Source organism: Pleurodeles waltl, chromosome 5 (assembly GCF_031143425.1).
Source record: "Pleurodeles waltl isolate 20211129_DDA chromosome 5, aPleWal1.hap1.20221129, whole genome shotgun sequence".
NCBI lineage: Eukaryota > Metazoa > Chordata > Amphibia > Caudata > Salamandridae > Pleurodeles > Pleurodeles waltl.
Genome location: NC_090444.1, coordinates 1267187752 through 1267259840, shown reverse-complemented (window position 1 = coordinate 1267259840; position 72089 = coordinate 1267187752).

Below are 72089 nucleotides of genomic sequence, written 5' to 3'. Positions count from 1 at the left end.
TATATTTTATTTTGCATGTTCATCATTGGTTTGTCAGGTTCATTGAATATTATAACAATACAAATGTACATTAATGAAAATCAGAATTTGTAAGTTTTAACACTTGTAATGTTATGGTTACACAGTACAAATGTGCACGAGAAAGCAAATGAATATTTTATCAGAGTATACAAGTTAGCATAGTTTGCAGTATCCGAACTTTGATTATGCAGCATTCTCGTCACACTGTATCAGGCAATTTTTTATCTTGAACTAACTCTAAATGTAGATGGCAGTATCTTTCCTGCAGCTAGTGTTTCCATACTAATTATAATGCTAACTATTAAAAACTCAAGTTCCTTCTAGTTAATTGATTAACAGTGCTATTTTAGTTAAGATCCTTATTCTGTGTGTACAGCATAACAAACACTCGACAAATTAACAAGTGAGGGAATCTGCTCTTCCATATTTCTTCTCCTTCGCTTAGAAATCAAACTATATTAAGATGTATGCCAGATTTAGTTCCAAGTGAGCTGTCAAGAAATGAAGCCAGAAAAGTCTTATCTGCCTCAAAAGCTCAAATTGCCTCCAAGGAACAGACTCACAAGCTCATAGAAGTAGTTGGATTTTGATTGAAAAACATATCAGTTTAAAGACCCAGCTACCTCCTGCTCAGCTGTTATCATAGGCAACCACAAATTGCAAAACTCTGAATTCCTTCACTAAAAATAACGTCGGAATAGATCAATATAGATTTGATTTGCTGCAATATGGCCATGTGTCAGATGCAGTAAATTAGTTCACCATGACTGGATGTGCAAAACCAAAGTTCTTCTTCACCAATTATGACACCATTTTTTGGTTCATTTTGTTAAGGCACACCATTTACCCAGTGAAATGTAAAGCTTTCTTGGCACATACAATATGGTAGATCAATTTGCAGCTGTGCAGGCCCACCTATACGTGAACTACCTGTCCAAGACAGAGCGTCTGTCACTGCCTATTTGCAGGTGTGTTGGCATTTTTCCTTTTCTTTTTCTATTTATTTATTTATGTATTAATTAATTTATTTCACATACCACATCTGTATCCTTGGGTGTTAGGACACTTCAGATAGATTTTCATTTTTAATTTAGAAGGCAGCTGAGAAATACAATTTATAACATACTTAGAAATTAGGACAGTGAAGGTAAGTTCGACGTGGGCTTGTGCCAATAGCGTGGGAAAAAATAAATATTGCTCCGTCATGAACTAAGTAGGCGGCTTCAAGATGTTTCCTGAAAGATATGAGCGACAATAGTGTTCTTAGCTTAGTTTCCATGAGTCCGCATGGAGCTTGCAGCTTTACAGTACGATTGTTTCTCTGTATTAGAGGTCCTAAATTTAGGAGCTTCCAAAAGGAGTGAGCTACAAAGCCTCAGGCCTCTTGTGCCTCCGGAGAAGTTACGTAAATTCGAATTTATTTCAGATATAGAGCCCGGATACCCTCACAGGTGACAAGCAGCGCGCTGCAAATCCACCTTACATTACATGACATATAGTTGTTTTCTTCAGCATATCGATGTATGGTGACACCACTGTCTTTTAGAATTAGGCCGAGGGCATCCTGGTAAGGGAAGTGCAAGGATGAAGCATTGTGGTTGTACTCTGTTTGCCAAGTTAGCTGCCGTTGAGATATGAGCTACAGTTACCACAAAGGGCTAGATTTAATGACTTTGCATCTTGTGTGTGGTTTCCAAACCATCTCAGTCGATAGATCGGTATATACTACAAGGTGTAAAGTTTTTTTTGTATTGATTTTCACCCTTGCATGTCTCACAATACATCTTGTTCCATACAACGTCGAACACCTTTTTAATGTATTCTAGGTGGGCATGTCAGAGTGGAATCATCACAAAACCAATGCATAAAAATGATCTATTTTCTTTTAAATTCACACACATTAGCGTAATGGTCTGCAGAGAAGTGATATATTTTCATTTAAACTAATACATAGTAACGTAATTGTTTTTTTTCACAGAAAAATACTGCAAGCTCAAAACAAGTTTAAAATATAGTCTGATATCACCAGCATCGTAAAAAGAATACACCACTCCTCACTCAATCAATGGATGTGGTTAACCTGCCACACAGGCCAAAGGAACAACTGCACACTTTAAAATGGAAATTCTCTTCCTAGAGTCAGGAGGACTATAAATTATACGATTATAGTGTGCAAACATAAATGAATTATCCAGCAAAATAAATGTGATTAATGTGCATTTCAGAGCATAACATGTAGGTCATAGCTTTTTATTTTACATAGAATACCTCAGTGGGTTATTAGTAAGTGCTAAATATTGGTAATTAGTGTAATTACATAGACACCTTACACAATTAGATGAGTTGCCAAAGACTGCACTTATCACACCCGGGGTTAAAGAGTGACAAACACCACTTCCTAATCTTAGCTTATTTCTTGACACCATGTCGAAGAGAAAGGCTGTATTTATTTGTTTGGTCTGATGGGTGTCTGGCTGAATTTGATATGAGGTGTTCCATTCCATCTGTGATCATTTGACATCCAACTACTCCCAGCCTTGTTTCCCTCTAAGTCCATCAGACACAGTTGTAAAGGAAAGCAGAAGAGTTCTCTTTCTCCCCCTGCAAGCAGAGTAGCAGGAATACGCATGCCCTATCAGGAGTATATTAGATTCACCGGGGCGCGAATTTCGGATCCAGCTCAATAATAACTACCAGATCTGAGATCTGGTTGGATCTCCCTATATTCCAACTTTGCCTACTACAACGCCCAGACAATGGACAATAGGAAGCAGTAGGAGAAGGAGCTTAAGGTTCTGCCACACACTCGGTTACTGTATTGACATAAACATTACACGCATCCCTTCCTCTCAGAATTCACTGTTCCTTTCAACCTCTTCTCTTGCCCTCCGCATTCTACCCATTGTCATGCTTTGTTCGCAGTTACCTTGCTGTCATCCTCCTCTCTCTTAACCCTAGTGTTTACACCTAAAGTATTACACTTCTCATATCCCCATGCGTTTACTCCCTGTATTTTCCACCTGTTGTCATGCTTACCTTTCATAGCTCCTTTTTCTGTCTCCTACTGCTTTGCCTATAGATATTGCAAATATTTTTGCCACCCTGGGAACAGGCATATCTTTCTGGACACCCCTATAGTGATGGTGTCACATTTTACGCTTTATTGGTAGTATGACATACTCTGCTGGAGGCAGTATATGCTTTCACATTATATCACATTCACCAAAAACTGCACCCGCCCTCTCCCAGTTTAACACATTAATCTCTCTTTATCACATCCCCTCCCTTTAACTCTTTTCTATAAATCCTCCTCCTTCTGCCACTCACCCTTCCCCTTTCAAACGCCCTTACCTCCCTATCTCTAACTCACATACTGTCTTCTATCAGTCTCCGTTGCGTTTCATTTATATGCCAATTTCTCTACATTCTGATGCTTTGCTCTCCCACCCTCCCTTTTCTCTTAATTTCTATGGCACAGCACACACACATACATACACAATGTTATCTTCCTAACTATCATCTCACCCTCCTCTTATACTTTCCTTTATCGGTATTTCATTCCACACCTTCTAGTCTCATCTTCTTCCCCCATACTTATCCCTATAATACCGCTGTCAGCTCAACATTATCCACTTACTAAACCATTCCTCTCACACAAATACCCTCCTTTTTTCAAAACCCCCTTTCCCCTTCAAACCCTTTATTTGCCTTTTTCGCTATACCACTTGCTATCTTCTCTCACACATGTAACCTCTCATACGCTCTAAAATCTCTTTCATGCTCCTCTCCCACCTATTGTTTATCACAAGCACTATAATATTTTCTCTATCTCTAACACACATAGACAAGCTCTGAGTATAGCTGTCTTTCTTATACATCATATTAGCAGGGGAAATCTTCAATGATCGTTTTTCAACTCAAAATTGGTAAAAACAAAGGAGCTTCCCACAATTAGGAGGTATTGAGTTAAATGTACTTTTTAAAAAATTTCTTTAAAACATACATCAAGACTAGAAAAAATCCAGTAATTTTCAGACAGAAAACTTAAAATACCAATAAAAAACATACTTGATACAAAAATATTAGAAATAGTTTAGCAATTTCATGGCATAAAGGTAAAATGTATTTACGACATGTTTATAAACTTAAACATGGGTACATTGTTACCATGATGCATGGTTGCCATTCCCATACCAGACAAATCGATAATTTGGTACCACCATTCTTTGATGTCAGGCAGGTTGCACTCCATCCATAATCTGGTGATTTGTACTCCAGCAAGTACGACAGACCCGAGGAACAATACCCTTAGGTCTTGTCAGAACTGTTTTATAATACCCTAACAAGATTAATTTGGATGAGATTGGAATTTCTTTTTAAGCATCCAAGCTATTTCCTATTTCACCTTCACAGGCGGACAAGTAATCAACACAAGAACCATGTCAGGATTGTCTATATGGCACCTGGGTCATTTTGAGTCAGCTCAATATCCCCATTTATGCAGCCTGTCTGGCGTATAATAAACATCCTGAATAAATATAAAATGGTGAAATTTAGGCCAAGGAACTTTAATGAGTTTATGGCTTAAGCTAATGCTGTGCTGCACTTCTTAAGTGAAACTGGTTTGCAGAGCTTCTGTGATCGTCGATCTAGGAGTTTTGGAATCTTATGAGGTTGTTTCTCCAAACAAAGGGCGCAGACTTTAAAAATAATACCATTGTGTCTAGAAGACAACAGTTATTATATGAAAGTAATTTGCTTCAAATTAATTGATTGACATTTAAAATAATTGTTGGCTTCTAAATATTCACTGTATCCTGAATCTGAAATTAAATAGTATGATGTCAATGTATTGAATTAAAGGAGAGCGTTATGGCCAAATAATTGACCAGCTGTCTGCATTTCTGTGTGCAACCAGCAATGAACTAAAGCATTGTGGGAAAAGCTGGGAAAGCATGGATTATGCCATAATAAAATATATTTATTGGCTTTAGGAATCTATAATTTGTCAGATATAGTATTCCACACCATCAGGTATACCTGCTGAGTCTTGTGTAGTATGGGGCCCTAGGCCCTCATGCCGATAAATGAGGTGACGCAGACACGGTGGTAGGGTGGTACTAAACTGGCCTCAGGCACGTGCGCCCGGCCCCTTTTATTGGCAGGGTCACCTGACTGGTGACGCCTGTGTTGGGTGGGTGTGGGTTACACATGTAAGACCAGCCCTCAGCAGAGTGGCTGGCAGAAACACTAGAATGAGTCCAGCTGGACTCTACATCTTGCACCTCGTTTTATAAAGTAGGAGGGTTCAAAGAACCCGGGTGCTGGCACTAACTTGAAATAGCTCTCTCTAAGAGGTCAGGTATTTGGGGAGAGGCCGAGAACTTGTGAGAGGTTTGCTGACGAACTACACCCAGAAACAATACCTTATGCATGGAAGTGCCCACCCCCTTCACTTAATGGCTTTTGCAACTGAGACGGCTCTTTAGGGTTTCTTATTTTGTCACCTAATTAAGGACCATATTTTATCCATGTTGTCAGAAAAAGAGTTAGGAATCCATATAGGTAAATCAGAATGTAGATCTTGGGGGAATGTTAACCTGTATATGAAATACATTTTCCCAAAACAAAACTGATGCCTCTCCTATGGAGCAAATTATAACTCTTTCAATTGGTTCCTCAGAGGGAAAAAAGTCGAGGTGGTGCAGTCATACAAAAATACCTAGGAGCCTTCAACCCCGATTGAAATGGAAGCACTGTTTGCTCTCGATCAAAGCGAAGGTTCACTCACTACTATACAGCTTCTTAAGAAGAAGTTGGATCGTCCAAATCTCTCTCATCGCTTAAAGGTTATGTCAGCCCAGCTGCTTCCAGCTATTTCCTATGGGACCGAAGCTCTGCAGGGCCTGGAAATCTCAATTCTAAATGCCAGCCAGGTAAAAGTATACAAGACTGTTTATAACATTCCAAAAAGTGCCTCCCTGGAGATGGGCCTAAAAAAGCAGGTCTTTCAGCAAAAGGGAGCCTTTCTCAAAGCATCCTGGAGGCTACAGTCTCCGGAGAACACCTCCATAACTCTTTCCTGTTGGCAACAATTGCAAGTGCAATAAAACAACAACAGAAAAGGAACTTGGGGCAGCTACTTAAACCAAGCCATCCAAAGTTTGGGCATGGAAGAAGCATGGAAGCGAGACATGGGCAAGCCTGCATTTAATAGAATAGTTAACAGCTCTGTTCACTTATTATCACTCATCACAGATAAGGCCTTGTTAGTCAAAAGACAGCATGCCTGGGCAGTTTTGGGGTCTTTCTCAACACTGTCCCCACAAGGATATTTAGCTGAACATTTTTCCACTCAATTAAAACATCAGTTCTTGCTATATCGAATGGGGTTCTTTGCCCCCAATCTGCTCGTCCTTCCCGGAAAGATCAGCTTCCTGATCAACTCCGTTCCCTATACGGCTACAACCAAGAATCCTTGCTACATGTTTTTTGCACCTGCCCAACACTGGGTCTGGAAAGAAGAAAGCTACTAAAACAGGAGTTCTTAACCTATAAAATTCTTTCCTGCAGACTGGCTGCAATAACTTGGTCCAAGGGCGAGTCAGTTCCAATCTGTTGCAGGGGGGTGAAGCTCTTACAACAGTTCTACAAGGAATTGACCAAGGGCAACCAGGGATAACTGTTTAATAAGTTGAGCATTGATAATTCGTAAATGACAGCTAATATGCTTGATCATCTCCTTAGGAAAATAGTTTTCTAAACCTGCACAGGCAATTTCCTGCTTCCTCTTGGATTTTGTTAGGTAACACTGATAAACAATGCATAGAGTCTGTTGGTCAAACATTCAGAGGGTTGAGATTGATAACTTGTATTTGATGGGTCACACACTGTCATTCTTTTAGGAAATCTGCTTTCTTATGACATTTCAGATAAATCGTTTTCTCTCTGAACATATAGTTCCATTACTGACTATAATGAATCTGGTCAGGCTGGCCTTCCAATAACCATAATTAGCTTTCCCTATTGTTTTTTAACCATTTTAAGGTTTTTAACTTTTTTATCTGACAATTATTATAAATTTAGCATTGTCTAAAATTGGTATTTTTTTATTTTTGTATTGTATTGCAATACTTTTTATTAATCGAGAAATAAAGTATAACTGTAACTGTAACTGTATATGAAACCTGAGTCTCATCTGAATTTAGAGCATAGCTTTATAGATCGCTATATTTCCTAGCTTCATTTCCGATTGCCTGTAATGTATTATCTAGGTTCGATGTAAGAATGACTGTGTCAGCAGCACAATCTACAACCTTCATGGTAGATTCCTTAGGACTACATGAGGGTTAAGCAACATCTTTACATAGGGTTCCGGATATAAAATAAGCAATTGGGATGACAGAGGTCAGCCTTGGCATGTACCTCACAAAACTGTAATTGAAGGTCCTAATTTCAAGATGAAGCATTGATATGTAGTGATAAAAAAGAAGCAAAATACAGTTTTTGGTCATCTGCAAACTCAGAATCTTTGGTTTTCCTCATATTAAGTAGGAGTGTTTTGGAACAGATTGCCACCTTCCACATCCACTGAAGGCAACCAGAGAGGACTTGAATGTGCATGCAACAGAAGCTTTGTGACACCTAACTTGCTGTTGCACTTGTTCAAATTGCTGCTCAAATTGTTGAAAATAATCACTGGCTAGAGCAGTAGTCTAGCTTTTTGTAACACCTTTACAGACAAAGAGGAATCAAAAAGACATGTTTGCTGTTTCAACAGTTTTGCCTAGAAGTGCTTCATTTGTTTTTATTTTTCCATCTCAAAATCAAACACTGTGAACAGCAGTTTATCAGTGAGGAACAATGACAGGAGAGGGTAGCTGAGAGTTAGTATAAGTGACATACATGTCCATAGATTTTAAAAAGTTCAGCAGTGTAGAACACACAATTAATAGAAACATTAAAACGTTTGCTTCTGGAGCTGTATTATTAAATTGCCCTGTGGGTGCAATAGGCATTTGAGCCTAAATGGGCCCTCGGTGCTTCTAAGGGTGTTTGGAGCAAATATAATTAAAAAAATATCAGCAGACAGAAATATCAGAAATTAAATAACATGACACACAAATGTTGTGATGCACATATATTGATTATATGAATACAATTGTTCGAGGTAAGTAATATCATTGTAAATAGTATTGATGTTTTTAATATCGTTTTCACTGACATATAGGTACAAATATTTTAATGTGTTTTAGTTTAGTTTATACATTTTATGTATTATGTGTTATTAATGTTATTAATCGTTTATAATATACCTTGTAATTTATCTGATCTCTGCTTTTTTTAATAGTAATTTATAGTGTTGTAGTGAGTTGTTTGGTTTGTAGAGGGATAGTGTGCGAAGTTAATTAGACAATTAAGAATTAAGAATTATTTAATGCATTTTATTTGGGTATATGATTGATATTTATTATGTAATGTATATAATAATGATGTATTTTTGAGTGTGTTAATTACAGGTGGTTAAGTTTGTAGGGGTGGAATGTTAAATAAGTAATAATTTATTAACAATTAACTATTAATTGATTATTGAATTGATATTAACTCATGTCATGTATAGACTACATTTTTATTGTATTTATAATGTAGCTGGGGGGTTTCTAGGTATGTAGGAGTATAGGGTGGGAAGTTAAGTAATAATTAACTATTAATTACTATTTGTTAATTCATTATTTAATTGAATTTTAATTATGGAACTTGTGGAATATTTATTTGATTTAGTTTAAGTTTAGTTGTAGGATGCTAGGTTTGTAGCAGTCTAGGGTGAGAAGTTAAATACATAATTAATTAACATTTAATTATTCATTGTTAATTAATTATTTAATTTATTATAATAATGTTTGTTAAGGGGCTTAGTTACTTTTTTAAGTCCAGACTGCTAGGTTTTAGGGGTACAGGGTGAAAAACCAAATAATTAAATAATAATTAACCCCTTCTGTGCCTTGGACGAGGTGACCTCGTCCAAGGCTACAGTTCCAGGGTGCCTTGGACGAGGTGACCTCGTCCAAGGCTACAGTTCCCGTGTGCCTTGGACTAGGTCACCTCGTCCAAAGCACGGGAACTTTGGGGAGCGCTAGCGCGCCCCCCCGTTACCCCCCCTCCCCCCCCAATGCGGGGATGGAAGGGGAAGACCTTCCCCTTCCACCCCGACCCCCCCAACCCCCTGTGACGTCAGCGCGCGCGTGCCCTGATTTATCACAGGGGCCTCCCCCATCGCGCTGGAAGCTCTGCTGCCAGCACGATTGAAAGAGAAATGCTCAGCATTTCTCTTTCAATTACGTGGGGGAGGCCCGGAGGGGATTCAAAGGGAAGGAAATGTATTTCCTTCCCTTTGAAGTCCCTCCCAGGGTTTCAAAAGCCGGATTGCTTGAAATCCAGCTTTTGAAACCCCACTAGACACCAGGGATTTTTTTTTGTTTTAGAAGAAAGTGACAAAAGGGTCGCTCCCGGGTGGGGACATTTTTTGGGAAGGCCTTTTCTGCCCCCCCCCTGGGGGCAGATCGGCCTATTATTAGGTCAATTTTAGGTCAATCTGCCCCCAAGGGGGCAGAAACCACTAGGCATCAGGGATTTGTTTTTTGGCGCCAATGTCACGCAGGGGGAGCGACCCCTTAGGCAAGGGTCGCTCCCGGGGGGGTGAGTTTGGGGGGCTAATTTATTTTAGGCCATTTCTGCTCCCCTGGGGGCAGAAACCTCTAGGCGCCAGGGCAATTTTTTTTTTTTTTTTTTTGTTTGTTTGTTTGTTTTTTTAGAGATGGGGAGCGACCCATCAGGCAAGGGTCGCTCCCCTGGGGGGCAAATTGTATTTAGACCATTTCTGCTCCCGTTGGGGGCAGATTGGCCGATTTTAGGTCAATCTGCCCCCAAGGGGGCAGAAACCACTAGGCACCGGGGATTTTTTTTTTGGTGCCAATGTCACGCAGGGGGAGCGAACCCGTAGGCAAGGGTCGCTCCCGGTGGGGGGGGTTGGGGGCAAATTTATTTTAGGCCATTTCTGCCCGAAACCTCTAGGCGCCAGGGCAATTTTTTATTTTTTTTGTTTGTTTGTTTTTTTAGACATGGGGAGTGACCCATCAGGCAAGGGTCGCTCCCCTGGGGGGCAAATTGTATTTAGACCATTTCTGCCCACCCTTGGGGGCAGATTGGCCGATTTTAGGTCAATCTGCCCGCAAGGGGGCAGAAACCACTAGGCACCTGGGATTTGTTTTTTGGCGCCAATGTCACGCAGGGGAAGCGACCCCGTAGGCAAGGGTCGCCTCCGGGGGGGTGGGGGGGGCAAATTTATTTTAGGCAAGGGTCGCTCCCGGGCAGGGGGGGGCTTGGGAGGGGTGGGGGGGTTCAAATTTATTTTAGGGCATTTCTGCCCCCCCCTGGGGCCGGCTGAGCTAGAGGCCAAAATCCACAGGTAGGCACTTTGCAAAAAACACCTCTGTTTTCTGTGAAAAAATATGTTGTGTCCACGTTGTGTTTTGGGCCATTTCCTTTCGTGGGCGCTAGGCCTACCCACAGAAGTGAGGTACCATTTTTAGCGAGAGACTTAGGGGAACGCTGGGTGGAAGGAAATTTGTGGCTCCTCTCAGATTCCAGAACTTTCTGTCACCGAAATGAGAGGAAAAAGTATTTTTTGGCCAAATGTTGATGTTTGCAAAGGATTCTGGGTAACATAACCTGGTCAGAGCCCCGCAAGTCACCCCATCTTGCATTCCCCTGGGTTTCTAGTTTTCAAAAATGCGCTGGTTTGCTAGGTTTCCACAGGTGCCGGCTGAGCTACAGGCCAAAATCCACAGGTAGGCACTGTTTTCTATGAAAAAATGTGATGTGTCCACGTTGTGTTTTGGGCCATTTCCTTTTGTGGGCGCTAGTCCTATCCACACAAGTGAGGTATCATTTTTATCGGGAGACTTGGGGGAACGCTGGGTGGAAGGAAATTTGTGCCTCCTCTCAGATTCCAAAACTTTCTGCCACATAAATGTGAGGAACATGTGTTTTTTTAGCCAAATTTTGAGGTTTGCAAAGGATTCTGGGTAACAGAACCTGGTCAGAGCCCCACAAGTCACCCCATCTTGAATTCCCCCAGGTCTCTAGTTTTCAGACATGCACAGGTTTGGCAGGTTTCCCTAGGTGCCGGCTGAGCGAGAGGCCAAAATCTACAGGTAGGCACTTTGCAAAAAACAGCTCTGTTTTCTGTCAAAAAATGGGATGTGTCCACGTTGTACTTTGGGGCATTTCCTGTCGCGGGCACTAGGCCTACCCACACAAGGGAGGTATCATTTTTATTGGGAGACTTGGGGGAACGCTGGGTGGAAGGAAATTTGTGCCTCCTCTCAGATTCCAGAACTTTCTGCCACAGAAATGTGAGGAACATGTGTTTTTTCAGCCAACTTTTGAGGTTTGCAAAGGATTCTGGGTAACAGAACCTGGTCAGAGCCCACAAGTCACCCCATCTTGGACTCCCCTAGGTCTCTAGTTTTCATAAATGCACAGGTTTTGTAGGTTTCCCTAGGTGCCGGCTGAGCTAGAGGCCAAAATCTACAGGTAGGCACTTTGCAAAAAACAGCTCTTTTTTCTGTCAAAAAATGGGATGTGTCCACGTTGTGCTTTGGGGCATTTCCTGTCGCGGGCGCTAGGCCTACCCACACAAGTGAGGTATCATTTTTATCGGGAGACTTGGGGGAATGCTGGGTAGAAGGAAATTTGTGGCTCCTCTCAGATTCCAGAACTTTCTGCCACAGAAATATGAGGAACATGTGTTTTTTTAGCCAAATTGTGAGGTTTGCAAAGGATTCTGGGTAAAAGAACCTGGTCAGAGCCCCACAAGTCACCCCATCTTGGATTCCCCTAGGTCTCTAGTTTTCAGACATGCACAGGTTTGGTATTTTTCCCTAGGTGCCGGCTGAGCTAGAGGCCAAAATCTACAGGGAGGCACTTTGCAAAAAACAGCTCTGTTTTCTGTCAAAAAATGTGATGTGTCCACGTTGTGTTTTGGGCCATTTCCTTTTGTGGGCGCTAGTCCTATCCACACAAGTGAGGTATCATTTTTATCGGGAGACTTGGGGGAACGCTGGATGGAAGGAAATTTGTGCCTCCTCTCAGATTCCAGAACTTTCTGCCACATAAATGTGAGGAACATGTGTTTTTTTAGCCAAATTTTGAGGTTTGCAAAGGATTCTGGGTAACAGAACCTGGTCAGAGCCCCACAAGTCACCCCATCTTGAATTCCCCCAGGTCTCTAGTTTTCAGACATGCACAGGTTTGGCAGGTTTCCCTAGGTGCCGGCTGAGCGAGAGGCCAAAATCTACAGGTAGGCACTTTGCAAAAAACAGCTCTGTTTTCTGTCAAAAAATTTGATGTGTCCACGTTGTACTTTGGGGCATTTCCTGTCGCGGGCGCTAGGTCTACCAACACAAGTGAGGTATCATTTTTATTGGGAGACTTGGGGGAATGCTGGGTGGAAGGAAATTTGTGGCTCCTCTCAGATTCCAGAACTTTCTGCCACAGAAATATGAGGAACATGTGTTTTTTTGACAAATTTTGAGGTTTGCAAAGGATTCTGGGTAACAGAACCTGGTCAGAACCCACAAGTCACCCCATCTTGGATTCCCCTAGGTCTCTAGTTTTCAGAAATGCACAGGTTTGGTAGGATTCCCTAGGTGCCGGCTGAGCTAGAGGCCAAAATCTACAGGTAGGCACTTTGCAAAAAACACCTCTGTTTTCTTTAAAAAAATGGGATGTGTCCACGTTGCGTTTTGGGGCATTTCCTGTCACGGGCGCTAGGCCTACCCACACAAGTGAGGTATCATTTTTATCGGGAGACTTGGGGGAACGCTGGTTGTAAGGAAATTTGTGGCTCCTCTCACATTCCAGAACTTTCTGCCACAGAAATATGAGGAACATGTGTTTTTTTAGCCAAATTTTGAGGTTTGCAAAGGATTCTGGGTAGCAGAACCTGGTCAGAGCCCCACAAGTCACCCCATCTTGGATTCCCCTAGGTCTCTAGTTTTCCAAAATGCACAGGTTTGGTAGGTTTCCCTAGGTGCCGGCGGAGCTAGAGGCCAAAATCTACAGGTAGGCACTTTGCAAAAAACAGCTCTGTTTTCTGTCAAAAAATGGGATGTGTCCACGTTGTGCTTTGGGGCATTTCCTGTCGTGGGCGCTAGGCCTACCCACACAAGTGAGGTATCATTTTTATCGGGAGACTTGGGGGAACGCTGGGTGGAAGGAAATTTGTGGCTCCTCTCAGATTCCAGAACTTTCTGCCACAGAAATGTGAGGAACAAGTGTTTTTTTGGCCAAATTTTGAGGTTTGCAAAGGATTCTAGGTAACAGAACCTGGTCAGAACCCACAAGTCACCCCATCTTGGATTCCCCTAGGTCTCTAGTTTTCAGAAATGCACAGGTTTGGTAGGTCTCCCTAGGTGCCGGCTGAGCTAGAGGCCAAAATCTACAGGTAGGCACTTTGCAAAAAACACCTCTGCTTTCTTTAAAAAAATGGGATGTGTCCACGTTGCGTTTTGGGGCATTTCCTGTCGCGGGCTCTACGCCTACCTACACAAGTGAGGTATCATTTTTATTGGGAGACTTGGGGGAACGCTGGGTGGAAGGAAATTTGGGGCTCCTCTCAGATTCCAGAACTTTCTGCCACAGAAATGTGAGGAACATGTGTTTTTTTAGCCACATTTTGAGGTTTGCAAAGGATTCTGGGTAACAGAACCTGGTCAGAGCCCCACAAGTCACCCCATCTTGGATTCCCCTAGGTCTCTAGTTTTCAAAAATGCACAGGTTTGGTAGGTTTCCCTAGGTGCCGGCTGAGCTAGAGGCCAAAATCTACAGGTAGGCACTTTGCAAAAAACTCCTCTGTTTTCTTTCAAAAAATGGGATGTGTCCACGTTGCGTTTTGGGGCATTTCCTGTCGCGGGCGCTAGGCCTACCCACACAAGTGAGGTATCATTTTTATCGGGAGACTTGGGGGAACGCTGGGTGGAAGGAAATTTGTGGCTCCTCTCAGATTCCAGAACTTTCTGTCACCGAAATATGAGGAAAATGTGTTTTTTTGACAAATTTTGAGGTTTGCAAAGGATTCTGGGTAACAGAACCTGGTCAGACCCCACAAGTCACCCCATCTTGGATTCCCCTAGGTCTCTAGTTTTCAGAAATGCACAGGTTTGGTAGGTCTCCCTAGGTGCCGGCTGAGCTAGAGGCCAAAATCTACAGGTAGGCACTTTGCAAAAAACACCTCTGCTTTCTTTAAAAAAATGGGATGTGTCAACGTTGCGTTTTGGGGCATTTCCTGTCGCGGGCTCTAGGCCTACCCACACAAGTGAGGTATCATTTTTATCGGGAGACTTGGGGGAACGCTGGGTGGAAGAAAATTTGTGGCTCCTCTCAGATTCCAGAACTTTCTGCCACAGAAATGTGAGGAACATGTGTTTTTTTAGCCACATTTTGAGGTTTGCAAAGGATTCTGGGTAACAGAACCTGGTCAGACCCCACAAGTCACCCCATCTTGGATTCCCCTAGGTTTCTAGTTTTCAGAAATGCATAGGTTTGGTAGGTCTCCCTAGGTGCCGGCTGAGCTAGAGGCCAAAATCTACAGGTAGGCACTTTGCAAAAAACACCTCTGCTTTCTTTAAAAAAAATGGGATGTGTCCACGTTGCGTTTTGGGGCATTTCCTGTCGCGGGCTCTAGGCCTACCCACACAAGTGAGGTATCATTTTTATCGGGAGACTTGGGGGAACGCTGGGTGGAAGAAAATTTGTGGCTCCTCTCAGATTCCAGAACTTTCTGCGACAGAAATGTGAGGAACATGTGTTTTTTTAGCCACATTTTGAGGTTTGCAAAGGATTCTGGGTAACAGAACCTGGTCAGAGCCCCACAAGTCACCCCATCTTGGATTCCCCTAGGTCTCTAGTTTTCAAAAATGCACAGGTTTGGTAGGTTTCCCTAGGTGCCGGCTGAGCTAGAGGCCAAAATCTACAGGTAGGCACTTTGCAAAAAACTCCTCTGTTTTCTTTCAAAAAATGGGATGTGTCCACGTTGCGTTTTGGGGCATTTCCTGTCGCGGGCGCTAGGCCTACCCACACAAGTGAGGTATCATTTTTATCGGGAGACTTGGGGGAACGCTGGGTGGAAGGAAATTTGTGGCTCCTCTCAGATTCCAGAACTTTCTGTCACCGAAATATGAGGAAAATGTGTTTTTTTAGCCAAATTTTGAGGTTTGCAAAGGATTCTGGGTAACAGAACCTGGTCAGAGCCCCACAAGTCACCCCATCTTGGATTCCCCTAGGTCTCTAGTTTTAAAAAATGCACAGGTTTGGTAGGTTTCCCTAGGTGCCGGCTGAGCTAGAGGCCAAACTCCACAGGTAGGCACTTTGCAAAAAACACCTCTGTTTTCTGTGAAAAAATATGTTGTGTCCAAGTTGTGTTTTGGGCCATTTCCTTTCGTGGGCGCTAGGCCTACCCACAGAAGTGAGGTACCATTTTTAGCGAGAGACTTAGGGGAACGCTGGGTGGAAGGAAATTTGTGGCTCCTCTCAGATTCCAGAACTTTCTGTCACCGAAATGAGAGGAAAAAGTATTTTTTGGCCAAATGTTGATGTTTGCAAAGGATTCGGGGTAACATAACCTGGTCAGAGCCCCCACAAGTCACCCCATCTTGCATTCCCCTGGGTTTCTAGTTTTCAAAAATGCGCTGGTTTGCTAGGTTTCCACAGGTGCCGGCTGAGCTACAGGCCAAAATCCACAGGTAGGCACTGTTTTCTATGAAAAAATGTGATGTGTCCACGTTGTGTTTTGGGGCATTTCCTTTTGTGGGCGCTAGTCCTATCCACACAAGTGAGGTATCATTTTTATCGGGAGACTTGGGGGAACGCTGGGTGGAAGGAAATTTGTGCCTCCTCTCAGATTCCAAAACTTTCTGCCACATAAATGTGAGGAACATGTGTTTTTTTAGCCAAATTTTGAGGTTTGCAAAGGATTCTGGGTAACAGAACCTGGTCAGAGCCCCACAAGTCACCCCATCTTGAATTCCCCCAGGTCTCTAGTTTTCAGACATGCACAGGTTTGGCAGGTTTCCCTAGGTGCCGGCTGAGCGAGAGGCCAAAATCTACAGGTAGGCACTTTGCAAAAAACAGCTCTGTTTTCTGTCAAAAAATGGGATGTGTCCACGTTGTACTTTGGGGCATTTCCTGTCACGGGCACTAGGCCTACCCACACAAGTGAGGTATCATTTTTATTGGGAGACTTGGGGGAACGCTGGGTGGAAGGAAATTTGTGCCTCCTCTCAGATTCCAGAACTTTCTGCCACAGAAATTTGAGGAACATGTGTTTTTTCAGCCAAATTTTGAGGTTTGCAAAGGATTCTGGGTAACAGAACCTGGTCAGAGCCCACAAGTCACCCCATCTTGGACTCCCCTAGGTCTCTAGTTTTCTTAAATGCACAGGTTTGGTAGGTTTCCCTAGGTGCCGGCTGAGCTAGAGGCCAAAATCTACAGGTAGGCACTTTGCAAAAAACAGCTCTTTTTTCTGTCAAAAAATGGGATGTGTCCACGTTTTGCTTTGGGGCATTTCCTGTCGCGGGCGCTAGGCCTACCCACACAAGTGAGGTATCATTTTTATCGGGAGACTTGGGGGAATGCTGGGTGGAAGGAAATTTGTGGCTCCTCTCAGATTCCAGAACTTTCTTCCACAGAAATATGAGGAACATGTGTTTTTTAGCCAAATTGTGAGGTTTGCAAAGGATTCTGGGTAAAAGAACCTGGTCAGAGCCCCACAAGTCACCCCATCTTGGATTCCCCTAGGTCTCTAGTTTTCAGACATGCACAGGTTTGGTAGGTTTCCCTAGGTGCCGGCTGAGCTAGAGGCCAAAATCTACAGGGAGGCACTTTGCAAAAAAAAACCTCTGTTTTCTGTCAAAAAATGTGATGTGTCCACGTTGTGTTTTGGGTCATTTCCTTTTGTGGGCGCTAGTCCTATCCACACAAGTGAGGTATCATTTTTATCGGGAGACTTGGGGGAACGCTGGGTGGAAGGAAATTTGTGCCTCCTCTCAGATTCCAGAACTTTCTGCCACATAAATGTGAGGAACATGTGTTTTTTTAGCCAAATTTAGAGGTTTGCAAAGGATTCTGGGTAACAGAACCTGGTCAGAGCCCCACAAGTCACCCCATCTTGAATTCCCCTAGGTCTCTAGTTTTCAGACATGCACAGGTTGGGCAGGTTTCCCTAGGTGCCGGCTGAGCGAGAGGCCAAAATCTACAGGTAGGCACTTTGCAAAAAACAGCTCTGTTTTCTGTCAAAAAATGGGATGTGTCCACGTTGTACTTTGGGGCATTTCCTGTCGCGGGCGCTAGGTCTACCCACACAAGTGAGGTATCATTTTTATTGGGAGACTTGGGGGAATGCTGGGTGGAAGGAAATTTGTGGCTCCTCTCAGATTCCAGAACTTTCTGCCACAGAAATATGAGGAACATGTGTTTTTTTTAGCCAAATTGTGAGGTTTGCAAAGGATTCTGGGTAAAAGAACCTGGTCAGAGCCCCACAAGTCACCCCATCTTGGATTCCCCTAGGTCTCTAGTTTTCCAAAATGCACAGGTTTGGTAGGTTTCCCTAGGTGCCGGCTGAGCTAGAGGCCAAAATCTACAGGTAGGCACTTTGCAAAAAACAGCTCTGTTTTCTGTCAAAAAATGGGATGTGTCCACGTTGTGCTTTGGGGCATTTCCTGTCGTGGGCGCTAGGCCTACCCACACAAGTGAGGTATCATTTTTATCGGGAGACTTGGGGGAACGCTGGGTGGAAGGAAATTTGTGGCTCCTCTCAGATTCCAGAACTTTCTGCCACAGAAATGTGAGGAACAAGTGTTTTTTTAGCCAAATTTTGAGGTTTGCAAAGGATTCTAGGTAACAGAACCTGGTCAGACCCCACAAGTCACCCCATCTTGGATTCTCCTAGGTCTCTAGTTTTCAGAAATGCACAGGTTTGGTAGGTCTCCTTAGGTGCCGGCTGAGCTAGAGGCCAAAATCTACAGGTAGGCACTTTGCAAAAAACACCTCTGCTTTCTTTAAAAAAATGGGATGTGTCCACGTTGCGTTTTGGGGCATTTCCTGTCGCGGGCTCTACGCCTACCTACACAAGTGAGGTATCATTTTTATTGGGAGACTTGGGGGAACGCTGGGTGGAAGGAAATTTGTGGCTCCTCTCAGATTCCAGAACTTTCTGCCACAGAAATGTGAGGAACATGTGTTTTTTTAGCCACATTTTGAGGTTTGCAAAGGATTCTGGGTAACAGAACCTGGTCAGAGCCCCACAAGTCACCCCATCTTGGATTCCCCTAGGTCTCTAGTTTTAAAAAATGCACAGGTTTGGTAGGTTTCCCTAGGTGCCGGCTGAGCTAGAGGCCAAAATCTACAGGTAGGCACTTTGCAAAAAACTCCTCTGTTTTCTTTCAAAAAATGGGATGTGTCCACGTTGCGTTTTGGGGCATTTCCTGTCGCGGGCGCTAGGCCTACCCACACAAGTGAGGTATCATTTTTATCGGGAGACTTGGGGGAACGCTGGGTGGAAGGAAATTTGTGGCTCCTCTCAGATTCCAGAACTTTCTGTCACCGAAATATTAGGAAAATGTGTTTTTTTGACAAATTTTGAGGTTTGCAAAGGATTCTGGGTAACAGAACCTGGTCAGACCCCACAAGTCACCCCATCTTGGATTCCCCTAGGTCTCTAGTTTTCAGAAATGCACAGGTTTGGTAGGTCTCCCTAGGTGCCGGCTGAGCTAGAGGCCAAAATCTACAGGTAGGCACTTTGCAAAAAACACCTCTGCTTTCTTTAAAAAAATGGGATGTGTCCACGTTGCGTTTTGGGGCATTTCCTGTCGCGGGCTCTAGGCCTACCCACACAAGTGAGGTATCATTTTTATCGGGAGACTTGGGGGAACGCTGGGTGGAAGAAAATTTGTGGCTCCTCTCAGATTCCAGAACTTTCTGCCACAGAAATGTGAGGAACATGTGTTTTTTTAGCCACATTTTGAGGTTTGCAAAGGATTCTGGGTAACAGAACCTGGTCAGACCCCACAAGTCACCCCATCTTGGATTCCCCTAGGTTTCTAGTTTTCAGAAATGCACAGGTTTGGTAGGTCTCCCTAGGTGCCGGCTGAGCTAGAGGCCAAAATCTACACGTTGGCACTTTGCAAAAAACACCTCTGCTTTCTTTAAAAAAAATGGGATGTGTCCACGTTGCGTTTTGGGGCATTTCCTGTCGCGGGCTCTAGGCCTACCCACACAAGTGAGGTATCATTTTTATCGGGAGACTTGGGGGAACGCTGGGTGGAAGAAAATTTGTGGCTCCTCTCAGATTCCAGAACTTTCTGCCACAGAAATGTGAGGAACATGTGTTTTTTTAGCCACATTTTGAGGTTTGCAAAGGATTCTGGGTAACAGAACCTGGTCAGAGCCCCACAAGTCACCCCATCTTGGATTCCCCTAGGTCTCTAGTTTTAAAAAATGCACAGGTTTGGTAGATTTCCCTAGGTGCCGGCTGAGCTAGAGGCCAAAATCTACAGGTAGGCACTTTGCAAAAAACTCCTCTGTTTTCTTTCAAAAAATGGGATGTGTCCACGTTGCGTTTTGGGGCATTTCCTGTCGCGGGCGCTAGGCCTACCCACACAAGTGAGGTATCATTTTTATCGGGAGACTTGGGGGAACGCTGGGTGGAAGGAAATTTGTGGCTCCTCTCAGATTCCAGAACTTTCTGTCACCGAAATATGAGGAAAATGTGTTTTTTTAGCCAAATTTTGAGGTTTGCAAAGGATTCTGGGTAACAGAACCTGGTCAGAGCCCCACAAGTCACTCCATCTTGGATTCCCCTAGGTCTCTAGTTTTAAAAAATGCACAGGTTTGGTAGGTTTCCCTAGGTGCCGGCTGAGCTAGAGGCCAAACTCCACAGGTAGGCACTTTGCAAAAAACACCTCTGTTTTCTGTGAAAAAATATGTTGTGTCCACGTTGTGTTTTGGGCCATTTCCTTTCGTGGGCGCTAGGCCTACCCACAGAAGTGAGGTACCATTTTTAGCGAGAGACTTAGGGGAACGCTGGGTGGAAGGAAATTTGTGGCTCCTCTCAGATTCCAGAACTTTCTGTCACCGAAATGAGAGGAAAAAGTATTTTTTGGCCAAATGTTGATGTTTGCAAAGGATTCTGGGTAACATAACCTGGTCAGAGCCCCGCAAGTCACCCCATCTTGCATTCCCCTGGGTTTCTAGTTTTCAAAAATGCGCTGGTTTGCTAGGTTTCCACAGGTGCCGGCTGAGCTACAGGCCAAAATCCACAGGTAGGCACTGTTTTCTATGAAAAAATGTGATGTGTCCACGTTGTGTTTTGGGCCATTTCCTTTTGTGGGCGCTAGTCCTATCCACACAAGTGAGGTATCATTTTTATCGGGAGACTTGGGGGAACGCTGGGTGGAAGGAAATTTGTGCCTCCTCTCAGATTCCAAAACTTTCTGCCACATAAATGTGAGGAACATGTGTTTTTTTAGCCAAATTTTGAGGTTTGCAAAGGATTCTGGGTAACAGAACCTGGTCAGAGCCCCACAAGTCACCCCATCTTGAATTCCCCCAGGTCTCTAGTTTTCAGACATGCACAGGTTTGGCAGGTTTCCCTAGGTGCCGGCTGAGCGAGAGGCCAAAATCTACAGGTAGGCACTTTGCAAAAAACAGCTCTGTTTTCTGTCAAAAAATGGGATGTGTCCACGTTGTACTTTGGGGCATTTCCTGTCGCGGGCACTAGGCCTACCCACACAAGTGAGGTATCATTTTTATTGGGAGACTTGGGGGAACGCTGGGTGGAAGGAAATTTGTGCCTCCTCTCAGATTCCAGAACTTTCTGTCACCGAAATATGAGGAAAATGTGTTTTTTTGACAAATTTTGAGGTTTGCAAAGGATTCTGGGTAACAGAACCTGGTCAGACCCCACAAGTCACCCCATCTTGGATTCCCCTAGGTCTCTAGTTTTCAGAAATGCACAGGTTTGGTAGGTCTCCCTAGGTGCCGGCTGAGCTAGAGGCCAAAATCTACAGGTAGGCACTTTGCAAAAACACCTCTGCTTTCTTTAAAAAAATGGGATGTGTCCACGTTGCGTTTTGGGGCATTTCCTGTCGCGGGCTCTAGGCCTACCCACACAAGTGAGGTATCATTTTTATCGGGAGACTTGGGGGAACGCTGGGTGGAAGAAAATTTGTGGCTCCTCTCAGATTCCAGAACTTTCTGCCACAGAAATGTGAGGAACATGTGTTTTTTTAGCCACATTTTGAGGTTTGCAAAGGATTCTGGGTAACAGAACCTGGTCAGACCCCACAAGTCACCCCATCTCGGATTCCCCTAGGTTTCTAGTTTTCAGAAATGCATAGGTTTGGTAGGTCTCCCTAGGTGCCGGCTGAGCTAGAGGCCAAAATCTACAGGTAGGCACTTTGCAAAAAACACCTCTGCTTTCTTTTAAAAAAATGGGATGTGTCCACGTTGCGTTTTGGGGCATTTCCTGTCGCGGGCTCTAGGCCTACCCTTTCAAGTGAGGTATCATTTTTATCGGGAGACTTGGGGGAACGCTGGGTGGAAGAAAATGTGTGGCTCCTCTCAGATTCCAGAACTTTCTGCGACAGAAATGTGAGGAACATGTGTTTTTTTAGCCACATTTTGAGGTTTGCAAAGGATTCTGGGTAACAGAACCTGGTCAGAGCCCCACAAGTCACCCCATCTTGGATTCCCCTAGGTCTCTAGTTTTCAAAAATGCACAGGTTTGGTAGGTTTCCCTAGGTGCTGGCTGAGCTAGAGGCCAAAATCTACAGGTAGGCACTTTGCAAAAAACTCCTCTGTTTTCTTTCAAAAAATGGGATGTGTCCACGTTGCGTTTTGGGGCATTTCCTGTCGCGGGCGCTAGGCCTACCCACACAAGTGAGGTATCATTTTTATCGGGAGACTTGGGGGAACGCTGGGTGGAAGGAAATTTGTGGCTCCTCTCAGATTCCAGAACTTTCTGTCACCGAAATATGAGGAAAATGTGTTTTTTTAGCCAAATTTTGAGGTTTGCAAAGGATTCTGGGTAACAGAACCTGGTCAGAGCCCCACAAGTCACCCCATCTTGGATTCCCCTAGGTCTCTAGTTTTAAAAAATGCACAGGTTTGGTAGGTTTCCCTAGGTGCCGGCTGAGCTAGAGGCCAAACTCCACAGGTAGGCACTTTGCAAAAAACACCTCTGTTTTCTGTGAAAAAATATGTTGTGTCCACGTTGTGTTTTGGGCCATTTCCTTTCGTGGGCGCTAGGCCTACCCACAGAAGTGAGGTACCATTTTTAGCGAGAGACTTAGGGGAACGCTGGGTGGAAGGAAATTTGTGGCTCCTCTCAGATTCCAGAACTTTCTGTCACCGAAATGAGAGGAAAAAGTATTTTTTGGCCAAATGTTGATGTTTGCAAAGGATTCTGGGTAACATAACCTGGTCAGAGCCCCCACAAGTCACCCCATCTTGCATTCCCCTGGGTTTCTAGTTTTCAAAAATGCGCTGGTTTGCTAGGTTTCCACAGGTGCCGGCTGAGCTACAGGCCAAAATCCACAGGTAGGCACTGTTTTCTATGAAAAAATGTGATGTGTCCACGTTGTGTTTTGGGCCATTTCCTTTTGTGGGCGCTAGTCCTATCCACACAAGTGAGGTATCATTTTTATCGGGAGACTTGGGGGAACGCTGGGTGGAAGGAAATTTGTGCCTCCTCTCAGATTCCAAAACTTTCTGCCACATAAATGTGAGGAACATGTGTTTTTTTAGCCAAATTTTGAGGTTTGCAAAGGATTCTGGGTAACAGAACCTGGTCAGAGCCCCACAAGTCACCCCATCTTGAATTCCCCCAGGTCTCTAGTTTTCAGACATGCACAGGTTTGGCAGGTTTCCCTAGGTGCCGGCTGAGCGAGAGGCCAAAATCTACAGGTAGGCACTTTGCAAAAAACAGCTCTGTTTTCTGTCAAAAAATGGGATGTGTCCACGTTGTACTTTGGGGCATTTCCTGTCGCGGGCACTAGGCCTACCCACACAAGTGAGGTATCATTTTTATTGGGAGACTTGGGGGAACGCTGGGTGGAAGGAAATTTGTGCCTCCTCTCAGATTCCAGAACTTTCTGTCACCGAAATATGAGGAAAATGTGTTTTTTTGACAAATTTTGAGGTTTGCAAAGGATTCTGGGTAACAGAACCTGGTCAGACCCCACAAGTCACCCCATCTTGGATTCCCCTAGGTCTCTAGTTTTCAGAAATGCACAGGTTTGGTAGGTCTCCCTAGGTGCCGGCTGAGCTAGAGGCCAAAATCTACAGGTAGGCACTTTGCAAAAAACACCTCTGCTTTCTTTAAAAAAATGGGATGTGTCCACGTTGCGTTTTGGGGCATTTCCTGTCGCGGGCTCTAGGCCTACCCACACAAGTGAGGTATCATTTTTATCGGGAGACTTGGCGGAACGCTGGGTGGAAGAAAATTTGTGGCTCCTCTCAGATTCCAGAACTTTCTGCCACAGAAATGTGAGGAACATGTGTTTTTTTAGCCACATTTTGAGGTTTGCAAAGGATTCTGGGTAACAGAACCTGGTCAGACCCCACAAGTCACCCCATCTCGGATTCCCCTAGGTTTCTAGTTTTCAGAAATGCATAGGTTTGGTAGGTCTCCCTAGGTGCCGGCTGAGCTAGAGGCCAAAATCTACAGGTAGGCACTTTGCAAAAAACACCTCTGCTTTCTTTAAAAAAAATGGGATGTGTCCACGTTGCGTTTTGGGGCATTTCCTGTCGCGGGCTCTAGGCCTACCCTTTCAAGTGAGGTATCATTTTTATCGGGAGACTTGGGGGAACGCTGGGTGGAAGAAAATGTGTGGCTCCTCTCAGATTCCAGAACTTTCTGCGACAGAAATGTGAGGAACATGTGTTTTTTTAGCCACATTTTGAGGTTTGCAAAGGATTCTGGGTAACAGAACCTGGTCAGAGCCCCACAAGTCACCCCATCTTGGATTCCCCTAGGTCTCTAGTTTTAAAAAATGCACAGGTTTGGTAGGTTTCCCTAGGTGCCGGCTGAGCTAGAGGCCAAAATCTACAGGTAGGCACTTTGCAAAAAACTCCTCTGTTTTCTTTCAAAAAATGGGATGTGTCCACGTTGCGTTTTGGGGCATTTCCTGTCGCGGGCGCTAGGCCTACCCACACTAGTGAGGTATCATTTTTATCGGGAGACTTGGGGGAACGCTGGGTGGAAGGAAATTTGTGGCTCCTCTCAGATTCCAGAACTTTCTGTCACCGAAATATGAGGAAAATGTGTTTTTTTAGCCAAATTTTGAGGTTTGCAAAGGATTCTGGGTAACAGAACCTGGTCAGAGCCCCACAAGTCACCCCATCTTGGATTCCCCTAGGTCTCTAGTTTTAAAAAATGCACAGGTTTGGTAGGTTTCCCTAGGTGCCGGCTGAGCTAGAGGCCAAACTCCACAGGTAGGCACTTTGCAAAAAACACCTCTGTTTTCTGTGAAAAAATATGTTGTGTCCACGTTGTGTTTTGGGCCATTTCCTTTCGTGGGCGCTAGGCCTACCCACAGAAGTGAGGTACCATTTTTAGCGAGAGACTTAGGGGAACGCTGGGTGGAAGGAAATTTGTGGCTCCTCTCAGATTCCAGAACTTTCTGTCACCGAAATGAGAGGAAAAAGTATTTTTTGGCCAAATGTTGATGTTTGCAAAGGATTCTGGGTAACATAACCTGGTCAGAGCCCCCACAAGTCACCCCATCTTGCATTCCCCTGGGTTTCTAGTTTTCAAAAATGCGCTGGTTTGCTAGGTTTCCACAGGTGCCGGCTGAGCTACAGGCCAAAATCCACAGGTAGGACCTGTTTTCCATGAAAAAATGTGATGTGTCCACGTTGTGTTTTGGGACATTTCCTTTTCTGGGCGCTAGTCCTATCCACACAAGTGAGGTATCATTTTTATCGGGAGACTTGGGGGAACGCTGGGTGGAAGGAAATTTGTGCCTCCTCTCAGATTCCAAAACTTTCTGCCACATAAATGTAAGGAACATGTGTTTTTTAGCCAAATTTTGAGGTTTGCAAAGGATTCTGGGTAACAGAACCTGGTCAGAGCCCCACAAGTCACCCCATCTTGAATTCCCCCAGGTCTCTAGTTTTCAGACATGCACAGGTTTGGCAGGTTTCCCTAGGTGCCGGCTGAGCGAGAGGCCAAAATCTACAGGTAGGCACTTTGCAAAAAACAGCTCTGTTTTCTGTCAAAAAATGGGATGTGTCCACGTTGTACTTTGGGGCATTTCCTGTCACGGGCACTAGGCCTACCCACACAAGTGAGGTATCATTTTTATTGGGAGACTTGGGGGAACGCTGGGTGGAAGGAAATTTGTGCCTCCTCTCAGATTCCAGAACTTTCTGCCACAGAAATTTGAGGAACATGTGTTTTTTCAGCCAAATTTTGAGGTTTGCAAAGGATTCTGGGTAACATAACCTGGTCAGAGCCCACAAGTCACCCCATCTTGGACTCCCCTAGGTCTCTAGTTTTCTTAAATGCACAGGTTTGGTAGGTTTCCCTAGGTGCCGGCTGAGCTAGAGGCCAAAATCTACAGGTAGGCACTTTGCAAAAAACAGCTCTTTTTTCTGTCAAAAAATGGGATGTGTCCACGTTTTGCTCTGGGGCATTTCCTGTCGCGGGCGCTAGGCCTACCCACACAAGTGAGGTATCATTTTTATCGGGAGACTTGGGGGAATGCTGGGTGGAAGGAAATTTGTGGCTCCTCTCAGATTCCAGAACTTTCTTCCACAGAAATATGAGGAACATGTGTTTTTTAGCCAAATTGTGAGGTTTGCAAAGGATTCTGGGTAAAAGAACCTGGTCAGAGCCCCACAAGTCACCCCATCTTGGATTCCCCTAGGTCTCTAGTTTTCAGACATGCACAGGTTTGGTAGGTTTCCCTAGGTGCCGGCTGAGCTAGAGGCCAAAATCTACAGGGAGGCACTTTGCAAAAAACAGCTCTGTTTTCTGTCAAAAAATGTGATGTGTCCACGTTGTGTTTTGGGTCATTTCCTTTTGTGGGCGCTAGTCCTATCCACACAAGTGAGGTATCATTTTTATCGGGAGACTTGGGGGAACGCTGGGTGGAAGGAAATTTGTGCCTCCTCTCAGATTCCAGAACTTTCTGCCACATAAATGTGAGGAACATGTGTTTTTTTAGCCAAATTTAGAGGTTTGCAAAGGATTCTGGGTAACAGAACCTGGTCAGAGCCCCACAAGTCACCCCATCTTGAATTCCCCTAGGTCTCTAGTTTTCAGACATGCACAGGTTTGGCAGGTTTCCCTAGGTGCCGGCTGAGCGAGAGGCCAAAATCTACAGGTAGGCACTTTGCAAAAAACAGCTCTGTTTTCTGTCAAAAAATGGGATGTGTCCACGTTGTACTTTGGGGCATTTCCTGTCGCGGGCGCTAGGTCTACCCACACAAGTGAGGTATCATTTTTATTGGGAGACTTGGGGGAATGCTGGGTGGAAGGAAATTTGTGGCTCCTCTCAGATTCCAGAACTTTCTGCCACAGAAATATGAGGAACATGTGTTTTTTTAGCCAAATTGTGAGGTTTGCAAAGGATTCTGGGTAAAAGAACCTGGTCAGAGCCCCACAAGTCACCCCATCTTGGATTCCCCTAGGTCTCTAGTTTTCCAAAATGCACAGGTTTGGTAGGTTTCCCTAGGTGCCGGCTGAGCTAGAGGCCAAAATCTACAGGTAGGCACTTTGCAAAAAACAGCTCTGTTTTCTGTCAAAAAATGGGATGTGTCCACGTTGTGCTTTGGGGCATTTCCTGTCGTGGGCGCTAGGCCTACCCACACAAGTGAGGTATCATTTTTATCGGGAGACTTGGGGGAACGCTGGGTGGAAGGAAATTTGTGGCTCCTCTCAGATTCCAGAACTTTCTGCCACAGAAATGTGAGGAACAAGTGTTTTTTTAGCCAAATTTTGAGGTTTGCAAAGGATTCTAGGTAACAGAACCTGGTCAGACCCCACAAGTCACCCCATCTTGGATTCCCCTAGGTCTCTAGTTTTCAGAAATGCACAGGTTTGGTAGGTCTCCTTAGGTGCCGGCTGAGCTAGAGGCCAAAATCTACAGGTAGGCACTTTGCAAAAAACACCTCTGCTTTCTTTAAAAAAATGGGATGTGTCCACGTTGCGTTTTGGGGCATTTCCTGTCGCGGGCTCTACGCCTACCTACACAAGTGAGGTATCATTTTTATTGGGAGACTTGGGGGAACACTGGGTGGAAGGAAATTTGTGGCTCCTCTCAGATTCCAGAACTTTCTGCCACAGAAATGTGAGGAACATGTGTTTTTTTAGCCACATTTTGAGGTTTGCAAAGGATTCTGGGTAACAGAACCTGGTCAGAGCCCCACAAGTCACCCCATCTTGGATTCCCCTAGGTCTCTAGTTTTAAAAAATGCACAGGTTTGGTAGGTTTCCCTAGGTGCCGGCTGAGCTAGAGGCCAAAATCTACAAGTAGGCACTTTGCAAAAAACTCCTCTGTTTTCTTTCAAAAAATGGGATGTGTCCACGTTGCGTTTTGGGGCATTTCCTGTCGCGGGCGCTAGGCCTACCCACACAAGTGAGGTATCATTTTTATCGGGAGACTTGGGGGAACGCTGGGTGGAAGGAAATTTGTGGCTCCTCTCAGATTCCAGAACTTTCTGTCACCGAAATATTAGGAAAATGTGTTTTTTTGACAAATTTTGAGGTTTGCAAAGGATTCTGGGTAACAGAACCTGGTCAGACCCCACAAGTCACCCCATCTTGGATTCCCCTAGGTCTCTAGTTTTCAGAAATGCACAGGTTTGGTAGGTCTCCCTAGGTGCCGGCTGAGCTAGAGGCCAAAATCTACAGGTAGGCACTTTGCAAAAAACACCTCTGCTTTCTTTAAAAAAATGGGATGTGTCCACGTTGCGTTTTGGGGCATTTCCTGTCGCGGGCTCTAGGCCTACCCACACAAGTGAGGTATCATTTTTATCGGGAGACTTGGGGGAACGCTGGGTGGAAGAAAATTTGTGGCTCCTCTCAGATTCCAGAACTTTCTGCCACAGAAATGTGAGGAACATGTGTTTTTTTAGCCACATTTTGAGGTTTGCAAAGGATTCTGGGTAACAGAACCTGGTCAGACCCCACAAGTCACCCCATCTTGGATTCCCCTAGGTTTCTAGTTTTCAGAAATGCACAGGTTTGGTAGGTCTCCCTAGGTGCCGGCTGAGCTAGAGGCCAAAATCTACAGGTTGGCACTTTCCAAAAAACACCTCTGCTTTCTTTAAAAAAAATGGGATGTGTCCACGTTGCGTTTTGGGGCATTTCCTGTCGCGGGCTCTAGGCCTACCCACACAAGTGAGGTATCATTTTTATCGGGAGACTTGGGGGAACGCTGGGTGGAAGAAAATTTGTGGCTCCTCTCAGATTCCAGAACTTTCTGCCACAGAAATGTGAGGAACATGTGTTTTTTTAGCCACATTTTGAGGTTTGCAAAGGATTCTGGGTAACAGAACCTGGTCAGAGCCCCACAAGTCACCCCATGTTGGATTCCCCTAGGTCTCTAGTTTTAAAAAATGCACAGGTTTGGTAGATTTCCCTAGGTGCCGGCTGAGCTAGAGGCCAAAATCTACAGGTAGGCACTTTGCAAAAAACTCCTCTGTTTTCTTTCAAAAAATGGGATGTGTCCACGTTGCGTTTTGGGGCATTTCCTGTCGCGGGCGCTAGGCCTACCCACACAAGTGAGGTATCATTTTTATCGGGAGACTTGGGGGAACGCTGGGTGGAAGGAAATTTGTGGCTCCTCTCAGATTCCAGAACTTTCTGTCACCGAAATATGAGGAAAATGTGTTTTTTTAGCCAAATTTTGAGGTTTGCAAAGGATTCTGGGTAACAGAACCTGGTCAGAGCCCCACAAGTCACCCCATCTTGGATTCCCCTAGGTCTCTAGTTTTAAAAAATGCACAGGTTTGGTAGGTTTCCCTAGGTGCCGGCTGAGCTAGAGGCCAAAATCTACAGGTAGGCACTTTGCAAAAAACTCCTCTGTTTTCTTTCAAAAAATGGGATGTGCCCACGTTGCGTTTTGGGGCATTTCCTGTCGCGGGCGCTAGGCCTACCCACACAAGTGAGGTATCATTTTTATCGGGAGACTTGGGGGAACGCTGGGTGGAAGGAAATTTGTGGCTCCTCTCAGATTCCAGAACTTTCTGTCACCGAAATATTAGGAAAATGTGTTTTTTTGACAAATTTTGAGGTTTGCAAAGGATTCTGGGTAACAGAACCTGGTCAGACCCCACAAGTCACCCCATCTTGGATTCCCCTAGGTCTCTAGTTTTCAGAAATGCACAGGTTTGGTAGGTCTCCCTAGGTGCCGGCTGAGCTAGAGGCCAAAATCTACAGGTAGGCACTTTGCAAAAAACACCTCTGCTTTCTTTAAAAAAATGGGATGTGTCCACGTTGCGTTTTGGGGCATTTCCTGTCGCGGGCTCTAGGCCTACCCACACAAGTGAGGTATCATTTTTATCGGGAGACTTGGGGGAATGCTGGGTGGAAGAAAATTTGTGGCTCCTCTCAGATTCCAGAACTTTCTGCCACAGAAATGTGAGGAACATGTGTTTTTTTAGCCACATTTTGAGGTTTGCAAAGGATTCTGGGTAACAGAACCTGGTCAGACCCCACAAGTCACCCCATCTTGGATTCCCCTAGGTTTCTAGTTTTCAGAAATGCACAGGTTTGGTAGGTCTCCCTAGGTGCCGGCTGAGCTAGAGGCCAAAATCTACAGGTTGGCACTTTGCAAAAAACACCTCTGCTTTCTTTAAAAAAAATGGGATGTGTCCACGTTGCGTTTTGGGGCATTTCCTGTCGCGGGCTCTAGGCCTACCCACACAAGTGAGGTATCATTTTTATCGGGAGACTTGGGGGAACGCTGGGTGGAAGAAAATTTGTGGCTCCTCTCAGATTCCAGAACTTTCTGCCACAGAAATGTGAGGAACATGTGTTTTTTTACCACATTTTGAGGTTTGCAAAGGATTCTGGGTAACAGAACCTGGTCAGAGCCCCACAAGTCACCCCATCTTGGATTCCCCTAGGTCTCTAGTTTTAAAAAATGCACAGGTTTGGTAGATTTCCCTAGGTGCCGGCTGAGCTAGAGGCCAAAATCTACAGGTAGGCACTTTGCAAAAAACTCCTCTGTTTTCTTTCAAAAAATGGGATGTGTCCACGTTGCGTTTTGGGGCATTTCCTGTCGCGGGCGCTAGGCCTACCCACACAAGTGAGGTATCATTTTTATCGGGAGACTTGGGGGAACGCTGGGTGGAAGGAAATTTGTGGCTCCTCTCAGATTCCAGAACTTTCTGTCACCGAAATATTAGGAAAATGTGTTTTTTTGACAAATTTTGAGGTTTGCAAAGGATTCTGGGTAACAGAACCTGGTCAGACCCCACAAGTCACCCCATCTTGGATTCCCCTAGGTCTCTAGTTTTCAGAAATGCACAGGTTTGGTAGGTCTCCCTAGGTGCCGGCTGAGCTAGAGGCCAAAATCTACAGGTAGGCACTTTGCAAAAAACACCTCTGCTTTCTTTAAAAAAATGGGATGTGTCCACGTTGCGTTTTGGGGCATTTCCTGTCGCGGGCTCTAGGCCTACCCACACAAGTGAGGTATCATTTTTATCGGGAGACTTGGGGGAACGCTGGGTGGAAGAAAATTTGTGGCTCCTCTCAGATTCCAGAACTTTCTGCCACAGAAATGTGAGGAACATGTGTTTTTTTAGCCACATTTTGAGGTTTGCAAAGGATTCTGGGTAACAGAACCTGGTCAGACCCCACAAGTCACCCCATCTTGGATTCCCCTAGGTTTCTAGTTTTCAGAAATGCACAGGTTTGGTAGGTCTCCCTAGGTGCCGGCTGAGCTAGAGGCCAAAATCTACAGGTTGGCACTTTGCAAAAAACACCTCTGCTTTCTTTAAAAAAAATGGGATGTGTCCACGTTGCGTTTTGGGGCATTTCCTGTCGCGGGCTCTAGGCCTACCCACACAAGTGAGGTATCATTTTTATCGGGAGACTTGGGGGAACGCTGGGTGGAAGAAAATTTGTGGCTCCTCTCAGATTCCAGAACTTTCTGCCACAGAAATGTGAGGAACATGTGTTTTTTTAGCCACATTTTGAGGTTTGCAAAGGATTCTGGGTAACAGAACCTGGTCAGAGCCCCACAAGTCACCCCATGTTGGATTCCCCTAGGTCTCTAGTTTTAAAAAATGCACAGGTTTGGTAGATTTCCCTAGGTGCCGGCTGAGCTAGAGGCCAAAATCTACAGGTAGGCACTTTGCAAAAAACTCCTCTGTTTTCTTTCAAAAAATGGGATGTGTCCACGTTGCGTTTTGGGGCATTTCCTGTCGCGGGCGCTAGGCCTACCCACACAAGTGAGGTATCATTTTTATCGGGAGACTTGGGGGAACGCTGGGTGGAAGGAAATTTGTGGCTCCTCTCAGATTCCAGAACTTTCTGTCACCGAATTATGAGGAAAATGTGTTTTTTTAGCCAAATTTTGAGGTTTGCAAAGGATTCTGGGTAACAGAACCTGGTCAGAGCCCCACAAGTCACCCCATCTTGGATTCCCCTAGGTCTCTAGTTTTAAAAAATGCACAGGTTTGGTAGGTTTCCCTAGGTGCCGGCTGAGCTAGAGGCCAAAATCTACAGGTAGGCACTTTGCAAAAAAACTCCTCTGTTTTCTTTCAAAAAATGGGATGTGCCCACGTTGCGTTTTGGGGCATTTCCTGTCGCGGGCGCTAGGCCTACCCACACAAGTGAGGTATCATTTTTATCGGGAGACTTGGGGGAACGCTGGGTGGAAGGAAATTTGTGGCTCCTCTCAGATTCCAGAACTTTCTGTCACCGAAATATTAGGAAAATGTGTTTTTTTGACAAATTTTGAGGTTTGCAAAGGATTCTGGGTAACAGAACCTGGTCAGACCCCACAAGTCACCCCATCTTGGATTCCCCTAGGTCTCTAGTTTTCAGAAATGCACAGGTTTGGTAGGTCTCCCTAGGTGCCGGCTGAGCTAGAGGCCAAAATCTACAGGTAGGCACTTTGCAAAAAACACCTCTGCTTTCTTTAAAAAAATGGGATGTGTCCACGTTGCGTTTTGGGGCATTTCCTGTCGCGGGCTCTAGGCCTACCCACACAAGTGAGGTATCATTTTTATCGGGAGACTTGGGGGAACGCTGGGTGGAAGAAAATTTGTGGCTCCTCTCAGATTCCAGAACTTTCTGCCACAGAAATGTGAGGAACATGTGTTTTTTTAGCCACATTTTGAGGTTTGCAAAGGATTCTGGGTAACAGAACCTGGTCAGAGCCCCACAAGTCACCCCATCTTGGATTCCCCTAGGTCTCTAGTTTTAAAAAATGCACAGGTTTGGTAGATTTCCCTAGGTGCCGGCTGAGCTAGAGGCCAAAATCTACAGGTAGGCACTTTGCAAAAAACTCCTCTGTTTTCTTTCAAAAAATGGGATGTGTCCACGTTGCGTTTTGGGGCATTTCCTGTCGCGGGCGCTAGGCCTACCCACACAAGTGAGGTATCATTTTTATCGGGAGACTTGGGGGAACGCTGGGTGGAAGGAAATTTGTGGCTCCTCTCAGATTCCAGAACTTTCTGTCACCGAAATATTAGGAAAATGTGTTTTTTTGACAAATTTTGAGGTTTGCAAAGGATTCTGGGTAACAGAACCTGGTCAGACCCCACAAGTCACCCCATCTTGGATTCCCCTAGGTCTCTAGTTTTCAGAAATGCACAGGTTTGGTAGGTCTCCCTAGGTGCCGGCTGAGCTAGAGGCCAAAATCTACAGGTAGGCACTTTGCAAAAAACACCTCTGCTTTCTTTAAAAAAATGGGATGTGTCCACGTTGCGTTTTGGGGCATTTCCTGTCGCGGGCTCTAGGCCTACCCACACAAGTGAGGTATCATTTTTATCGGGAGACTTGGGGGAACGCTGGGTGGAAGAAAATTTGTGGCTCCTCTCAGATTCCAGAACTTTCTGCCACAGAAATGTGAGGAACATGTGTTTTTTTAGCCACATTTTGAGGTTTGCAAAGGATTCTGGGTAACAGAACCTGGTCAGACCCCACAAGTCACCCCATCTTGGATTCCCCTAGGTTTCTAGTTTTCAGAAATGCACAGGTTTGGTAGGTCTCCCTAGGTGCCGGCTGAGCTAGAGGCCAAAATCTACAGGTTGGCACTTTGCAAAAAACACCTCTGCTTTCTTTAAAAAAAATGGGATGTGTCCACGTTGCGTTTTGGGGCATTTCCTGTCGCGGGCTCTAGGCCTACCCACACAAGTGAGGTATCATTTTTATCGGGAGACTTGGGGGAACGCTGGGTGGAAGAAAATTTGTGGCTCCTCTCAGATTCCAGAACTTTCTGCCACAGAAATGTGAGGAACATGTGTTTTTTTAGCCACATTTTGAGGTTTGCAAAGGATTCTGGGTAACAGAACCTGGTCAGAGCCCCACAAGTCACCCCATGTTGGATTCCCCTAGGTCTCTAGTTTTAAAAAATGCACAGGTTTGGTAGATTTCCCTAGGTGCCGGCTGAGCTAGAGGCCAAAATCTACAGGTAGGCACTTTGCAAAAAACTCCTCTGTTTTCTTTCAAAAAATGGGATGTGTCCACGTTGCGTTTTGGGGCATTTCCTGTCGCGGGCGCTAGGCCTACCCACACAAGTGAGGTATCATTTTTATCGGGAGACTTGGGGGAACGCTGGGTGGAAGGAAATTTGTGGCTCCTCTCAGATTCCAGAACTTTCTGTCACCGAATTATGAGGAAAATGTGTTTTTTTAGCCAAATTTTGAGGTTTGCAAAGGATTCTGGGTAACAGAACCTGGTCAGAGCCCCACAAGTCACCCCATCTTGGATTCCCCTAGGTCTCTAGTTTTAAAAAATGCACAGGTTTGGTAGGTTTCCCTAGGTGCCGGCTGAGCTAGAGGCCAAAATCTACAGGTAGGCACTTTGCAAAAAAACTCCTCTGTTTTCTTTCAAAAAATGGGATGTGCCCACGTTGCGTTTTGGGGCATTTCCTGTCGCGGGCGCTAGGCCTACCCACACAAGTGAGGTATCATTTTTATCGGGAGACTTGGGGGAACGCTGGGTGGAAGGAAATTTGTGGCTCCTCTCAGATTCCAGAACTTTCTGTCACCGAAATATTAGGAAAATGTGTTTTTTTGACAAATTTTGAGGTTTGCAAAGGATTCTGGGTAACAGAACCTGGTCAGACCCCACAAGTCACCCCATCTTGGATTCCCCTAGGTCTCTAGTTTTCAGAAATGCACAGGTTTGGTAGGTCTCCCTAGGTGCCGGCTGAGCTAGAGGCCAAAATCTACAGGTAGGCACTTTGCAAAAAACACCTCTGCTTTCTTTAAAAAAATGGGATGTGTCCACGTTGCGTTTTGGGGCATTTCCTGTCGCGGGCTCTAGGCCTACCCACACAAGTGAGGTATCATTTTTATCGGGAGACTTGGGGGAACGCTGGGTGGAAGAAAATTTGTGGCTCCTCTCAGATTCCAGAACTTTCTGCCACAGAAATGTGAGGAACATGTGTTTTTTTAGCCACATTTTGAGGTTTGCAAAGGATTCTGGGTAACAGAACCTGGTCAGAGCCCCACAAGTCACCCCATCTTGGATTCCCCTAGGTCTCTAGTTTTAAAAAATGCACAGGTTTGGTAGATTTCCCTAGGTGCCGGCTGAGCTAGAGGCCAAAATCTACAGGTAGGCACTTTGCAAAAAACTCCTCTGTTTTCTTTCAAAAAATGGGATGTGTCCACGTTGCGTTTTGGGGCATTTCCTGTCGCGGGCGCTAGGCCTACCCACACAAGTGAGGTATCATTTTTATCGGGAGACTTGGGGGAACGCTGGGTGGAAGGAAATTTGTGGCTCCTCTCAGATTCCAGAACTTTCTGTCACCGAAATATTAGGAAAATGTGTTTTTTTGACAAATTTTGAGGTTTGCAAAGGATTCTGGGTAACAGAACCTGGTCAGACCCCACAAGTCACCCCATATTGGATTCCCCTAGGTCTCTAGTTTTCAGAAATGCACAGGTTTGGTAGGTCTCCCTAGGTGCCGGCTGAGCAAGAGGCCAAAATCTACAGGTAGGCACTTTGCAAAAAACACCTCTGCTTTCTTTAAAAAAATGGGATGTGTCCACGTTGCGTTTTGGGGCATTTCCTGTCGCAGGCTCTAGGCCTACCCACACAAGTGAGGTATCATTTTTATCGGGAGACTTGGGGGAACGCTGGGTGGAAGAAAATTTGTGGCTCCTCTCAGATTCCAGAACTTTCTGCCACAGAAATGTGAGGAACATGTGTTTTTTTAGCCACATTTTGAGGTTTGCAAAGGATTCTGGGTAACAGAACCTGGTCAGACCCCACAAGTCACCCCATCTTGGATTCCCCTAGGTTTCTAGTTTTCAGAAATGCACAGGTTTGGTAGGTCTCCCTAGGTGCCGGCTGAGCTAGAGGCCAAAATCTACAGGTTGGCACTTTGCAAAAAACACCTCTGCTTTCTTTAAAAAAAATGGGATGTGTCCACGTTGCGTTTTGGGGCATTTCCTGTCGCGGGCTCTAGGCCTACCCACACAAGTGAGGTATCATTTTTATCGGGAGACTTGGGGGAACGCTGGGTGGAAGAAAATTTGTGGCTCCTCTCAGATTCCAGAACTTTCTGCCACAGAAATGTGAGGAACATGTGTTTTTTTAGCCACATTTTGAGGTTTGCAAAGGATTCTGGGTAACAGAACCTGGTCAGAGCCCCACAAGTCACCCCATGTTGGATTCCCCTAGGTCTCTAGTTTTAAAAAATGCACAGGTTTGGTAGATTTCCCTAGGTGCCGGCTGAGCTAGAGGCCAAAATCTACAGGTAGGCACTTTGCAAAAAACTCCTCTGTTTTCTTTCAAAAAATGGGATGTGTCCACGTTGCGTTTTGGGGCATTTCCTGTCGCGGGCGCTAGGCCTACCCACACAAGTGAGGTATCATTTTTATCGGGAGACTTGGGGGAACGCTGGGTGGAAGGAAATTTGTGGCTCCTCTCAGATTCCAGAACTTTCTGTCACCGAAATATGAGGAAAATGTGTTTTTTTAGCCAAATTTTGAGGTTTGCAAAGGATTCTGGGTAACAGAACCTGGTCAGAGCCCCACAAGTCACCCCATCTTGGATTCCCCTAGGTCTCTAGTTTTAAAAAATGCACAGGTTTGGTAGGTTTCCCTAGGTGCCGGCTGAGCTAGAGGCCAAAATCTACAGGTAGGCACTTTGCAAAAAACTCCTCTGTTTTCTTTCAAAAAATGGGATGTGTCCACGTTGCGTTTTGGGGCATTTCCTGTCGCGGGCGCTAGGCCTACCCACACAAGTGAGGTATCATTTTTATCGGGAGACTTGGGGGAACGCTGGGTGGAAGGAAATTTGTGGCTCCTCTCAGATTCCAGAACTTTCTGTCACCGAAATATTAGGAAAATGTGTTTTTTTGACAAATTTTGAGGTTTGCAAAGGATTCTGGGTAACAGAACCTGGTCAGACCCCACAAGTCACCCCATCTTGGATTCCCCTAGGTCTCTAGTTTTCAGAAATGCACAGGTTTGGTAGGTCTCCCTAGGTGCCGGCTGAGCTAGAGGCCAAAATCTACAGGTAGGCACTTTGCAAAAAACACCTCTGCTTTCTTTAAAAAAATGGGATGTGTCCACGTTGCGTTTTGGGGCATTTCCTGTCGCGGGCTCTAGGCCTACCCACACAAGTGAGGTATCATTTTTATCGGGAGACTTGGGGGAACGCTGGGTGGAAGAAAATTTGTGGCTCCTCTCAGATTCCAGAACTTTCTGCCACAGAAATGTGAGGAACATGTGTTTTTTTAGCCACATTTTGAGGTTTGCAAAGGATTCTGGGTAACAGAACCTGGTCAGACCCCACAAGTCACCCCATCTTGGATTCCCCTAGGTTTCTAGTTTTCAGAAATGCACAGGTTTGGTAGGTCTCCCTAGGTGCCGGCTGAGCTAGAGGCCAAAATCTACAGGTTGGCACTTTGCAAAAAACACCTCTGCTTTCTTTAAAAAAAATGGGATGTGTCCACGTTGCGTTTTGGGGCATTTCCTGTCGCGGGCTCTAGGCCTACCCACACAAGTGAGGTATCATTTTTATCGGGAGACTTGGGGGAACGCTGGGTGGAAGAAAATTTGTGGCTCCTCTCAGATTCCAGAACTTTCTGCCACAGAAATGTGAGGAACATGTGTTTTTTTAGCCACATTTTGAGGTTTGCAAAGGATTCTGGGTAACAGAACCTGGTCAGAGCCCCACAAGTCACCCCATCTTGGATTCCCCTAGGTCTCTAGTTTTAAAAAATGCACAGGTTTGGTAGATTTCCCTAGGTGCCGGCTGAGCTAGAGGCCAAAATCTACAGGTAGGCACTTTGCAAAAAACTCCTCTGTTTTCTTTCAAAAAATGGGATGTGTCCACGTTGCGTTTTGGGGCATTTCCTGTCGCGGGCGCTAGGCCTACCCACACAAGTGAGGTATCATTTTTATCGGGAGACTTGGGGGAACGCTGGGTGGAAGGAAATTTGTGGCTCCTCTCAGATTCCAGAACTTTCTGTCACCGAAATATGAGGAAAATGTGTTTTTTTAGCCAAATTTTGAGGTTTGCAAAGGATTCTGGGTAACAGAACCTGGTCAGAGCCCCACAAGTCACCCCATCTTGGATTCCCCTAGGTCTCTAGTTTTAAAAAATGCACAGGTTTGGTAGGTTTCCCTAGGTGCCGGCTGAGCTAGAGGCCAAACTCCACAGGTAGGCACTTTGCAAAAAACACCTTTGTTTTCTGTGAAAAAATATGTTGTGTCCACGTTGTGTTTTGGGCCATTTCCTTTCGTGGGCGCTAGGCCTACCCACAGAAGTGAGGTACCATTTTTAGCGAGAGACTTAGGGGAACGCTGGGTGGAAGGAAATTTGTGGCTCCTCTCAGATTCCAGAACTTTCTGTCACCGAAATGAGAGGAAAAAGTATTTTTTGGCCAAATGTTGATGTTTGCAAAGGATTCTGGGTAACATAACCTGGTCAGAGCCCCGCAAGTCACCCCATCTTGCATTCCCCTGGGTTTCTAGTTTTCAAAAATGCGCTGGTTTGCTAGGTTTCCACAGGTGCCGGCTGAGCTACAGGCCAAAATCCACAGGTAGGCACTGTTTTCTATGAAAAAATATGTTGTGTCCACGTTGTGTTTTGGGCCATTTCCTTTCGTGGGCGCTAGGCCTACCCACACAAGTGAGGTATCATTTTTATCGGGAGACTTGGGGGAACGCTGGGTGGAAGGAAATTTGTGCCTCCTCTCAGATTCCAAAACTTTCTGCCACATAAATGTGAGGAACATGTGTTTTTTTAGCCAAATTTTGAGGTTTGCAAAGGATTCTGGGTAACAGAACCTGGTCAGAGCCCCACAAGTCACCCCATCTTGAATTCCCCCAGGTCTCTAGTTTTCAGACATGCACAGGTTTGGCAGGTTTCCCTAGGTGCCGGCTGAGCGAGAGGCCAAAATCTACAGGTAGGCACTTTGCAAAAAACAGCTCTGTTTTCTGTCAAAAAATGGGATGTGTCCACGTTGTACTTTGGGGCATTTCCTGTCGCGGGCACTAGGCCTACCCACACAAGTGAGGTATCATTTTTATTGGGAGACTTGGGGGAACGCTGGGTGGAAGGAAATTTGTGCCTCCTCTCAGATTCCAGAACTTTCTGCCACAGAAATGTGAGGAACATGTGTTTTTTCAGCCAAATTTTGAGGTTTGCAAAGGATTCTGGGTAACAGAACCTGGTCAGAGCCCACAAGTCACCCCATCTTGGACTCCCCTAGGTCTCTAGTTTTCATAAATGCACAGGTTTGGTAGGTTTCCCTAGGTGCCGGCTGAGCTAGAGGCCAAAATCTACAGGTAGGCACTTTGCAAAAAACTCCTCTGTTTTCTTTCAAAAAATGGGATGTGTCCACGTTGCGTTTTGGGGCATTTCCTGTCGCGGGCGCTAGGCCTACCCACACAAGTGAGGTATCATTTTTATCGGGAGACTTGGGGGAACGCTGGGTGGAAGGAAATTTGTGGCTCCTCTCAGATTCCAGAACTTTCTGTCACCGAAATATGAGGAAAATGTGTTTTTTTAGCCAAATTTTGAGGTTTGCAAAGGATTCTGGGTAACAGAACCTGGTCAGAGCCCCACAAGTCACCCCATCTTGGATTCCCCTAGGTCTCTAGTTTTAAAAAATGCACAGGTTTGGTAGGTTTCCCTAGGTGCCGGCTGAGCTAGAGGCCAAACTCCACAGGTAGGCACTTTGCAAAAAACACCTCTGTTTTCTGTGAAAAAATATGTTGTGTCCACGTTGTGTTTTGGGCCATTTCCTTTCGTGGGCGCTAGGCCTACCCACAGAAGTGAGGTACCATTTTTAGCGAGAGACTTAGGGGAACGCTGGGTGGAAGGAAATTTGTGGCTCCTCTCAGATTCCAGAACTTTCTGTCACCGAAATGAGAGGAAAAAGTATTTTTTGGCCAAATGTTGATGTTTGCAAAGGATTCTGGGTAACATAACCTGGTCAGAGCCCCGCAAGTCACCCCATCTTGCATTCCCCTGGGTTTCTAGTTTTCAAAAATGCGCTGGTTTGCTAGGTTTCCACAGGTGCCGGCTGAGCTACAGGCCAAAATCCACAGGTAGGCACTGTTTTCTATGAAAAAATGTGATGTGTCCACGTTGTGTTTTGGGCCATTTCCTTTTGTGGGGGCTAGTCCTATCCACACAAGTGAGGTATCATTTTTATCGGGAGACTTGGGGGAACGCTGGGTGGAAGGAAATTTGTGCCTCCTCTCAGATTCCAAAACTTTCTGCCACATAAATGTGAGGAACATGTGTTTTTTTAGCCAAATTTTTAGGTTTGCAAAGGATTCTGGGTAACAGAACCTGGTCAGAGCCCCACAAGTCACCCCATCTTGAATTCCCCCAGGTCTCTAGTTTTCAGACATGCACAGGTTTGGCAGGTTTCCCTAGGTGCCGGCTGAGCGAGAGGCCAAAATCTACAGGTAGGCATTTTGCAAAAAACAGCTCTGTTTTCTGTCAAAAAATGGGATGTGTCCACGTTGTACTTTGGGGCATTTCCTGTCGCGGGCACTAGGCCTACCCACACAAGTGAGGTATCATTTTTATTGGGAGACTTGGGGGAACGCTGGGTGGAAGGAAATTTGTGCCTCCTCTCAGATTCCAGAACTTTCTGCCACAGAAATGTGAGGAACATGTGTTTTTTCAGCCAAATTTTGAGGTTTGCAAAGGATTCTGGGTAACAGAACCTGGTCAGAGCCCACAAGTCACCCCATCTTGGACTCCCCTAGGTCTCTAGTTTTCATAAATGCACAGGTTTGGTAGGTTTCCCTAGGTGCCGGCTGAGCTAGAGGCCAAAATCTACAGGTAGGCACTTTGCAAAAAACAGCTCTTTTTTCTGTCAAAAAATGGGATGTGTCCACGTTGTGCTTTGGGGCATTTCCTGTCGCGGGCGCTAGGCCTACCCACACAAGTGAGGTATCATTTTTATCGGGAGACTTGGGGGAATGCTGGGTGGAAGGAAATTTGTGGCTCCTCTCAGATTCCAGAACTTTCTGCCACAGAAATATGAGGAACATGTGTTTTTTTAGCCAAATTGTGAGGTTTGCAAAGGATTCTGGGTAAAAGAACCTGGTCAGAGCCCCACAAGTCACCCCATCTTGGATTCCCCTAGGTCTCTAGTTTTCAGACATGCACAGGTTTGGTAAGTTTCCCTAGGTGCCGGCTGAGCTAGAGGCCAAAATCTACAGGGAGGCACTTTGCAAAAAACAGCTCTGTTTTCTGTCAAAAAATGTGATGTGTCCACGTTGTGTTTTGGGCCATTTCCTTTTGTGGGCGCTAGTCCTATCCACACAAGTGAGGTATCATTTTTATCGGGAGACTTGGGGGAACGCTGGGTGGAAGGAAATTTGTGCCTCCTCTCAGATTCCAGAACTTTCTGCCACATAAATGGGAGGAACATGTGTTTTGTTAGCCAAATTTTGAGGTTTGCAAAGGATTCTGGGTAACAGAACCTGGTCAGAGCCCCACAAGTCACCCCATCTTGAATTCCCCCAGGTCTCTAGTTTTCAGACATGCACAGGTTTGGCAGGTTTCCCTAGGTGCCGGCTGAGCGAGAGGCCAAAATCTACAGGTAGGCACTTTGCAAAAAACAGCTCTGTTTTCTGTCAAAAAATGGGATGTGTCCACGTTGTACTTTGGGGCATTTCCTGTCGCGGGCGCTAGGTCTACCCACACAAGTGAGGTATCATTTTTATTGGGAGACTTGGGGGAATGCTGGGTGGAAGGAAATTTGTGGCTCCTCTCAGATTCCAGAACTTTCTGCCACAGAAATATGAGGAACATGTGTTTTTTTAGCCAAATTGTGAGGTTTGCAAAGGATTCTGGGTAAAAGAACCTGGTCAGAGCCCCACAAGTTACCCCATCTTCGATTCCCCTAGGTCTCTAGTTTTCAGACATGCACAGGTTTGGTAGGTTTCCCTAGGTGCCGGCTGGGCTAAAGGCCAAAATCTACAGGTAGGCACTTTGCAAAAAACAGCTCTGTTTTCTGTCAAAAAATGGGATGTGTCCACGTGGTGCTTTGGGGCATTTCCTGTCGTGGGCGCTAGGCCTACCCACACAAGTGAGGTATCATTTTTATCGGGAGACTTGGGGGAACGCTGGGTGGAAGGAAATTTGTGGCTCCTCTCAGATTCCAGAACTTTCTGCCACAGAAATGTGAGGAACAAGTGTTTTTTTAGCCAGATTTTGAGGTTTGCAAAGGATTCTAGGTAACAGAACCTGGTCAGAGCCCCACAAGTCACCCCATCTTGGATTCCCCTAGGTCTCTAGTTTTCAAAAATGCACAGGTTTGGTAGGTTTCCCTAGGTGCCGGCTGAGCTAGAGGCCAAAATCTACAGGTAGGCACTTTGCAAAAAACAGCTCTGTTTTCTGTCAAAAAATGGGATGTGTCCACGTTGTACTTTGGGGCATTTCCTGTCGCGGGCACTAGGCCTACCCACACAAGTGAGGTATCATTTTTATTGGGAGACTTGGGGGAACGCTGGGTGGAAGGAAATTTGTGCCTCCTCTCAGATTCCAGAACTTTCTGCCACAGAAATGTGAGGAACATGTGTTTTTTCAGCCAAATTTAGAGGTTTGCAAAGGATTCTGGGTAACAGAACCTGGTCAGAGCCCACAAGTCACCCCATCTTGGACTCCCCTAGGTCTCTAGTTTTCATAAATGCACAGGTTTGGTAGGTTTCCCTAGGTGCCGGCTGAGCTAGAGGCCAAAATCTACAGGTAGGCACTTTGCAAAAAACTCCTCTGTTTTCTTTCAAAAAATGGGATGTGTCCACGTTGCGTTTTGGGGCATTTCCTGTCGCGGGCGCTAGGCCTACCCACACAAGTGAGGTATCATTTTTATCGGGAGACTTGGGGGAACGCTGGGTGGAAGGAAATTTGTGGCTCCTCTCAGATTCCAGAACTTTCTGTCACCGAAATATGAGGAAAATGTGTTTTTTTAGCCAAATTTTGAGGTTTGCAAAGGATTCTGGGTAACAGAACCTGGTCAGAGCCCCACAAGTCACCCCATCTTGGATTCCCCTAGGTCTCTAGTTTTAAAAAATGCACAGGTTTGGTAGGTTTCCCTAGGTGCCGGCTGAGCTAGAGGCCAAACTCCACAGGTAGGCACTTTGCAAAAAACACCTCTGTTTTCTGTGAAAAAATATGTTGTGTCCACGTTGTGTTTTGGGCCATTTCCTTTCGTGGGCGCTAGGCCTACCCACAGAAGTGAGGTACCATTTTTAGCGAGAGACTTAGGGGAACGCTGGGTGGAAGGAAATTTGTGGCTCCTCTCAGATTCCAGAACTTTCTGTCACCGAAATGAGAGGAAAAAGTATTTTTTGGCCAAATGTTGATGTTTGCAAAGGATTCTGGGTAACATAACCTGGTCAGAGCCCCGCAAGTCACCCCATCTTGCATTCCCCTGGGTTTCTAGTTTTCAAAAATGCGCTGGTTTGCTAGGTTTCCACAGGTGCCGGCTGAGCTACAGGCCAAAATCCACAGGTAGGCACTGTTTTCTATGAAAAAATGTGATGTGTCCACGTTGTGTTTTGGGCCATTTCCTTTTGTGGGCGCTAGTCCTATCCACACAAGTGAGGTATCATTTTTATCGGGAGACTTGGGGGAACGCTGGGTGGAAGGAAATTTGTGCCTCCTCTCAGATTCCAAAACTTTCTGCCACATAAATGTGAGGAACATGTGTTTTTTTAGCCAAATTTTTAGGTTTGCAAAGGATTCTGGGTAACAGAACCTGGTCAGAGCCCCACAAGTCACCCCATCTTGAATTCCCCCAGGTCTCTAGTTTTCAGACATGCACAGGTTTGGCAGGTTTCCCTAGGTGCCGGCTGAGCGAGAGGCCAAAATCTACAGGTAGGCATTTTGCAAAAAACAGCTCTGTTTTCTGTCAAAAAATGGGATGTGTCCACGTTGTACTTTGGGGCATTTCCTGTCGCGGGCACTAGGCCTACCCACACAAGTGAGGTATCATTTTTATTGGGAGACTTGGGGGAACGCTGGGTGGAAGGAAATTTGTGCCTCCTCTCAGATTCCAGAACTTTCTGCCACAGAAATGTGAGGAACATGTGTTTTTTCAGCCAAATTTTGAGGTTTGCAAAGGATTCTGGGTAACAGAACCTGGTCAGAGCCCACAAGTCACCCCATCTTGGACTCCCCTAGGTCTCTAGTTTTCATAAATGCACAGGTTTGGTAGGTTTCCCTAGGTGCCGGCTGAGCTAGAGGCCAAAATCTACAGGTAGGCACTTTGCAAAAAACAGCTCTTTTTTCTGTCAAAAAATGGGATGTGTCCACGTTGTGCTTTGGGGCATTTCCTGTCGCGGGCGCTAGGCCTACCCACACAAGTGAGGTATCATTTTTATCGGGAGACTTGGGGGAATGCTGGGTGGAAGGAAATTTGTGGCTCCTCTCAGATTCCAGAACTTTCTGCCACAGAAATATGAGGAACATGTGTTTTTTTAGCCAAATTGTGAGGTTTGCAAAGGATTCTGGGTAAAAGAACCTGGTCAGAGCCCCACAAGTCACCCCATCTTGGATTCCCCTAGGTCTCTAGTTTTCAGACATGCACAGGTTTGGTAAGTTTCCCTAGGTGCCGGCTGAGCTAGAGGCCAAAATCTACAGGGAGGCACTTTGCAAAAAACAGCTCTGTTTTCTGTCAAAAAATGTGATGTGTCCACGTTGTGTTTTGGGCCATTTCCTTTTGTGGGCGCTAGTCCTATCCACACAAGTGAGGTATCATTTTTATCGGGAGACTTGGGGGAACGCTGGGTGGAAGGAAATTTGTGCCTCCTCTCAGATTCCAGAACTTTCTGCCACATAAATGGGAGGAACATGTGTTTTGTTAGCCAAATTTTGAGGTTTGCAAAGGATTCTGGGTAACAGAACCTGGTCAGAGCCCCACAAGTCACCCCATCTTGAATTCCCCCAGGTCTCTAGTTTTCAGACATGCACAGGTTTGGCAGGTTTCCCTAGGTGCCGGCTGAGCGAGAGGCCAAAATCTACAGGTAGGCACTTTGCAAAAAACAGCTCTGTTTTCTGTCAAAAAATGGGATGTGTCCACGTTGTACTTTGGGGCATTTCCTGTCGCGGGCGCTAGGTCTACCCACACAAGTGAGGTATCATTTTTATTGGGAGACTTGGGGGAATGCTGGGTGGAAGGAAATTTGTGGCTCCTCTCAGATTCCAGAACTTTCTGCCACAGAAATATGAGGAACATGTGTTTTTTTAGCCAAATTGTGAGGTTTGCAAAGGATTCTGGGTAAAAGAACCTGGTCAGAGCCCCACAAGTTACCCCATCTTCGATTCCCCTAGGTCTCTAGTTTTCAGACATGCACAGGTTTGGTAGGTTTCCCTAGGTGCCGGCTGGGCTAGAGGCCAAAATCTACAGGTAGGCACTTTGCAAAAAACAGCTCTGTTTTCTGTCAAAAAATGGGATGTGTCCACGTGGTGCTTTGGGGCATTTCCTGTCGTGGGCGCTAGGCCTACCCACACAAGTGAGGTATCATTTTTATCGGGAGACTTGGGGGAATGCTGGGTGGAAGGAAATTTGTGGCTCCTCTCAGATTCCAGAACTTTCTGCCACAGAAATGTGAGGAACAAGTGTTTTTTTAGCCAGATTTTGAGGTTTGCAAAGGATTCTAGGTAACAGAACCTGGTCAGAGCCCCACAAGTCACCCCATCTTGGATTCCCCTAGGTCTCTAGTTTTCAAAAATGCACAGGTTTGGTAGGTTTCCCTAGGTGCCGGCTGAGCTAGAGGCCAAAATCTACAGGTAGGCACTTTGCAAAAAACTCCTCTGTTTTCTTTCAAAAAATGGGATGTGTCCACGTTGCGTTTTGGGGCATTTCCTGTCGCGGGCGCTAGGCCTACCCAAACAAGTGAGGTATCATTTTTATCGGGAGACTTGGGGGAACGCTGGGTGGAAGGAAATTTGTGGCTCCTCTCAGATTCCAGAACTTTCTGTCACCGAAATATGAGGAAAATGTGTTTTTTTGACAAATTTTGAGGTTTGCAAAGGATTCTGGGTAACAGAACCTGGTCAGACCCCACAAGTCACCCCATCTTGGATTCCCCTAGGTCTCTAGTTTTCAGAAATGCACAGGTTTGGTAGGTCTCCCTAGGTGCCGGCTGAGCTAGAGGCCAAAATCTACAGGTAGGCACTTTGCAAAAAACACCTCTGCTTTCTTTAAAAAAATGGGATGTGTCCACGTTGCGTTTTGGGGCATTTCCTGTCGCGGGCTCTAGGCCTACCCACACAAGTGAGGTATCATTTTTATCGGGAGACTTGGGGGAACGCTGGGTGGAAGAAAATTTGTGGTTCCTCTCAGATTCCAGAACTTTCTGCCACAGAAATGTGAGGAACATGTGTTTTTTTAGCCACATTTTGAGGTTTGCAAAGGATTCTGGGTAACAGAACCTGGTCAGACCCCACAAGTCACCCCATCTTGGATTCCCCTAGGTTTCTAGTTTTCAGAAATGCACAGGTTTGGTAGGTCTCCCTAGGTACCGGCTGAGCTAGAGGCCAAAATCTACAGGTAGGCACTTTGCAAAAAACACCTCTGCTTTCTTTAAAAAAAATGGGATGTGTCCACGTTGCGTTTTGGGGCATTTCCTGTCGCGGGCTCTAGGCCTACCCACACAAGTGAGGTATCATTTTTATCGGGAGACTTGGGGGAACGCTGGGTGGAAGAAAATTTGTGGCTCCTCTCAGATTCCAGAACTTTCTGCCACAGAAATGTGAGGAACATGTGTTTTTTTAGCCACATTTTGAGGTTTGCAAAGGATTCTGGGTAACAGAACCTGGTCAGAGCCCCACAAGTCACCCCATCTTGGATTCCCCTAGGTCTCTAGTTTTCAAAAATGCACAGGTTTGGTAGGTTTCCCTAGGTGCCGGCTGAGCTAGAGGCCAAAATCTACAGGTAGGCACTTTGCAAAAAACTCCTCTGTTTTCTTTCAAAAAATGGGATGTGTCCACGTTGCGTTTTGGGGCATTTGCTGTCGCGGGCGCTAGGCCTACCCACACAAGTGAGGTATCATTTTTATCGGGAGACTTGGGGGAACGCTGGGTGGAAGGAAATTTGTGGCTCCTCTCAGATTCCAGAACTAACTTTCTGTCACCGAAATATGAGGAAAATGTGTTTTTTTAGCCAAATTTTGAGGTTTGCAAAGGATTCTGGGTAACAGAACCTGGTCAGAGCCCCACAAGTCACCCCATCTTGGATTCCCCTAGGTCTCTAGTTTTAAAAAATGCACAGGTTTGGTAGGTTTCCCTAGGTGCCGGCTGAGCTAGAGGCCAAAATCTACAGGTAGGCACTTTGCAAAAAACACCTCTGTTTTCTTTAAAAAAAATGGGAGGTGTCCACGTAGTGTTTTGGGGTGTTTCATGTCGCGGGCGCTAGGCCTACCCACACAAGTGAGGTATCATTTTTATCGGGAGACTTGGGGGAACATAGATTAGCAAAACAAGTGTTATTGCCCCTTGTCTTTCTCTACATTTTTTCCTTCCAAATATAGGAGAGTGTGTAAAAAAGACATCTATTTTAGAAATGCCCTGTAATTCACATGCTAGTATGGTCACCCCGGAATTCAGAGATGTGCAAATAACCACTGCTCCTCAGCACCTTATCTTGTGCCCTTTTTGGAAATACAAAGGTTTTCTTGATAGCTATATTTTACTCTTTATATTTCAGCAAATGAATTGCTGTATACCCGGTATAGAATGAAAACGCACTGCAGGGTGCAGCTCATTTATTGGCTCTGGGTACCTAGGGTTCCTGATGAACCTACAAGCCCTATATATCCCCGCAACCAGAGGAGTCCAGCAGACGTAACGGTATATTGCTTTCGATAATCCGACATTGCAGGAAAAAGTTACAGAGTAAAACGTAGAGAAAAATTGCTGTTTTTTTCACCTCAATTTCAATATTTTTCTTTTTCAGTTGTTATTTTCTGGAGGAAACCCTTGTAGGATCTACACAAATGACCCCTTGCTGAATTCAGAATTTTGTCTACTTTTCCGAAATGTTTAGATTTCTGGGATCCAGCGTTGGTTTCATGCCCATTTCTGTCACTGACTGGAAGGAGGCTGAATGCACAATTTTTTTTAAAAATGGGGTATGTCCCAGTAAAATGCCAAATTTGTGTTGGAAAATTGGGTTTTCTGATTCAAGTCTGCCTGTTCCTGAAAGCTGGGAAGCTGGTGAGTTTAGCACCGCAAACCCTTTGTTGATGTCATTTTCAGGGGAAAAACCACAAGCCTTCTTCTGCAGCCACTTTTTCCAATTTTAAAAATAAATAAAAAATTTCACTGTATTTTGGCTAATTTCTTGGCTTCCTTCAGGGGAACTCACAAAGTCTGGGTACCTCTAGAATCCCTAGGATGTTGGAAAAAAAGGACACAAATTTGGCTTGGTTAGCTTATGTGGACAAAAAGTTATGAGGGCCTAAGCGTGAACTGCCCCAAATAGGCAAAAAAAGGCCTTGCACAGGAGGGGGAAAAGGCCTGGCAGCGAAGGGGTTAAACAACAATTATTTATTAATTGATAATTATATTGAATATTAATTATGTAAATAGATCGATTGGCTTTATTTTCTTAAATACACATAGATGTATACATTTTATGTTAACTAAGTTTTTATTAAGAGTGAAATACATTTGTGGTGTTACTCTTATAGTTAATGTGTTTGAAGTGAAGTAGTTTCCCTATTGTTGCTTAGACCACAGTAGGAATAGTAAAATTAACCTCTTTGCAGTATAACACCTTCCCTACTGTTGCTTTGTTTGGAATGGGAATAGCAAATTTCACTCCTCTGAAATCCAACACTTTCCCTACAAAGACCTGCCTTTGGAGGGGTACCTACCAATAGATAAGACAGAGATACTGGCATGACTCACCAAAATAACACAAACCTTGCAAAAACCACTGGCCAGTGCAAATAACTGGCTTCTGTGCAAAACCACCAGCTGATGCAATACCCAGTGACTGAGAGAAAGTGGATCAAAGAGAAATAAATCACTGTAGAAAGAATGAGCATGCTCCAGACAGAAAAAACACCCTAGATAGAGTAAACATCTATAAGAAATGTTTGCAATATGGCGCTCTGTATGCCAGAGATATAACACATCTGTCTTGGATCCATCAACGTATTGTCTCTGTGATAGCTGGCATGAATGTTGGGATTCAACAATGTGAAGCCAATATTCTCCCCACATCTCAATCGCATGTGCTTCTTACATAGTGAATAGGCCCCAATCCACCAACTCTTTTTCAGTGGAGCTGGAGCAATTTTCTGGAGTGCTGCCATCAGTGTTACATCACTGCAGTCATAGAGATTTTGAGAAATGAAAGAATGACTGTATCAAGTGAGTCATAGCTATTCAGCAAGAGAATGGTAAGGGTGCAGTATGTAGCCGGTGGGCATTTTGGAGCACACTATGCAAATATATTACTAAAGCATGTTATGTTAACACTCTGTTATTTATAGACAACACATTTTCCATTGAGATGGCTGATAAATTTGAACAGGCATGCAATTGTACTAAGAAACCTATATAGTGCACAAAAGATAATGGCCCTCATTACAACCCTGGCGGTCGGTGTTAAAGCGGCGGTAATACCGCCAACAGGCCTGCGGAAAAAAAATGGGATTCCGACCGAGGCGGAAACCGCCAACATAGACAGCCACTTTAACACTCCGACCGCCACGGCGGTAGAAACAAACAGCGAGGCGGACACTGCCAACAAACAGGCGGGAGACAAAGTACCGCCCACTGTATTACAAGAGGCCTATCCACCACCTTTTCTGGGACAGAACCAACGCTATCAAAAGCACAGTGGAAACAGTACACAGAAGGGAAAACATTCACCTCTCGACACCCAATGAGGAACCAGGACGCCATGGAGCCCGAACTTCATGTGCTACCCATGTTGGTTTACCTCCTCTTCTACCAGGAGTACGAACGGCGGCGGTGGCGACCACGGTGAGTACTGCACCTGCAGCACAGGGAAGGGGGGATGAAAGAGAGTGACACACACATGCAACACGCAACACCCCCACCCTCACCCTCATACACAACAACATACACACAAATACATGCAGCAACATTACATATACACTCACCCACCCCCTGGAAGAATGCAAGGACAAAAGGAAATGATTGTAACAATTGTAATCATTAAAAATTCATTAGTCAAAAGTCAAAATTCAGTATATACAAATATGTACACCAACTACACAAGTCCGGATTGTGTACTAATCATTGTCCGTGGACCACTGGGACTAAAATGCATGGGTGAGGCCCACACATGATACATGACTGGAAATGGAGAGAACACTGCTGGGGCATCAGATCGAAAATATATAGGCACCTCAGGGAGAGGGGGAGGGGGCACCTCAGCCTGATGAACGCATGATGCCACTGCTGCACGAGGGGGCTCCATGCCCATTGATGTATCCTGGGGAGTGCAAAGTCACAGTCTCTCAAGTCTCTCCAGTGAGTGGTTTGCCCACTGCTTTATCCTGGGGAGTGCAAAGCCACAGTCTCTCAAGTCTCTCCAGTGTATGGTTTGCCCACTGCTTTATCCTGCGGAGTGCAAAGCCAGTCTCTCAAGTCTCTCCATTGGGTGGTTTGCCCACTGCTTTATCCTGGGGAGTGCAAAGCCACAGTCTCTCAAGTCTCTCCAGTGAGTGGTTTTCCCACTGCTTTACCTGGGGGGTGCAAAGCCACAGTCTCTCAAGTCGTCTCTCCAGTGGGTGGTTATCCCACTGCTTTATCCTGGGGAGTGCAAAGCCACAGTCTCTCAAGTCTCTCAAGTGGGTGGTTTGCCCACCGCTTTATCCTGGGGAGTGCAAAACCACAGTCTCTCAAGTCTCTCCAGTGGGTGGTCTGCCCACTGCTTTATCCTGGGGAGTGCACAGCCACAGTCTCTCAAGTGGATAACAGTCTCCACTGGTTCTCAAGGGGGCTTTGTGCCCAGAGTGCTTCATCCTGCCAAGGACTGACATAGTGGATGTGATACTCCTTGCAGGTAGGTCGCTCCCAGCTCCGCCTTCTGCGCCACCTCCTCTCCCGTTACCTTTTTGCCTGTCTTCCCCACCGCTGCGGCCCCTCCCACCTCCCCCTCCTTCTCACAGCCTCCTTTGTCCAAGTTCCCCGCCGCTGCGTCCCCTGCAGCCCCTCCTGCCTCCCCACTCCTTCTCACTGCCTCCTTTGTCCAAGTTCCCCGCCGCTGCATCCCCTGTGACCCCTCCCGCCTCCCCCCTCCTTCTCACCGCCTCCTTCTTCAAATTCCCCCGCCGCTGCATCCCCTGCGGCCCCACCCCCAGCCCTCTCATTGGACAGGCTCTCCCACCTCCCAGCTGCTGCTCCCACCCTCCCCTCCTCTTATGGCAGCCGCGGCGCGATAGCAGGGAGCAACCTTTGACCCTGCTTGCAGGTAGGTCGCTCCCCGCTTCGCCTTCCGCGCCACCTCCTCTCCCGTTACCTTTTTGCCTGTCTTTCCCGCCGCTGCATCCCCTGCGGCCCCTCCCACCTCCCCCCTCCTTCTCACCGCCTCCTTGTTCAAATTCCCCCGCGGCTGCGTCCCCTGCAGCCCCACCCCCAGCCGTCTCATTGGACAGGCCCTCCCGCCTCCCAGCTGCCACTCCCACCCTCCCCTCTGCTTATGGCAGCCGCGGCGCCATAGCAGGGAGCAACCTTTGACCCTGCTTCTGCAGGCAGGTCGCTCCCCGCTCCGCCTTCCGTGCCACCTCCTCTCCCGTTACCTTTTTGCCTGTCTTACCCGCCGCTGCATCCCCTGCGGCCCCTCCCACCTCCCCCCTCCTTCTCACCGCCTCCTTGGTCCAAGTTCCCAGCCGCTGTGTCCCCTGCGGCCCCTCCTGCATCCCCCCTCCTTCTCTCCGCCTCCTTGTTTAAATTCCCCACCGCTACGTCCCCTGCGTCCCCAACCTCCTGCCCTCTCATTGGACAGACCCTCCAGCCTCCCAGCTGCTACCCCCACCCTCCCCTCCTCCTATGGCAGCCGCGGCGTGCCGAAGGCATGCCAAACGCAAGCCCGTCTGCGCCTGTCTGCGCCTGGACCACGCCCAGCGCCAGAACCCCTGGTCCTCTCAGACACACCTACTCCCTCCTCACCCTCCACTCTCTCAACCCAGGCCCCCGCCCCACATGCACCACATCTAGCCCCACACACACTCATGGCCCCTTCACCTGCCACACCTGCCACTTCGCCTGCTCGCCGTCCCTTACACCACACACCAACCATAGCGACCCCACCTTCACCAAACACAACACCCCCAACACAAGATTCACCCACCCTGCCCCCACCAACCAACCCCGCAGCACACCAGCACACAACCAGAACACACCCCGCAACAACATCCTCATGCACCACACCAACGCCACCCACCATAATCACCTTAACTGCCTGCTCCTCAACATTCGCTCCCTTCACAAACATGCCATAGAACTCTGGGACCTCATCACAACACACTTACCTGACATCACCTTCCTTACGGAAACCTGGACCAACCCCTTCTCAGAACCCGACATAGCCATAGCCACCCCCAAGGGATACAAACTCCAACACAAAGACTGCCCCAACAGGCCAGGCGGTGGCATCGCCATCCTACACAGAGACACCATCAAAGTCACCACCAGCTCCCAAGACACTATCGACAACACTGAACACATCCACTTCCTCATCCACATTAACAACAACCCCACCCTCAGAGGTACACTAATCTACAGACCACCCAGACCACGCCCGCCTTCTGCGACACCATCGCCGACAGCATCAGCTCGCACGCCCTCACCTACACAGACTACATCATCCTCGGTGTTTTCAACTTTCACTTAGAAAACCCACAAGACCACAACACTACCTCCCTCATAGACAACCTCACCAACCTCAGACTCAAACAACTGGTCACTGCACCCACCCACTCAGCAGGACACACACTCAATGCAATTTTCACCTCAAGCCAACACATAGCCTACACCCACACCACCGAACTCCTCTGGACTGACCACCGCTGCGTCCACTTCTCCTTCAACAAACCCCCCACACACTACCATCAACACACCACACCCTACCGCATGTGGGACAAGATCTCCACAGAACGACTAAACTCCCAACTGGCCCATAACCCCCCCCACACCAACGACCCCAACACAGGAGCACACAACCTCTCAAATGGATCACTACCTGCGCAGACACACTAGCCCCCCTCAGAAAACACATCAACACCCGCAACATCAAGAACGTCCCATGGTTCACCCCTGAACTCCAAGACTCCAAACTCAAATGTCGCCAAGCTGAGAAAATATGGAGACTAGAACCTTCCACAATCAACTTCTCCACCCTCAAAACCACCATTCGCACTCATCACCAACTCATAAGCACCGCCAAAAGAGATCACTACAAGACCCACCTTGACAACAACTCTCAAAACAGCAAAGAACTCTTCACCATCATCAATGAACTGGCCAAACCCAAAGCCTGCAACATAGACCCCACACACACACAGCCCCTATGTGATGCCCTTTCCAACCACTTCCTCCCCAAAATTCTGGACATCCACAACAGCTTCATACCACACACACACACCACACACCCCTCACTCACCCAACCCAACCCCCACTCAGGATCCTCCCACCACACTCTCCACATGGACCCCCAACACACGAAGAAGAAACCAAAAAAACATGAACTCCATCCACTCCGGTTCCCCCTCCGACCCCTGTCCGCACCGCATCTACAACAAAGCTAGCCCTACCATCACCCCCATAGTCTACAACATAATCAACTCCTCCTTCGACTCCGCCACCTACCCTGACCCCTGGAAGCACGCGGAAATAACCGCTCGTCTAAAAAAAAACAAGCTGACCCGGAGATCCTCTCCAACTACCGCATCATCTCCCTCCTCCCTTTCCCTGCCAAGGTTGCAGAGAAATTAGTCAACACCCGCCTTTCCCACTTCCTCGAAGCAAACAACACTCTTGACCCCTCACAATCTGGGTTCCGCAAGAACAGCACAGAAACCACCCTCATTGCATGCACTGACGATATCATGGCCAAAGTCGACAAAAGCGAGACCGTCGCACTCATCCTTCTAGACCTCTCCGCAGCCTTTGACACCGTCTGCCAACACACACTCCGCTCACGGCTCCACAACATAGGAATTCGCCACAAAGCCTTAGACTGGCTCACCTCCTTCCTCACCGACCGGACCCATAGAGTCGCCTTCCGCCCTTCCGCCCTTCCGCCCTTCCACTCCAACACTACCAAGATCACCTGCGGAGTCCCCCAAGGGTCCTCCCTCAGCCCCACACTCTTCAACATCTACATGATCCCCCTAACCAACATCGTCCGAGCACAAGGAATCACTATCCTATCCTATTCAGATGACACCCAACTCATCCTCTCCCTCACCCGCAACCCCACCACCGCCAAAACCAACCTACACGCTGCTCTCCTCAACACTGCCAACTGGATGACCACTAACCACCTCAAGCTCAACTCAAACAAAACCGAGATCATCATCTTCGGCCCCAACAAAACCACATGGGATGACTCCTGGTGGCCCACCGCCCTAGGCCCCGCACCCACCCGCAGCCCACGCATGCAACCTCGGCATCATCCTCGACCCCTCCCTCCCCATGACACAGCAAATCAATACACTAACCTCCTCCTGCTTCCACACACTCTGCATTCTAAAAAAATCCTTCAAATGGATTCCCCCAGAAACCAGAAAGACAGTCACCCACTCACTCATCAGCAGAAGACTGGACTACGGTAACGCCCTCTACGCCGGCACCACACTCAAACTTAAACACAAACTCCAGAGAATCCAGAACACAACCACACGCCTCATCCTTGGCCTCCCCCAACACGATCTAATCTCACCACACCTCAAATCACTTCACTGGCTCTCCATAGACAAGAGAATCACATTCAAGAGCCTCATCCACGCACACAAATCCCTCCGCAACACCTGCTCAACATACCTCAACGAAAGAGTTAACTTCCACACTCCCACACGCAACCTCCGATCAACCGACCTCGCCCTAGCCACAGTCCCCCGCATCCAACGCACCACCACAGGAGGCAGGTCTTTCTCCTACCTCGCCCCCAAAACCTGGAACTCCCTCCCCACCGACCTTCACAAAACCAAAGACCTACTGGTCTTCAGAAAGAAGCTCAAGACATGGTTGTTAGATCAGTGACCCTCCCTGCCCCCCCTCTGTTTCCCCTCCCCCAGCGCCTTGAGACCCTCACGGGTGAGTAGCGCGCTCTAAAAATTTGATTGATTGAGACTCCCCTGGTTCTGGAGGGGGCTTTATGCCCAGAGTGCTTCATCCTGCCAAGGACTGAGGTAGTGGATGTCTTTCTCCACTGGTTCTGGAGTGGGCTTTGTGTCCAGAGTGCTCCATGTGCAGTGTGGCCAGTACAATTCCCTCACCTGGGTGTGAGTGCCATGAGATTTGTGAGGTTCAGGTAGCATGATACGCCATGGAGGCAGTGACATATCCCACACTGCTGCGGCTGTGCCTTCCACCTGCAGGTGCAAACAGTGATGGAAGAAATGCCTCATGGTAGTTGCCCAGGGTCCAGGAACTCTCATCCAGCCTCAGACTACTGACCACTGGGGATGGTAGCCATGTCAGTGGTGGTGCCTGTGTCCGAGGATGCCACGGGCCGGTGGCGGTGCTTGCGGTGGTGTATGTTGCGGCAGTGCTGGCGGCAGTGCATGGGTCAGCACCTGCTGAGGGACACAGCAGGACGTCTCCTGCAGCCTCGGATGGCTGCCCACTGGGAAAGAGGCTGGGGACTGTCGCTGAGGCTGTAGATGTGCAGGGGGCGGTGTAGGTGTCTGTGCTTGCGTCGGTGTCTGTCACGGCGGTGCTTACGGCAGTGTCTGTTGCGGCGGTGCTGGTGGCGGTGCATGGGTCAGCACCTGCTGAGGGACACAGCAGGATGTCTCCTGCAGCCTCGGACGGCTGCCCACTGGGGAAGAGGCTGGGTGCTGTCGTTGACGCTGTAGACGTGCCGGGGGTGGTGCAGGTGGCAGTGCAGGTGGCGGTTGTGGTGGCATGGAAGCTAGCGGTGTTCACGCCATACAGGTTGCCGTGGTCGTGGACAGAAAGTGTCACACTGGTCCCTCAGTTGGTGCCACCATGCCCTCTCCTGACCTGCCCTTCAGCTTTTGGCCCTTCCCCAGCTTTGATGGTGCCACAGTTGTCTTGCCACTATCCCCTTTGTTTTTTGCTGAGCCCTTGGTGGCTGGTACTTTTGGCTTCTCCCTCCAGGATGTGGGCACCTTTTTCACCTTGGCAGGTGGCAGAATGTCCTTGCCCTTGCTACGTGGCACACTGACTGCCCTGATGGGTGGCGCACTCAATGACCCAGCAGTTGCTGGCACCACTGTGCCTGGGGATTTGGTGGCTGAGGTGAATGGCGGGGGGAAGGTGAAGGGAAGAGGTCAAGGTTTGCCAGGAAAAGTTTTTTAGACACACTGGGATGGGAAGATGGAGGGGGTTTGGGAGTGGAGGTAGAGGTAGTGGTTGTAGGAGGTGTACGTCTGCTGAGTTTGGGTGAAGGAGCATGGGCCGGAGGCTGTTTTGAGGTGGATGGCTGTTGGGTGGGTGTGTGCCTGCGTTTCTGTACTTTGGGAGGAGGGCTCACTGACACACTGGGAGAGGACACTGGGGATGTGTGAATGGTAGTTGTGTGGTGAGTGCACGTGAGCGGTGTGTGGTGATGGGTGTGCTGGTGATGGAGGCAGTGGCTGAGGATGTAGTGCATGCAGGTGTGAGTGGAGACAAGACAAGACAAGGAGGGAGGAGGAGGATGTGGAGGAGGGGGACACAGTGGAGGCAGTGGATGTTGCTGTGTCTGCATGGGGATGGCGCTTGTGTGAGTGCCTGTGGGATATGTGGTGCTTATGTTTGCCTGAGCACTCTTGTGAGTTGACGAGTGTGCATGCTGGTCTGATGGTGTGCTTGGGATAGGCTGAGGTACAAGGGATTGGGTCTGGGTGAAGGAAGTTGGATGGGGGAGGCTGGACACAGGGACAATGGATGCCATCAGTGCTGAGGCCAGAGCCTGAAATGCTCTCTGTTGGGCTGCGTGCCCAGAATGAATGCCCTCCAGGTATGCATTTGTTTGTTGCAAATGCCTCTCTACACCCTGGATGGCATTCACAATGGTAGATTGCCCAATGGTGAGGGATCTCAGGAGGTCAATAGCCTCCTCTCCGAGGGCAGCAGGGCTGACTGGGGCAGAGCTTGAGGTGCCTGGGGCGAAGGAGATGCCCACCCTCCTGGGTGAGCGGGCAACGGACACACGCTGAGGGGCTGCTGGGAGGGCAGTGCTGGTAGAGGGGGAGACGTCTGTACCTTTTGATGCCGGGGGCACAGAGGTGCCCGCCACTGCAAGGGAGCTCCCATCAGAGGAGGAGTCGCTGTCACTGCTGTCTGCTCCTGTCCCCGCCGTGGACCTCCCCTCACCCTCCGTCCCACTGGTGGCTTCAGACTCCGTTGTTTCGCCATCCAGGGCCCAGTGGGTTGCAGCTCCCTCCTGCTCCGGTGCCAATGCTCCTCTGCCTGATGATGCTATTACACACAAGAACAGGGAGACCACAAAAAGGGCGGGGGAAAGACAGAAAACAGACATGTTCAGTGCATGCAACACCACTACCGTTGGCGGACACAACACACAGGGAGCAGCCCTCTGCACTATGCCATGCAATGACAGTTCCTAGAAATTTCAGCTTACCATGGGGTACGAGGCCTAAGACCAATTGCTGCACACCTGGAAGTCACAGGAGCCTGACTAGGTGTAGATGGCTATTACCACTGGTGGGTTTCGGGTGCCACATGGCCTGCCTCACGAGGGACCTTGCCTACAAAGTTCACCCTGGCCTAGGGGGAACCCACTGCCCACTGCCCACCTCACCCTCCCAGACACCTCGTAATGTGTGCGGAGTCAGCTGAATGAGAGTGTACTCACCCCCTTGTGGCTGTTGTGATGCCCTCAAGCACCCTTCCAACTCCGGATAGGCCACCACCAGGGTCCGGAACATCAGGGGGGTCATGGTGCGACGGGCACCCCTCCCACGTTGGGAGGCCATCCCCAGCTGGGCCTCTGCCGTCTTCTTGCTCCAGCGGCGCAGGTCCTCCCATCTTTTACGGCAGTGGGTGCTCCGTCTGTGGGAGACCCCCAGGGTCCAGACGTCCTTGGCGATGGCACAACAAATACCCTTCTTCTGATGGGCGCTGACCTATAGGAATGGTACAGGGGGAAAGGAAATTACTTACCCGTCCAGACCATCATAATCATTGCCCCCCAGTTCCCACCCTTGCCCCTACGCACATACACTCCCCATCCGCACATGCAGGCCTCAAACCCCCCATGTATCTTCCATCCACACCACTCAAAACAGGCATTGCCCATGCAGCATCCTCACAGTGTACTCACCTGTTTGTCTGGAGGACTGTACAGTTGCGTATACTGGGGGAGGACCCCACTCAATAGTTTCTCCAACTCCTCAGAAGTGAAGGCAGGGGCCTTTTCCCCAGACACATTAGCCATTGTCGCTTCCAGACACAGGCCACAGCAGCACTTGTAGTGTAGGTCCTCTCCTGTTGAAGGTCTGGTATCAAGTGAGTGAACAGACAGAAAATGGCAGTCATGTCCGCGGTAGTGCATACAGTCACCAGCTGGCTCACATCGTCATTGGCTCCTGGGACTCAAAGGGCCCAATGTTAACCAATGCAGAATTGCGCTGCGGTCTTTGACCGCCCACCGCGACGGTGTAGAACGCCAGCGCAGTTACCTCATATCCCCTTGCCCCACCTTACAGGTCAGGCAGCCGCCATTTTAGGAGGCCACATGGGATGGATGTTAACTGCATCACACCTATCTAGGCCGGGAATATAGACAGATACCGGCACATTGCGGATTAATAAACTTTCACACACTGTGATACCTCAGTGTTGTATGACTCTCTGCTCGCTGTTCACCTCCATAGGGCACGTCCGCTGGGAAGGTGATGAGATGGCGGCATCCTCCGGTGTACAGACCCCTGGTGGACCTGTCTACAATGGAAGAGAGACACATCCTTGTCACGGACAGACTTGATCGTGCAACAATCCAGGAACTGTGTGCACAGTTGGAGCCGGACCTGATGTCAGCTATCCGCCATCCCACAGGAATCCCCCATCTAGTGCAGGTACTGTCTGTACTCCATTTCCTGGCCAGTGAGTCTTTTCAAACAACAGTGGCCGTGGCATCAGGGATATCCCAGCCAATGTTCTCTAATGTGTTGTCCAGAGTGTTGTCTGCCCTGCTGAAACACATGCGCAGCTACATCGTTTTCCCTCAGGTGGAGGATTTACCTACAGTGAAAGGTGACTTCTATGCCCTGGGACATATCCCCAACATCATAGGTGCCATTGATGGGACACATGTGGCCTTGGTACCCCCCCCGCAGGAGTGAACAGGTGTACAGCAACCGGAAGCGCTACCATTCTATGAATGTGCAGATGGTGTGTTTGGCAGACCAGTACATCTCCCACGTGAATGCCAAGTATCCTGGCTCAGTCTATGACGCTTACATTTTGAGGAATAGCAGCATCCCTTTTGTGATGGGGCAACTCCAGAGGCACTGTGTGTGACTAATTGGTGAGCCTAAAGTCCCCACACAGTTTTATTTGCTGTCTGGGTATGGGGCTGTCCCTAAGGGTTAGTGTGTGTCTAACAGTTGTCCCTCGACATTTGCAGGTGACTCTGGTTACCCCAACCTGTCATGGCTACTGACCCCAGTGAGGAATCCCAGGACAAGGGCAGAGAAATGCTACAATGAGGAATGCTACAATGAGGCACATGGGCGAACTAGGAGGGTGATCGAACGCACCTTCGGCCTCCTGAAGGCCAGATTCTGGTGCCTCCATCTGACAGCTGGCTCCCTATACTACTCACCGAAGAAGGTGTGCCAGATAATCATGGCCTGCTGTATGCTGCACAACCTGGCTTTGCGAGGCCAGGTGCCTTTTCTGCAGGAGGATGGGCCAGGTGGTGGTCTTGTGGCAGCTGTGGAGCCTGTAGACAGTGAAGAGGAGGAGGCAGAAGAAGAGGATATTGACAACCGAAACAACATCATCATGCAATACTTCCAGTGAGACACAGGCAAGAAGATTTCACTGCTTCCCACATCTCATTCTATTGTTGGAACTAGCATAAGTCTGCCATTTACATTTAGTGTATGACCCTGACTTGTCACTTTGACTTTCCATTTCACAGATCTGGGTCCCACTTTGTGTCCTCTGCTATGTTTACTGCTGGCCTACAGCTGTGTTACATTGGTATGTGAACAAGTAAATTGACATTGTTATATTCCAGAGTTATTGCAATTACAAATTTGTGAAAGCACAGACTGACTCCAGATTGTTTTGTGATTGAAGTGTGTTTATTCCTGTGCTAATAAGTGGAGGAGGTTGTTAAATGGGCTGGGGTGATGGTGGAGGAATGTCCATGGCAGAGTCCAGTCTATTTCTTTCACAGGAGCATTGTCCAAAGGGGCATAAGAAGTAGAGCAATGTCAGTTTAAGGATGGACAGGGTGACATAGTGGGACAGAAGGGTGACTTTCAGGGGGGTCTCATTTCCTGGCGGGGTCTTGGCAATGTTCTCTGTCTTGTTCCTGGATCTCAGGGATCGTTTGCGGGGTGGTTCTCCATCTGCAGGGGGTGGGCTGCTGGTGTCCTGTTGTTCCTGTGGCGGTGCCTCCTGTCCACTAGCACCAGCGGAGGTGGAGGGCTGTTCATCGTCCAGGCTAGTGTCAGGGGGCCCCTTGTTGTGCCACTGTGTCCCTCCTGCTGTTGACAAGGTCTGCCAGCACTCCTGCAATGGTGACCAGGGTGGTGTTAATGGACTTCAAGTCCTCCCTGATCCCAAGGTAGTGTTCCTCCTGCAGCCGCTGGGTCTCCTGAAACGTGGCCAATACTGTTGCCATCGTCTCCTGGGAATGATGGTAAGCTTCCATGATGTTGGAGAGTGCCTTGTGGAGAGTGGTTTCCCTTGGCCTGTCCTCCCCCTGTAGCACAGCAGTCCTCCCAGTTTCCCTGTTATACTGTGCCTCTGTCCCCTGAACCGTGTGCCCACTGCCACTGCCCCCAGGTCCCTGATTTTCTTGGGTTGGTGGGTTCTCTGGGTTCCCTGTAGTGGTGGACACACTGCTGATTGACGTGTCCTGGGGACAGAGGGATAGGCCCACTGGGTGGGTGCTGTGCTGGTGTTTCCTGAGGGGGAGGCTCTGTGGTGGCTTGTAACAGTGTCAGGGTAACTGACTGTCCCGAGATCCCAGATGGTCCGGGCTTGTCATCTTGATCCAGGCGTGCAGAGCTGCTGTCATTACTGTGGGCCTCTTCTCTGGGGGGACTGGATATGTCTGGCACCTCCTGTCCAGTGACGTTGGGTAGGGGTCCTGTTGGGGTGTAAATGCATAATTATTGTATCTGTGTGTGCCATTGTGTGCAATGGGTGGTTGACCCTCTACTCCAGTGCTTGCATTATCGGCTTGGTCCTTGTGTGATTGGTGATTTTGGGGCATGAGTGAGTCTCTGTAGTGGACATACTTGGTTGATGGGTGTCCATGCATTGGTGTTACATGCAGGTCTTGGTTTTGGGATGTGTGGGTTGTGTTGGTGGGGTATCTGTGGGTTGTTGGGGTGATGGGTGTGAGGGTAAGGGTGGGAGTATGTGATGGCACAGCAGGTGGGGTGGGGGGATAAGGTGGTAAAGATTTGCCTTACCAGAGTCCAGTCCTCCTGCTACTCCTGCGAAGCCCTCAGGATGCTGTATTGCCAAGACTTGCTCCTCCCATGTTGTTAGTTGTTATGGAGGAGGTGGGGGTCCACCGCCATTCCTCTGTACAGCAATCTGGTGTCTGGAGACCACGGAACGCACCTTCCCCTGTAGGTCATTCCACCTCTTTCTGATGTCATCCTGTGTTCTTGGATGCTGTTTTCTTAGATGCTGTACCACTGCGTTGACCCTGTCGACAATTCTGCGCCATAGCTCCATCTTCCTAGCAATGGAGGTCTGCTGCACCCGTGATCCGAATAGCTGTGGCTCTACCCGGACGATTTCCTCCACCATGACCCTGAGCTCCCCCTCAGAAAATCTGGGGTGTCGTTGAGGTGCCATGATGTGGTGTGGGTGATGTGTGAGGTGGTGTCTGTTGTGATGTGTGAGGGGTGTGTTGGTGTGTGTTGTTTGAGGTGTGTGGATGTTGTGTAAGTGATGGTGTTTTGTGTCTGTGGATGCTGGTGTTGTTTTAGGTAGTGTCTCTCTCTGGCCTGCTTTCACATTTCTGGTAGTAAGGGTTTGTAGGTAATGTGGGTGTGTGCTTTATATTGGATTGGGTGTGTGGGTGTGGTGTGTCTATGTGTATCAGGTGTGTGTATTTCGAATTGTCCAATGTGGTTGTGTTTTGTATATGTGTGTGTATTTTGAGCACGGCGGTGTGTACCGCCAATGGATTAGCGCGGTTGAAAGACCGCCGCGTTGATTCGTGGGTTGTGATAGTGTGGACGTACTCTTGTTGGCATGACGGTGTCGGTTTTGTTATCGCCAGTTTATCACTGACCTTTGGTGTGGCGGACTTGTGTGGGTGTCTGTATTGTGGCGAAGTTCAGGCTGTGGGTCGTAATACCTGTAGCGGACTTCCGCGGCCGCAGGTGTATGTTGGCGGTCTTCTGCACGGCGGTAAGAGGGATTTACCGCCAGGGTTGTAATGAGGGCCAATGTGTGGAAATTTACTTTAATCTATTTATTACTTATGGATCACCAAGTAACGTGTCTTGACTAACTTTAATCCTATATAAATCTTCGTTCCATCACACTTAAGAACTGCCTGAAAATGTGCTTTAGTTTTGCTTTCCTAATTGATAATTGTATAGTTCATTTATAGGTATTTAAATGTTCTTGTGTTTTAAAACAATTGACATTTGTTAGCATTTCCTTTCACACTTCCTATACCTCAACAAGAGTATCAGATAGTTCACTTTACAAAATCCTCTAAATTTTAGTCAGAAAAGTAAACACCTATCTCCGAGTTAAAAGAATGTGCAGCAATTTGTCAGAAGCCACAGCCTGTCATTTGACATCTATGTTTGAATGCACAGCAAAAATGAGTAGATAAAAGCAGCATTTTAAGGCATCCCTATTGCTCATTCACCTTCAAAACTCCAGCATGAATATTTTGATGGAGGTGTTACACCAACCCTGCACGCCTACTTCTAGTGCCTATGCTTTATTTATGGCCTAAATCAGTTACAAAACAATCACACCAGAATCCTAATTCTAGTGTAAGTTTACGAAAAGAACTCCCATTGCATGTGCATGCTACACAACATGCACTGTTTTTATATGGGAAAAAAAAAATCTTAGTAGAAAAGATAAAATCTGTGCAGTGAAATAAATCCTTATTACAGAAACACAACAAGTCTTGCAGAACCTGCCAGCAAGTGCAAACGTGGTGCTTTAACACAGCCAGTAAAAAACTGCCTGGCATCTCTACGATCTTTAATATGTGATGTGGCTGCCAGATGTTCAATGCATGCTAACACAACAACTTCTGGTGTAGTGTTTGTGTACCTGAAATCGTGTGATGAAAACATCCTTCTCCTGCAGGCACACTGCTAATCCTGCACAAGGAAGCAAGAAGAAACCTTCAGCAGTCAAGTACTTGCACCAACATGGTTACTTCACCATCCTTTCTCCTTGCAGCTGAAATAACGCATTCGGGGCAGTACAATGGACAAGTATTGCAAGTTTTGGGACTCTCTGGTGGCTTAGTTCAACTCCAAAGCCAAAGTCTTGAACACATACCTTGAAAGCAAATCTGAAGGTCAAAATGTACCACAATTTTCAGCACCAAGACTCTTCTGCCTACACTCAAGACTGCTATCTACACGCTCACCATATTCGACCTCAGAGAACTCATCAATTCTAATGGCAATACTGCTCATCTGCACATCGTAGCTGACCTATGCAGCACTGATTAGTCTCTGAGCTTCTTGCCATGCTGCTCTATAACCATGAAACAAACCAATATTGGAAACTGTTAAGTAGTCTCTCATTCAAGGCCACGAATGCCGACAAGGTGTACTGCCGACTTGCCCTTCTTGGAATTGTTTCTTTGTGTCCAGCACTGTTTGGTATTTAAAGATAGACTGAATTGTGTGTGTTTGTTTAAACTAGGCCACTGGAAGTTACATGCTTAACTGTCTGTTGTTTGTGGAGCTGAGCTAATTGTCAACTGAACAATAGTCCTTTGGACGCACAGGCTATGTTGCTGTATTGAGCTTCTGAATAAATCGAAAATAGACCAGAGTTTTTTCCAAAATTCTTCCAAACTACGATCCTTTTTATGATGTCATAGTGATACTTTTCACACAGTCTTATATGGTTATTTCAATCATCTCGGGCACAATGGCCTGGTTTACTTGTTCATCATTGTTAGTGGTTTTGTAATTTATTGCTTATCACCACATATCTAATTTGTTTCGGTTAGATGTCCTTCGTCAGTGGGGGCTCATACTCAAAGAACTGTCGTTTTATTGTGAGACATTCAGCTGTAGAAACGAATGTTTTCAGCTTCCTGAGCAGCGAGATGCACAACAATGAAGCCCATCTCGCCACTGACCTTGGGTCTGGTATACTCACAAATGGTGATGCCACGATGGTTCTAAAATGATTTACTGATAATTGTGCGCCTTACTATGCTATGACCTACAGGATCTGGAATAATATTTCTTGTATGAACTGGGCTAATAGGGAAGGTATAGATTATTGTATCACCCCAGTATGTTTCATTCTACTAAACCCACTAGAATTGAAATGTAATTTTTGTGGCAAAGTCTTGTCTGAACTTGCCATGCTTTCTAATTTACTTTATTGTACTTTGATGCCTAATCTGCTGAAGCCTACTAAAACTGAAAAGTAACTAAACTTTGTCCATTAGCCAGCGAACTGGTAAACCAGTTAATTTATTATACTACTCTTACTACTGGGGACTTAGGCTCCAGTGTGAGAAATTTATCACGGATGGTAAATCCATACAACTCCGTGTCTATTCCTACAGGAAAACAAGGCATAACATGCAGAATCAGATTTAACATACTAAATTCTACACGTTTTGCCTTTTTTCTGGACCGTTTCCACTGCTACATTTCAGCAGATCTGACCAACTGAAACTTATCTGGGGAAGGCTGCAGGCTTTGTCAACTATCACACAACTCATAATTCCGATGCCTGTGCAAACATGTTTACCTGAACTTGTAATGAGGGCGTTATAATACTATTTTTCGCTGCTGTACAGGGATGCACTGCTATTCCTGGACTGCAGTAGCACTGACAGATAGGCTTGTGTAACCTCTTTAATGACTAGATTGTATGACTAATGGCCCTTGAAAGACTGCTTTTAGGATGGTTTGAAAGACAGTTTCCTAATCTTAAGTGATATATTCCTCACTACGTTTTGCTTCAATCTCATGCATAGGTACAATGATAAAAGAAAGAGAAGTGCACAGTTCTGGTCCTCATGCACAACACCTACTCTACCCATATGCAAAAGACACAAGCTTCCAAAAATAGCACTTCCATAGATGATGGCACTACTCATCCACAATGCACTTCATTGCCTTGCCAGATGTAAGAAATACTATATAAATGCAACAACAATGATGCAATAGAAATAACTACAGCCCACTTCCAGCTGTTGCCATAATCAGTCATTTCCATTCCATTTGGGATGTTCCTGCATGACTTTAAGATCTCCACATTAAGCCAATTGTCGAAAAGTAAGACCTCGACTCAGCTGACTCAAGCAGTCTCAGACCTATATGCAACTGACCCATCAATTGCCAACTCACTTAATGCATGGCTTTCCCGTAGCTCTCTGACTCCCTCAAAGAAAAAGTCTACTTTGAGAATGCTGAACAGGTTTTTGCCTCGGCAATCGCAATCACATCTCTCGCCATCCATGCTCTACATTAGCTGACTTTGGGCAGACATATTTACATCTAGGGTCTCTCCATTGTGTATTGGACTTCCAGGGCACTGGACAATGCTTCCGATAATTTGGTGCATTGTGGGAAAAAAGGCCCTATTCAAAATATTTTGACCTCAAGGAAAAGCCAATGACGTTCTCTCAGAAGGGAAGTAGTGTGCACTATATTCTCTGCACGTGTGGTGAATTGGATTGCTGCACCTAAACTTTATTTGAGAAGAAAAAGAGCTGGTTTAGAAGGGCTGCTAGAATTGTGCTGACACCATCGATATGTGAGAGCACTAATGATTTTCCAGAAATCATGAGAGATAGAAGGTTTAGGACTATTGAGTAGTTGTCAGTAGATTATTCATTATTCACATTTTAAGATACGAACATGATCACGTTTATGGGCAAGACATCAGCAAGGTCAAATAGATAAGTCTGTGTATGTCACTTCCAGTCAAACATGGTGTATAGATAGCTAATGCATAAGTTAAAGAATAGAACAAACCTCATGAGCTTCAGATCCACTGATATGGTAATACCTAAAACAGGGAAACCTGACCAAGAGAAGAGTAACAACTGACATAATCAGTGAATTGTGAAGACTGGGTGGATGCCTATTTGAGATTCTGGAGATTGAATAAGTACAGAAACACTGGTCATTTCACATAAGGTGAGACAAGTCACAAAAGAGACACAGTTGCCACACTTTGGCTTCATAAAGCTTGCATGTTTTCCTGTCTACATGTAAGGTTTCATAGAATAACTGGTAGCATTCTCACTTAATAATGTTATTGGCATTTGTGGGAACTACGCTTGAAATGAGTCCACAGTCTAAACCATGTATGTAATAACATGAACAGCATTGTAAAAGTACAGTAAAGATGTCATCCCTTGACGCATGTACAATCACATAATTTGTTTGATGATCTGATTAACATACACCTGTCATTCAACTGAGAATGGTAGCTTAACAAAATAAGAACAACAATGTATAAGGCTGCACAGAAGGCCTTTAACATCATGGAAGCAAATTACATCCAGATGTAAAACTATTACCATTACTAAAATGTGAGCAACGTGTAGTAAAGATATTGAGCCTGTGTATAACTCATACAACCTCTTGGTAAAATCTGATTCCGACCTATTAAACAAAGAAAATATTGCCAGCACCCTAATCTTACCACAAAAATCAGATAAAGCAATGAAGCATTCTATGGAGAATGTGTGCATAAGGAGTTAGCAGTTGCTGCAACATACCTAAAAAAGCAATATCTTGTTGCACTTATCCCAGTACCACATTCATTTAAAAATGTTTTGTGCTAATTCTAAATTGGACTGTAACACAACCATAGTCATTGTGATAATAGTGTGTCCCCCCTATCCATACAAACAACCAAAGTTGCTACCTAAAGTTTATGAGATATCCTTTCTCTCACCACCATACCCTCTTTAATGTCGCATCATGCAAAAAATCATATATTTGTATATGAGGTAACAGGAGAACTATCAGTCACATAATTACCCTTCACCAACTCTTAGACCCTATTTTAATAAAGCACAAATAGTTATATATCTACAGAGAAACTTTTTTTTGTAAACAATTTCTTAAATTATAAAAATTATTTAAGGAAATTATCTCTTGTATGGCATAGGTAACATTTCAAAAATGCAATTCAGTGATAAGCCACATAAGAATAAATGACGTTTTTGTAAATAAAATCATGAAAAATTCTCATGTAAACATGCCAACCACAATCAATATCATAACATCCGTATCTCACTCCAACATGAAATTTGATTTTTTTCATATTCCTCAGGACATATTACATACACCAATCAAATACATCAAGGACCTCTAACGAAATTCTTGAATAGCGACGTCTCAGCAATACCCATTTAAAGTGAACAAAACATCAATTACTCAACAGATTCAAACACCACAATAAATCCTTTCTTAGGCACCGAACACAATCTGCATGGACTGAAACGTAAGCATCAGGAATATGGCATCAACGTCACACAATATTTAGCCTGTGCACAGGTCGCTGGTTCCCTGTAAACATATAGCCAAGATTACTCGATGTGGCACAGATATTTTCCACAGTTCTTTACAATAACAATACAACATGGAAGCAACTTTGTGCAGTCACTAGGAGCTCCCACCTGCGTCTCTGTTTTAACAATGACTCTTTCAGTTCATCCCTTTGAACTACAAATAGAGAAACTGTCTGCCCTCTGTTTTAAGAAGAGAACATGGTGTTGCTTGGTCTATTTAGTCACACTTGTTCCTCGCATGAGGATGACATCGATTCTTCCCTCATCTCATATGCATTTTATGAGGGGCCTTTGGAGATATTTTATCTGACAGAAGAGACCAACAGGTTATATTCTAAACTGCTGTTAGAGTGCATAATAACCAAAATCTATGTCCATTAGTGATTTTGTTCAGGACAACTTAGCTGGACGCTGTAAACGTAGTTTTGATTCCATTTAACAATCAAAAGTTACAAAGTATTGTTATATTATTTATATTTTGGCATTGGATGTATTTGCAGCATGATGTCAGAAATGAGTGCAGCTCAATGCTCCACATCATTTGAAGATACTATTGAGTCAATGTCTAGTATTCTGCTGTTTCTCCATTCAAAGAGCTTGTTAGAAATTAGGTCTTTGGTTGGCAGTCAGGTTACCCTCTGTCCAAGTAAGGATCCTCACTCTAGTCAGGGTAAGTCACACACAGTCCAAATGATCCTGTACCCACCCTCTAGTAGCTGGGCACTGAGCAGTCAGGCTAACCTTAGAAGGCAATGTGTAAAGTATTTGTGAAAAAATAATGCAATAACACAGTAGGACACCACAAACATACACCACACGGTGTTTAGAAAAATATATAATATTTATCTGATAAGATGCAGGTCAAAACGATTAAAATGCAATAAGTATATGTTGAGATATCACTGAAAAAGTGATATAAAGTGTCTTTAGTCTTTTAAAAGCAATAAATGTCTCTTTCGAGCACAAAGTACCTGGTTCATGTGCAAATTCCTACAAAGAACGGCAGAGGAGGAGATGCGTGGAAAACAAGGGGGTGTGAGTCAATTTCTCGTGCCGCACACAGCGATGCGTCATTTAGTTTTTACACAGGGATGGCTATGTGTCGATTTCCGGCACTCGGTCTTGGATCATCTTCAGGTTACAGGGTTTTTGCACACCCCGGGGACGATACGTGGATTTCAGGCGCTGACAGGGAGAAATCACAGGGGCTGTGTTTATCTGGTGGCCGTCGCATTGACATTTCTACTGCACGGCAGGCGCTGTGTCGATTCCTCTCTGAAAGTCGGGCTGCGTTGTTCCGGCTCAGCTGCACGATGATCCAGTGGGCCGTGCGTTGAATTTCCAGTCGCTACGCTGGCGGTGTGTTGATCTTCCCCTTACGAAGTTGGGCTGCGTCGTTCCGGTTTGGCGTTTGGTGAATTTTTCACTGTGATGCAGGCTGTGCGTCGTTTACGGCTGGCTGTGCATCGATTTTCACTACACACGGAGTCCTCCTAGTAGAGATGAAGTCTTTATGGTCCTGAAACCCCAGGGAACAGGAAGCAGTCAGGTGAGTCCTTTGGGCAGCCAGGCAGTTCTTCTTGGCAGGATGCAAGTTCTGTTTCAGGTTCTCTTCTCCAGGAAGTGTCTGAGTTGGTAGGGGCAGAGGCCCTGTTTGAATACCCAAATCTGCCTTTGAAGTGGGGGTGACTTCAAAGAGTGGCTTAGAAGTGCACAAGGTCCCCTTTCAGTTCAATCCTGTCTGCCAGGGTCCCAGTAGGGGGTGTGGCAGTCCTTTCTGTGAGGGCAGGCTACTGTCCGTTGACATGAAATTGTCAGGCCCTCCACCGTCCCAGCCAAGGAAGACCCATTCAAAATGCAGATGTTTGCAAGTGAGGCTGACTATCCTGTGGTTCGGGAGTGTCTGAGTGAATGCACAACGGAGCTGTCAACTAAACCCAGCCAGACGTGGATTGTAAGGCACAGAAGGATTCAAGTGCAGAGAAATGCTCACTTTCTAAAAGTGGCATTTCTAAAACAGTAATATTATATTCAATTTCACCAGTCAGCAGGATTTTGTATCACCATTCTGGCCATACTAAATATGACTTTCCTATTCCTTTCAGATCAGCAGCTATCACTCAAACAGTATATGAGGTGAGCCCCAGTGTTAGCCTATGAAGGGAGCAGGCCTCACAGCAGTGTAAAATGAATTTAGGAGTTTTACACTACCAAGACATGTAAACTACACAGGTACATGTCCTGCCTTTTGCCTACACAGCACCCTGCCCTATGGCTTACCTAGGGCATACCTGAGGGGTGACTTATTTGTAGAGGCTAGGGAAGTACTTTTAAATGCCAAGTCAAATTGGCAGAGAAACTGCACACTCAGGCCTTGCAATAGAAGGCCTGAGACAAGGTTAAGGAGCTATTTAAGTGGGTGGCAAAATCAGTGCTGCCTGCCCACTAGTAACATTTAATCTACAGGCCTTGGGCACATATAGTGCACTTTACTAGGGACTTATAAGTAAATTAAATAATCCAGTTGGGTATGATCAAATGTGACCATGTTTAAAGGGAGAGAGCATTTGCTCTTTAGCACTGGTTAGCAGTGGTAAAGTTTGCAGAGTTGTCAAACCAGCAAAAACAGTATCTAAAAAGTGGAGGGAATCAGGAAGAAGTTAGGGGTGACCACCCTAAGGCTGTCAGGTCCAACAGAGTTGTTTTACAAGATGGTGAGTTATGAATAATTTGGAAACAAACACATAATTTATTACTGCACATTTGACTGGGTGTACTCAGTCGGACATAATTCACTGCAGAAGTAAGAAAAAAGTCTAGCATCTACTTAAAGAACAGGGGTACCCTTCAAAAATATGGACTGTCTTACAAGATAGTAGAGCTTTGGTGATCATGAATATGAGACATATACTAATACTGTTCGGCAAGAAGAGGGAAGTTATAGGACGTCAATTGACAAACTAATAAAGGTGCATGTAACCAACTGTGTTGAATTAGATGTTAAGAATTGATAAATATGGAGAATATAAAATACAATAAGGTGGTAGTGACAAAGAAACGTAGTGACACAATAAATGCAAAAGAATTCAGCTGTTCATCAAGATTCCAAGAAGATCAAAAAAATGGCTGAAAAATACATTGAATGAATGTACAGAAGATAAGGATGGTAGGAATAAAAAATGAGAATCTTGGTTTTATTAGCAGAAGATGAAGGGAAATCAAAGAAAGGAAAGGAAAGGAAAACTGAAGTCATGATTCATCACGCAAATAGTCCCTACTGATCTCATCAGATATTCAATACCTCTTAGTAGGCTATATGTACAATTGGTCAGTGAGGCTGTTAGACACGTATTTAACAGCATAGACATTCTTGGTAGTGCTGCCATACAGGTCCTCTAGCATTACTAGCATTACTTTCACCAGTATCAATCAAAATGTGGAAATTAAGGGCCCTGACATGACCCATGGGTATAATCTATTAGCAATGGTGCTTTATGAGGAAAAGAAAAATAACTAGTGTTGAGTAATTAGATTGAAGTTCAGGCTCACAAAAGAAAGATTATACTCTTTTGTAATTTTTCGAGTGTTTAGCTTAAAAATATTTATTTTCTTTATAAAGCTTTGACTCATAAAATACCTTTGTGAAAAGCAAGAAATCATTAACTTACGCAAAAGTGTAAGTTTACCATTGTGAATCAGGCCCCAAATCTAGTTCAGCCAGTGGCATGGACATGGCTGAGAATTTCGTTTGGGAATGAAGTAAGGTTGCATTTACTGATACTTTATACATTTCACTGAGCATGATCTTTTGTCCCAAGAAAAAAATAGAGAAGCAGCAGATTCTGATTTGCAGACACACATGACTCACATACAATTCTAATGACCACCCCTGCGTACCTGCTATCTCTCTGCTGCCACCTATCTGCTGCAAAGCTACTGCTAGACACTGCTAAGATTTACAAAATCTCCCCTTGCCATCTAGGCCACTGAGTGCAACATGTGCCAACTGTATTCTTGAGTGCTTTTCTAAGAGGAAAGAATATTTGAATAAAAACAACGTTTTTGAGGACCAAAGAAGACCTGCAGTGTTTTTCCTTCTAAACAACCAGGTTGAAAAGATAAAAAAAAGTAATATAGAGAAGGAGCGGTTAATGCGTTGACATACAAGTTCAATAATGTCATTTCTTTTAGGATTTG